Source organism: Magnolia sinica, chromosome 6 (assembly GCF_029962835.1).
Source record: "Magnolia sinica isolate HGM2019 chromosome 6, MsV1, whole genome shotgun sequence".
Taxonomy (NCBI): Eukaryota; Viridiplantae; Streptophyta; class Magnoliopsida; order Magnoliales; family Magnoliaceae; genus Magnolia; species Magnolia sinica.
In genome coordinates, this window is record NC_080578.1 from 20,913,877 (window position 1) to 20,985,965 (window position 72,089).

The 72,089-nt window shown below is 39.8% G+C and overlaps 1 protein-coding gene across 1 annotated transcript; it reads right to left on the reverse strand.

Moving 5' to 3' along the window:
• Positions 1-46,090: 46,090 nt before the first annotated feature.
• On the reverse strand, positions 46,091-46,702 carry LOC131249549 (uncharacterized). Its single transcript, XM_058250354.1, has one exon. The coding sequence runs from the start codon at positions 46,700-46,702 to the stop codon at positions 46,091-46,093; it is 612 nt and encodes a 203-aa protein (XP_058106337.1).
• Between the last annotated feature and the right edge of the window lie 25,387 nt (positions 46,703-72,089).

Consider the following 72,089-nt stretch of genomic DNA (forward strand, 5'->3'; position numbering starts at 1 on the left):
TTTATTTTCCATCCAATTTGTTCATAAGGTCATACAGACTTGGATGAAGGGAAAGAACAAATATCAGCTTGATCCAAAACTTCTATGATCCTGAAGAAGGTTTCAATGGTAGATGTTCAATATTCCCCCACTATTTTCTTCAACGTAGTCCACTTGAGCTTTAAGGAGTGTTTGACACATGTTGTTAGAGGGGATTAGGTGGTATGGGATTGAAAAAACATATTATTGCATGTCCCCTGTTTCTATGGGATGCCATGGGACAAACATAAGTGCATGTCATGTTTTATGTCAAGGTGGCATTCGGTTGTATGTTTGTTGACCATTGAATAGATACACCAACTATCAATCGAAAGCATTTATAATAACATATATGTATTATATCTGTACCGTCCATCCATTTTGCGACCACATTTCATGGCATGAGCCCAAAAATGAGGCATATTAAAAGCTTAAGTGAACCACAACATAGAAAGTAATGGGGACAATGACGTCCATTGAAATCTTCCTAGGGTCCACCATAATGTTTATTTGCCATCCAACTTGTTGATAAGGTCAAACATACCTGGATGAAGGGAAAACACAGATATGCTTGAACCAAAACTTCAATAGCCCTTAAGAAGTTTTCAATTGTAAGCGTTCAATCCCCACTACTTTATATGGTGAGGTCCATTTAAGCTTTGCATTTGCGTAATTTTTAGGCTGATGACTTAAAATGATCTTGAAAAATAGATGGACAGTATGGATATAGCCCATACATCATGTCGAGACCTATAAAACTTACTGACATCAACAAACTTTTTCAAAAAATTTCAAACAGCTACTGTGCTCATAATTCAAAATGGACTAAATATAATTTCATCTAGTATAATCCAGCCTTTCTTATTCTCGACAAACGCGCCAAATGGAAATTGGAAAGTAGCAAATGCAATTCCATCGCACCTAATCCCATTTAATACCATGAGCCAAATGAAAGGACACTTTGGATATAGCACATAACTCATGGTATGCCAAGAACTTGCCGATGTGAGGTCACAATCTACTGCGGTTAGAAAACAATTTTGCTACATTAATGCAGCTGGATGAAATGAAAACACAAATACCGTGGGACGGGGATTGCGTCCTATCCCACCAGTCTGCAGCTGGAACACGCAGGAGCTTTGAGTGGCTACTGTGATGTGTGGGTCTTATCTACACGGTACATTCATTTTTCATATCATTTTAGATTATAAGCCCACAAATGAGGCAGATCCAAGGCTCAAGTAAAACACACCATGGGAAGCAGCAACAGCAATAATAATGATTCTCACCGATGAAACTTTTTCTAGGGCCTACTATAATGTTTATTTGCCATCCAACCTATATATATAAAGTTACACACCTTGGTGAATAGAAAACACAAATATCAGTTCCATCCAAAATTTCTGTGGCCCCCCAAAAAGCTTTCAACGGTAAGAGTTTAATCCCCCGTTGTTTAGTCCACTTGAGCCCGGGATCTGCCTCATATTTGGGATTATATCCCAAAATAATAGGAAAAAATGAATGGAGGTAAGACCTATACTACATCACGGTGGCCACTCAAAGCTCCTATCCGTTCCCAAGCTGGAGACACTGGTGAATAGAAAACACAATGTCGTCCATCCAAAATTTCATGGCCCAAAAGCTTTCAACGGTAAGAGTTTAACCCACATTTTGTAGTCTAGCCAGAAAATGGTCATGGGATTTAATTCCCTGGACCATAACCCAACCACCATAACCTATAAAAGGAGGGCCTGGATGGGTTTCCAAACCATAACTCAACCCACTCCAAGACTCATACGAACTGAGACAGTCCTCCACTCATCTCTGCATTCCAAAGAAGACTTTGGTTGAACCTTAACTTGAACAGTAGACTAACCCTATTTGTGTACGGTTCCGATTCGAATTAGCGTTCTTATGACTTGACCAATTCAAAATTCTATTTTGAAAATGTTGCTTTCGGTGTGGAGGATTTTTCTTTTATTATAGGTCACGATTGAGCCCAGCCTGAGTTCCAATAAGTGGGCCTTCGTGTTTACTAAACCAGACGCAACACCAAGTCGTTTTATCCTAGAAGCTTTTTGCATTCTAATTATCAACATACTGAATTCACTTGTGTAGAGGCAACCTACGCTTTAAGGATATTCCTTTTTTTAATGCTTCAACCTAACATTATTCAAGCTAATTTGTTTTCGTTTCCATATTAATACATAAATCATAGGAGCCTTAGTTCAACAATCCAGCGTTATTTAGGATTAGCCGGTCGATACATGTCAAGTTGATGCCTAAGGCACTTGATACATCTCGATCTATTCGTGGAAAATTTTACGAGATGGCAAGTTATTTTAAATTTCTTTCGACAACGGAATGTCTATTATATTTTAGATCCAAATCTACAAGTACTACTTGAAGCATCGACATGGACACACCTAAACAGGTGGCTGCCTGCACCAAACGAGTCAAAGATGAACTCTTGTGTTGAGGACCATTCTCGAAACTCTCTATTAAAAGGAGTACGATCTATACCAATAGTCGTGTTCAAAAATGAGATCTCATTACTCTGCAGTTTAAATACAAAGCGTAAGTTTAATGGAACTAACAAATTTCTCATCACTAGGTATTTTGACTTCAACATAGTAGCTAAAACCGTCGCCCTAAATGCTAGAACTTTCCTAATAGTTGACCCAATCAAAGCAATCAAAATTAAGTTTTTGAATCATTATAAGTCGGTGTATAATCATCAAATTTCTACCAATGTGGAACAGACTTATAAAGAAAGTTCCAAATAAAGTAAGAACTTCAAAATGGAACAAATCCTAAACACCTTAATTTGAGGAAGAATCTCGTAACCGCGACAGAAAAAATGATAACGAAAATGCCTCGTCCAAGGTACATGCAATAGAGAATACTAGTAACAAGAAGCACGAGAAGAACGATTTCCTGAAACCCAATAAAGAAAAATTCAAGAAAAATGTCCAAAAGAAGAACGAAAAGTTCAAAGGCCCATGCCATGTCTGTGGAAAAACTGGGCACTATGCTCGAGTATGCTAATATCTCAAATCTAAAAAAGAGGCAAGTGCAGTAGAGAAATGTGATATTGTAGCTATAATCACTGAGGTGAATATCATCCAAGGTAAAGTTCCAGGTTGGTGGTATGATACTACCGCTACAGTACATGTGTGCTACAACAAATCAACCTTCAAAACCTATGAGGAATTGACCGATGGTCAAGAAGTCCAAATGGGTAATGAAGTCCGATCGAAGGTCGTCAGCAAAGGAACTGTCGAATTGATATTCACTTCTGAAAAGAAAGTGATTCTGACTAATGTACTGTATGTCCCAGACATGAGGCAAAACTTAGTTTTTGGGGATCTTCTGGGAAAACCAGGTATAAGGGTGGTGTACGAGTCGGGTAAACTGATTCTGTTAAAGAATGAAAATTTTGTCAGAAAGGGATATGCTTGTAACGGGATGGTCAAGTTTTCTCTAAATGAAAGTAGCACTTCTATGTATATGGTAGAATCCGTTGGACTGTGGCATGATAGACTAACCCATATAGGGTATAGTACCTTGAAGTTCATGGCTAAGAATGGTTTAATCTCATACACAGATAATGAAACCGATAAATGTGAAGTGTGCATACGATCCAAAATAACAAAGAAACCTTTTCCAAGTGTTGAAAGATCGTTTCAAGTATTAGATCTTGTACACAGTGACATGTGTGAGTTAAATGACAGTCTTACTCGTGAAGGTAAACGGAACTTCATAACCTTTATAACTAATTGCTCTAGATATGTGTATGTTTATCTATTAAAGATAAAAAAAATGAAGCATGAAATATGTTTAAAATATATAAAACAGAAGTAGAGAATTAACTAAACAAGAAAATAAAAATTCTCCGTAGCGATAGAGGAGGATAATACTTCTCCAATGAATTCGATAACTTATGTGAATAACATGGACTAATATATCAATATACTGCGCCATACACACCTCAACAAAACAGAATAACTGAAAGGAAGAATAAAACATTAGTAGAAATTGTCAACTCAATGCTGATAAAAGCAAAGTTGCCACTAAGTCTATGGGGGTGAGGCACTGATTGCAGCGTGTCATATACTAAACATAATTCTGTCTAAAAAATATAAAATATCTCCATATGATGCATATTGCAGAACCCCTAATCCAAAAAGAACTAAGTTAGGACCAAGAGCTATTAAGCACGTCTTCATAGGGTATGCACAAAATAGTAAAGCTTATAGAATACTAGACATAGAGTCTAATACAATAATAGAATCAAGAGACGTTGAGTTCTTTGAAAACTCACTATCCTTGAAGTCAAAGGATAATGAAATCTAAAGTCCTAATAGAGAACCAGATAGTACAGCTCCACAGATAATGGAAGCTCCTGCTAAACCTCGTAGGAGTTAAAGGACAAGGATAAAGAAGAGTTTAGGATATGACTACATAAACTCACAACGTGTCATTTTTCATCTTGTAAAAGGAGATAGAGAAAATTTTATAAGAAAAATACCTATAGTGATGACTATAGAAGATGATCCCAAAATATACAAAGAGGCTTTATCCTCTAGAGACTCAACTTTTCTGGAAATAAGCTATAAACGATGAAATGAAATCCATACTATCAAATCAAACATAAGAACTAGTAAACTTACCTCCGGGTTCTAAACTCATACGTTGTAAGTGGGTATTTAGAAAGAAATATCACACTAATGAGACTATCCAAACCTTTAAAGCTCGACTAGTAGTTAAGGGTTTTAGATAAAAAGAATGAATAAATTACTTTGACACATACTCTCCGTAGCTAGGATAACATCCATTAGGATATTATTTGCGCTAGCTTCCATACATCATCTTCACATCCACCAAATGGATGTAAAGATCGCATTCTGAATGGTGACCTCAATGAGGAGGTATATATGGAACAACCTGAAGGATTTGTTCTACCAGAAATGAAAACAAAGTATGTAAATTAGTCAAATCTTTGATGGATTAAAATAAGTACCAAAACAATGTGGCATAAGAAGTTTGATTCTAAAATATTATCTCATGTTTTATACATAATGTAGCTAACAAATACATATATTCTAAAGTAAATGTGGTAGTGGTATCGTTATTATTTGTCCGTATGTTGATGACATATTAATAATAAACAATAAAATGAAAGGTGTGACTAAACAAAGAGGTTTCTATCTTTCGTATTCAAAATAAAGGATCTTGGACAAGTTGATACGATTCTAGGTATTGTGGGGTTATGTTTTGTGTCAATCTCATTATATTAAGAAGATACTAAACAAATTTAACCATCTCAATATAAAGGAAACAAAAACCTCATTTGATCCAAGTATCAAGCTCAAAGAAAATACTGGAAGAATAATTACACAATTGAAATATGTGAGTGTGATAGGGAGTCTTATATATGCTATGCAATGCACTAGATTAGATATCACATATACTATGAGTAAACTTAGTACGTTTACTAGTAACCCCAATATTGAACACTGGAATTCTATTAGTAGAGTCCTTGGTTACTTAAAAGCAATCAAAGACTTAAGACTATTTTATTCAGATTTTTCGTCGTATTGAAAGGATATACCGATGCGAGCTGGATATCGAGTGTAGGGGACAATAAGTCTACTACAAGGTAGGTATTCACCCTAAGAGGTGTAGCTGTATCTTAGGGATCTAAGAAACAGACCTGTATAGCGCGCTCGACTATGGAGTCTAAATTTATAACCCTGACTGTAACAGACAAAGTGGCTGAGTGGCTAAGGGATACTCTATTAGAAATCTCTTTTTATGTAAAACTTATATCGGCTGTGTCAGTACATTGTGATAGTGAAGCCACATTAGCTAGAGCCTATAACGGCACATATAATGGTAAGTCTAGACATATCAGTCTTCGACATGATTATGTCAGACAATTGATTCGAGATGGAATCATTGCTATTTCCTATGTGAAATTCAGCAATAACTTGGCAGATCCTTTCACTAAACCTCTACCGAGAGAGGTAGTAAATGCTACATCTAGAGGGATGGGGTTCAAACTTTTCAACCAAAGTTCCATCAGTGATGGTAACCCAATCTAAAGTCAGAAAATCTCTAATTTTGGGTTTAATAGGTAAGAACAAGTCACTGATATGTGAAAAGTTTTTCAGACTAATATATATATATATATATATATATATATATATATATATATATATATATATATATATATATATATATATATATATATATAAAACCTCATCCATAATAGATAAGTGTTGAGCGTTGTGAAAGAGGGTTGAGTCTTAGAACTCTTAATGAAATTCATCTATAGGACAAGTGTCTTATAATAACAAAGACACTGGAAGGATTTCGCCTATATGAACGTAGAGATGGTGCCGTCTCTCATGAGAGTTAGGAGTTTTCTCTCGGGATCGTTCACGAATTAGGATAAGCACATGACCATTAATTGTGCTGAGCAAGATTGTGAAAACTCTAACAACACATAGCGAATATGTGTGTGGTTTCTCTGACTCTGTTATCTAAGAATAACCGGTTCAATGCTACGGCTATCAGTCATTTCGATAAAGTTTTGAGATACTTACACTAAGGAAAGATTAAAATTGAAAGATATCTTTCTTTATGCATATAAGCTGATGATTCTGGCAGAAATGTTTAATCGAGAAAATATATTTTTATAAAAAATCAAGTGGGGGATTGTTGCAAAAAATATTGATTTTTAAATATATTTTAAATAAAATATAATATAAATAAATATATATATATATATATATATTATATAAAAAAGTTTTGGAAAAAACTTTTTGGGGATTTTTAAGAATAGTCCCACATGGGAAAGGGAAGAGAAGTTTTTGTGGTTTAAATGAAAACAATGGAGTACTATAATATTTACTTACCTGGTCCAAGGACTATAGACCTTGCGTGCACGCGCGCACTCGGGCTTGGGCACGGGCACGGACATGGGCTCGATCTTAATCTCGATCTCGGTCCATGGTCACGGTCCACGAGCACGGGCTCGGTGCGAATGCGTGGGCATGTGAGGCAGTGTGCGAGAGGCGCTAGTGGCGCACTCCGCACGTCCGCATCGTGTCGCAGGGTCGCTCCTTCGTGACCTTGAGCAAACCGGAGCAAGACATGTGCGAGTCGTGGTGCGAGTAAGTGGCTAAGGCGGATGGTGGATGAAGACGAAATCTAAAGGATGAATGAGAGTCCTCTCGAATATATAGAGAGCCGAAAAAGAATTATTGCAGTAGATCTGTAATTTGTGCCATTAGTGTAGGGTCCAAGAGTAATCGCGCATGGCTAGCCCAACAATAGAAAACGGCTATTGTTGTCTCACAACAAAGATGCAAGCAGCTTAATGGCCCATGCACAAATAAAACGGCTAGTTTTTTCCAACAACTAGAAAACGGTCATTGGATTTAATTCCTGGACTATAACCCTTAGCCACCATAGCCTATAAAAGGAGGGCTTGGATGGGTTTCCAAACCATCTCTCAACCCACTCCAGCAGACCTATACGAACTGAGACAGTCCTCTACTCCTCTCCAGTAATTCCAGCAACACAACAAGGTTGAACCTTTGCTTGAAGAACAGATCAACGGTGTGGTCTAGAAACGATCGAACCAGGTGGTGAAGACTTGACCGGTGCGTGGTCTAAATCACATATTTTTTCTCTTTCTTTCTTCGGGATTTTCTTTTGTATTTCTGCCAGATTGAGTGTAACAGAGTTCCAATAAGTGGGTCTTCGTGTTTGAACTTGCCGATGTGAGGTCACAATCTACTGCGGTTAGAAAACAATTTTGCTACATTAATGCAGCTGGATGAAATGAAAACACAAATACCGTGGGACGGGGATTGCGTCCTATCCCACCAGTCTGCAGCTGGAACACGCAGGAGCTTTGAGTGGCTACTGTGATGTGTGGGTCTTATCCACACGGTACATTCATTTTTCATATCATTTTAGATTATAAGCCCACAAATGAGGCAGATCCAAGGCTCAAGTAAAACACACCATGGGAAGCAGCAACAGCAATAATAATGATTCTCACCGATGAAACTTTTTCTAGGGCCTACTATAATGTTTATTTGCCATCCAACCTATATATATAAAGTTACACACCTTGGTGAATAGAAAACACAAATATCAGTTCCATCCAAAATTTCTGTGGCCCCCCAAAAAGCTTTCAACGGTAAGAGTTTAATCCCCCGTTGTTTAGTCCACTTGAGCCCGGGATCTGCCTCATATTTGGGATTATATCCCAAAATAATAGGAAAAAATGAATGGAGGTAAGACCTATACTACATCACGGTGGCCACTCAAAGCTCCTATCCGTTCCCAAGCTGGAGACGGGAGGGGGTAGGACGCCGTCCACGTCCAATATCATCTTGATTTAAAAATTTTCGGTACCTGATAACTTTTCAACAGTGAGAATTTAATCCCTATTTGTGTGGTCCATCTGAGACTTGAACCTTTCTTATTTTTAGACTCATATTCTAAAATCATTTTGGAAAAATGGATGGACGGTGTGGATGGAATCCATATATCAAGGAGGTCACTTGAGCCCAGCCTGAGCTCAGAACAGGCGGGGGTACTACGTAAACCTGAATGAAGGAAAATAAATATCATTTTTATCCAAAACTTTCTTGGCATTCATGAATTTTTCAACAGTATGAATTTAATCCCCATTGTGTGGTCCACCTGATCCTTAGATATTCCTTATTTTTAAATTCGTCATCTAAAATGATATTAGAAAATGTAGACAGTGTGGATGAAATCCATACATCAAGGAGGCCCCTTGGAGCCGCAGCCTGTCCCGAGCTCGTAACAGCAGGGTATTAGCCGGTCGAAACAGGTGTCAGATATCCATGCCTAAGGCACATGTGTCAAAGACCCAAGCTATTCATCTGGTATACCACAATCTGGAGTGTTACTTTTTACTAATGCATTCTTTCAACGGCTGTCAACAGACCAGGCCTCGGGTTGGCTTCAGTCCGGATTTCGAATTGTCTGGGCTGAGTCTGATGGGCCACCTTTATATAAAAAGGCCAATTTTACTGGATTGAGCCCTGATAACGTGGAAAAACCTTTTAATTAAAATCAGGAGTAAGGAAGTTAGAAAATGTGTCTGCTGTTCAAAACAGACAATTCAAATTTCCCTGCAAAAACCGGTTATTAGTTTATGGCACGCATATCCATGTTGCTGTATTTTTCTCTCATTTTGCTCAAGTTGTCTCTCCATTTTTTAAAATGCTTGGATGACTTTTCCCATGAATGATTGACCCATGATTAAAACCTTAAATCTATAAGGAGAGTTTTTGAACCATCAGACAATACGATAGAAAATAGTATAATTTCTTAATTACACCATTGATAAAGAAATCCAAAGCTCTAAGTCAAAATGGTTCAAAATAGTAAAAAATTTCTCCACAGCTTAATTTATCAAAAGTAAGAACGTTCAGAAAAATTTTACCGGACCAATCCTGGCATCGTTGCAAGTAGTTTCTATAAAATACAAAATTACCTTTTGAATTAGAAGGATATATTTTTTTGCAAAACAAATGAATTCGATTAGCATATATAGTAGGCCTGTTGACTTCAAAAGCATTGTTACATAAATATCGATAGGTTGTATATTTCGTAACGATACCTAGATTATAATTTCTCTATATCTGAAATGAATCACCAGACATTCGATTGAGACCCAGTTATGCCATGCCCAATGTAAGGTCAGACGAATTTGATGGACTATTGCATTTGTTGGTCTTCTTTTGGCCCAATTATATTAAGAATGCATTTGTGTAATGTCTTACATCAATGAGTGAGTATTCCTTTTGCTTATGTACATAAAACAACTTTATATGGTTGAGATCCACCCCTTTCCATTAGGTGTGCTAACCCATGTTTGGACTGAGTAGGCTTATTCGAAAGTCAAATGTGCTACGTGGTAGGAAACAATTGAGATGGGAAGTCTTGACCGGTAAAATTAATCTTCCAAATTCTATGGGTTCACCATGGTATATGATGCAGTCATCTAGTGTTGCACGTCAAGATGAATGGATTCTTTGAAAATCAGGACATTTCATGACTCACGTGGAACAAACCATGTGAATTTAAAAGTTTTAGGCATGATCTGTGCTGTCCCCCTTATTTACCCTAAGTTATAGATTTATCTGAATTTTAGGATCCATGGTGAAAATGTGACAGTGGATCTGATGGGTAAGGTGGATTGGATGCATGTCCCACGTAGCCCCTAGCTAGTGGAAGTTAGGCCCTTTGCATGCCTATGCAATGAAGGGCTGAAAAAAAAGAAGCTTATTCTGCAACTCTGATCAACCCTGGTTTACACAAGGAATTCAACTTGCATAAAATGGCCCACCATCCAAGTAGGACACTCCAAAAATAAGGCTAATCCATCCATCACATGGCCCACTCAGTAAAGCTTTGGGATGGATGTTCATTATATATTTTCTGTGATGTGACCCACCTAATGATCTTACACAACTGACTTTTGGGGATCCCGTCATGACAATGGGGCTCACTTGATGCACATGTTGGAAGTGATACACACAACACGGTGGACGATGTAGAGTGGGTCATGGACACTTTCATGTCTAAGATGGACCAGAGAAGACTTGATCAGAGGCAGAAGTCATCAAGACCATTAGAACCTTAAAACAAACCCCACACTGAATTTGGGAGATTCCATCATATCGACGGTCAAATTACATGTTCCGTTTTTACTGTAAATAGTAAGTTTTAGTTTGATTATAACTCTTCATCCGTTGGACTTTAGGAGTTGTGTCCAACATGAAAAGTGCTGAAAATAATTAGGAGAATAACGTGACTAAGCCACATATGACACTTATTATAAAAGTAAATTCACTATTTATAGTAAGTTATGACATTTAGGGAGTTTTAGTTATAGTTTGCTTCTGATTTTTCTCTCATTGTTTGGTATCCCTATTTAAAGAGTTGTGAACTCGTTTATTTCATTCATCAATTAAATTTTGAATAATTTATTAGAATTTATTACTATTTTCTTGCTTTCTCTCCCTGTGGATTCGAAAAGTCTATGTGAGGAGTCCAAAGAAGCTTTGTGGATTTGGAGTAGTTATCCTTGAAGAAGATCCAGGCCCTAGGCAACATGATATTATTGTTACGTGCATGGTGGCATTATTGTGGCATTTTCTTTTTATTAAAAAAATAAAATAAAAGTCTTAATAATGCAAAGATTGGTCCTTCTAGTTCATCTTGTGAGTGGATTAGGTGCGCCCCAGCCTCACCTAAGATAGTGTGGCCATCACCTTGGGGCCCTGACGCATTAGAATGCTTTTCCAAACCATTTTATGGCAAGAGCCTAAAAAATGAAATGGATCAAACTCTTAGGTGGACTATGCCATAAGAAACAATGGTAATTGACCAATAAAAACTTCTTATGGCCCACGAAAGTTTTGAATCATGTTGATATTTGTTGTTTCCCTTCATTCAGGTTTTCTTGAACTAACCTAGAGGTTGAACAGAAAATAAACTTTCTGGTGAGCCCTACTACCTTTCTAATGGTAGGGCGTTCAATCATATTGTTTTCTATGGTATGGTCCACTTGAGATTTGGATCTGCTTCATTTTTTGGCTCATGCCCTAAAAAATGGATGGATAGCATAAGTGTAGAATACATACATCAAGGTGGGGGCCGTCTTGGATGAGGCTTTTTGACAAGTAGCTAAGGTAGCATCATCGTTCCAACCTCTTTGCCCAGTTGCCTTAGCAGCTCTAGTTGCTCCTTCCCTACAGCTTCATGTTCAAACCATTCGGCCTTGTTCACCACTTGGTCAGAACATCGTACAGTTGGGTTCTAAGGTTCTTCATTATTCGGCAGAGACATATTGGGCATGATCCTTAGCTAAGTTAACATGTTACAATTAGATTTTACTGAAATAAGTTTTATTTTTATAACTAGGAGTCTCCTGCAATTATTTCAATAACTACGAGTCCGATTTGACTCATGGACAAATATTCAAAGAAAAGGTGCCATGCTCTTTTGAGTAATAGCAATGAGACTCCCTAAATCTAATTCATGGAGAACTATATATATATATATATGGAACTGGTACTATGAGGTCGGCCTCATGGGAACTTCCCATGAGGTTGAGCTGTGTGGGCCCCACCGTGATGTGTATCGAACATCAACACCATGCATTTGATGGGTCCTCTTTAGGTTATGAGATCCCAAAAATTAGTTGTATATGGAACTCAGGTGGGCCATACCATCTAAAGTCATATAAAGACATGCCTAAAACATATAAAGGCACTTGGTGGACCTGACCTGAGTTTTGAATACGGCTGAAACTTGGTCTGACACCTCATCCAAGTGGGACACACACAATGGATGGGCTAGATTTGTAAACTACATCTTGGTGGGCCCAATAAATGATTATGAAAGTTTTAATGGGAGGGTAACCCCTCTCAACTGTTGTATATGGTGTGGCCCACCCAAGTATGGGTTAACTAGATTTTTAAGCCAGTGACCTACCATGGAATGATGCATCTGATTGATGAGGTTGATGTGCGACAATCATCACGGTGGAGCCCACACAGCTCGACCTCATAGTACCATTTCCACACACGTGTGTGTTTAGTAAACATGTTCCTTTTCAAATATGGGTGTGTTTGGTTGCTCCAAATTTCATGAAATGTTTCGAATTTTGCACTAGATTGACTGATTAATAATGAAATATAGATGACTTTTATGATATTTAATGCAACCACACACACTCAAATCAATTTTCAACGAAATTGTTAATTGTGAATTGAGTCAAGCACTTCCTACAAGCAATACCAAACAGGCCTTAGAAAATGGAACAACATAAAGAGCATTCATTTGCTTTTATCCCATGGCTGTTATTCTCTCTACATTGTTTGTTGTTTTGAAAATAATAGCTGTTGCCATTGTATCCTTGGGATGAATTACCAATAACTTAGATTTCTCACTCTAATTATAATAATAATAATAATAATAATAATAATAATAAAAAGACTCCTTTAAGACTATAAATATGTATGAGAAATTTCTACTATAAGTCTAGAAATGCAATTCAAAGTCTACATTCAATTTTAAAGTTGTCACGCGCTATTTGAAGCTGCAATTAGAGTTGTCAATGGACTGGGCTCGGTCCTGAAAAATCAGAATTTTAAATAAGGCCGGCCCAACGACCTGGCCCAAAACAGTTCAAAATCTGGGCCAAGACCTATCCTAGGTCGGCCGCCATTGCTTCCTTTTGCTTGGATGGACCAATCAACACATGATTTAAGCATCGCGTTTTCCCACACTTACTTAAACATAACATTTGTAATGCTCACTTTCTAGTTGGGCTTGGAAACTCGATGCAACATGAGTATTTAGGCTGATTTGATTCAAAACTCGGCCGAGTCGACTCGACTTATTAAGATTTTGAGCCTAATTAGTAGGAAACTCGAATATGATAGTGAGTTGGTGTCAAGTCTCTAACTCGGTCAACTCACTATGACTAGGGGCCAAGTCACTCGCCTTGCTGAACATCTTTTTCATTAGAAGTAAAATGCACAGAACAGAGAGGGACACACTCAAACGGCAACTTATAGAACACTCAATTTCCTTTTCTTATCTTATAACCAATTTAATTAAATATTTATTTACTATTCCTATTAATCTTAATTTACAGCTATTAAATATCAAGTCAAGGTTAAGTTGAGTTGAGTTTTCGGGTTTTTAAACATCACTTGAACTTTAGATTCAAGCGATGATTTCAGGTTAGGTTGGACTGATGCTATAAATCCTCAACCTAACCACAAGTTGTGTTGGGCTTGCATTAAGTCAACGACAACCTATGCATACCATATTATGCTCCACGAATAATGATATATAAATGTTCGGTTTGTTGATTTAAACATAGGAAAAACCCATATGTTTTTGAATTTTTATTTTATTTTATTTATATATTTGTCCTCTATATAGGATGGGAAGTGAGCTTGAAAAATCTTTATATTGAAATCTTTCACTCTAGCTTTATAGTGCAAATGGGAGTGAGAGATTTGTGTGACTCGGCCAGGCTATGGCTACGGCAGTTGAAGTTCGGCTCGATGTGGTGTGTAACATGAAGTCCTTATGTTGAAACGTTTTTTTCCCCCTATCTTTTGTGTTCTTGGTGGAACACCATTGTAATCACTGCTCCTTGATCCATGGTACACCTCAGTGGTTGCCAATCAGTGAGCCGAGCCATTCATCAACATGGAGAGCCATTGTATTGTGGGGATAGATGAGCTATGACCCAGTGCATCAAGGTTTGTATCATCATGGGAGCAAATATGTCTTTAAAATGGTGATTGTAATGTGCATGGACTATTCTTCTTTCATTTCTTTTAGAGATTTTATTTTTGTCCCCAATTTAAGAATTTTTGTGCTATATCTATATACCAAACCAACAATGAAATGCAATAATGGATTCCAAACGGTATTATCTAGAAATTTTGATATAGACTGCATGCATGAAGATCTACTTGTAGATGTTGATTCAGAGGAACTCAACTAACCTGACCCAACCCAAGTTGGGTTGGTTTTTAAGTATTCAACTCCTCACATTGGGTTTGGGCTGCATATCTCATAGCCCAGGTTAGGTTGGGCCTCAGGCCAGCTCTTCTTAAAGTTGGACTGGGCTTAGGGGACCCTCAACCCAACTTGATCCGTTGGGGGTCCACCCTAAGTATTAAATGAGTCTACCAAACGGAAACCTGGATATGATCCGGGGAGCCTGGAGCAACATCCATTGAGCTCTAATCAAGGATAAGGTCCACACACACACACATCTATATACCATGGCACATGTGGAATGGTAAATAACGACCGTCAATCTAATGCTGCCAGCCGGGTAGCCTGCGGTTCAAAAGGCATATCTATCAGATGATTGCAGCCATCTGATCATGGCTGCTCAAAATTTGAGTAAAAAGAAAAGAATAAAAAAAAAAACTTAATTGTCTACTTTTGGTAGGGAAATTTTGGTAAAAGTGATGGGTATGATAATTTAGTCTATGTGGACCATCAATGATAGATTCATTAAACGGAAGGTCCTGATTCACAAAATCCCTCCCACTTATAGATTACATTAAAAGATCAGGGGAGATGGTTTCACTATTCAAACACCAAGCAGATTTTGATTCATTTAGGTGGACCCATCAGCATGCAAATGGGCCATCTTCTCCAATTGGAACAATGAACAGCTCAATGCACTACACATGTATCGGTACAAATAAAATTTCAGGCCGACTAGAAAGCAATGGATTATTTTTTCGAATGGTGTTGCAAAGGTTTCCTAGAATACATTCCCATATATTGGGAGAGAACACACCCGAATTTTGGCCGTTGGATAGGGTTGATCCTAACCGTTTAAATGATGGGCCACACCATGGATGGGCAACCCATTAAAAATCTCAAATTGAAAATATTAATCTTTGAAAAAATGTCAAATGATCAAAGGGTTATAATATTCTAACATAAGAGTTCTCCATAAACAATATGTTGCATTGGAGTTATACTGTCCTTAGTAATGTGGGCAGGAGAAATAAAATTCATGTAGCTGATCTTAATTAATTGAGAAAAGGCTTAGATGATGACGACGGTGGTGTTGGTGATGTCTGTCCTCTACCAAGATGATGCCTTGTTACCCTATTACAATAAATGGGAATGTATCAAGCAAGATATTTGGTGATATATCACATGTTATAATAGCATTATATTAATGGCCCGTTTGGCGTTGCTTAAATCAACTTTTGGAAAATTATAATTATCAAAAGAAATAAAATATGTGTTGAGTACATTTAATCATGGACGTACATTAATTAATTATTAGAAAGTAGTTCCATGAAATAATATTGCTTTTCCAATGCGGCTTTGATACCTGCCCAAAGGAGTTCTGACTCTCTTGATCCAGGCAGCGTTCCCCTCATGTGAGGATCGAAACAGGTGTCAGAGATCCATGCCTATGGCACACGTGTCAAAGACCTATGCCATGATGTGAAGTTACCATGTATCAAAACTCAGGGTAGTATACTCGTCAAGTTACCATGTATCATGTATCCTGAGAATCTGGACCGTTACATTTTACTAATACATTCTTTCTAGGGCTGTCAACGGCCCAGATTTTGAACTGTTCAAGCTGAGCCCAACTGGCTGGGCTATTCAAATTTCAGATTTACCCAGCCCGGGCCGAACTCATTGATAGTCCCGTGTCTTTCCCACACAAGCTTGGCCTTTGGAGTAATTGGAGCAGTATTATTTATAATAAAGGACGTGTTAGTGTGTTGTACCTAATGAATGGCTACATCTCAAACAAGTGTGTTGCATGTATGGATCGCTAACACATTCTATGCTCTCACATCAAAATCCATACTATATATTGTAAGAATTTCTATAAGTGGGCTTAATTAATAAACAGTCTGGATCTTTAATTATAAACGGACATACTTAAGTTGTGATTAGTCTTAAATTATGCAGTGACGGTGCACTATAGCTGTATTACACATATAATGTTTTAGTTTTATTAGGAATACTAAATTTGTATGGAGCTTAAGAGAGAGCAGTTTTGATGGGTTTCAAACTCCTTACTCTAAATAACTATTTAAACACAGCGAGTCTAAAACATACATGATTTGAAGCTTTCTATTCCCATCCTGGTGCTTCTCTAAGGCGTAATGTGCAAAAGACTACAACATTTGACTCTTTAAAGATACATCCCAGCCAAGTACGAATTTCATTTTAGACTTCTTGATCCCCATTTCCGATGCACTGTTTGATCCTTTCAATTCTGCATTAATTTTTTGTCTCTATAATAAATTTATTTGCAGGATATGGGAAAACTTTTAATTAAGGTTAAGAGTCTTTTAGGAAATTGAAAATCTGTTTGTTATCTGGTCAATGGTTTATGACAAGCATCTCCATGGTGCTGAATTTTTCTCTAGCTTTGCTGATTCTCTCTTGAATTTTTGAAAGCGCTTGCACGAAACCTTCACTGATGTGGATGGAATGACCATATATGGTTGAGATCCACTTCGTCCACCAGATTTGTCAACCTATGTTTGGTTGAGATGAGAAGCTCACCATTAAAATCTTTTTAATTCTATGTGGAGTCGGCCACCGTGGTGTGTAAATGTCATCTGATGCACTCATCTACCGTTGGATAGATGAATGGATTTTTTGAAAATCAGGACATTTCAAGAATCATGGATGGATGAATGGATTTTTTGAAAATCAGGACACTTCAAGATTCATGGATGGATGAATGGATTTTTTGAAAATCAGGACATTTCAAGAATCATGGATAGATGAATGGATTTTTTGAAAATCAGGACATTTCAAGAATCATGGATAGATGAATGGATTTTTTGAAAATCAGGACACTTCAAGATTCATGGTTAGATGAATGGATTTTTTGAAAATCAGGACACTTCAAGATTCATGGATAGATGCGGAAACGCTCACCCGTGAACCAGTTCGTACCTGTTACATACGAACTTTTTTGAGAACCCATCATACGTGATGTGGATCCAAAATCTAAGCCATTCATGTGAAGCAGCACCTCGTGAAACCCCCCAGTACCAAGTTTTACTTTGATCTAGAACTTTGATGGGCCATGAAAAATTAAAACAGTTTCCTCCCTTGATTTGCATTTCTCTTTGCTATGGCCCAGTAGAATTTTATATTAGGGTGTAAATTTCTCATGTATCATGGGATTCCGCATCACATGGACCGTTTAGATTAGACACCCATGATACGTGTGCAAAGGTGCGCACGTGCGTAGGTGCGCAGGGGAGCATGACTCTGGATAGATGAATGGATTTTTTGAAAATCAGGACATTTCAAGAATCAGGTAGACCGAACCATGTAAATTTAAAAGTTTTAGGCATGATTGTGCACTGTTCTGTGAGGTAGCCCATTTAAGTTATAGATTCGACTGAATTCTAGTATGCATCTGACGGGCAAGGTGGATTGGATGCATAAGTCCCACGTAGTAAATAGTTACTGCAGTCTCAGATTTCTCCTTTCTTTTTGCATTGCATTGCACGTGCCACACCCCCCTAGTTGAATAGGCAATGGAAGGCAGATCCTAATATGCTTGTTCTACAACTCTGGTTATGGGTCCAACTGTTGTGGTTTGTGCAACAAATACAACATGTATAAATGGCCCACCATCGAACTGGGATGCTCCAAAAATATGGCTGATCCATCGCCTTCCCATGAATTTGGAAGTTTTTGGGTGGATTTTTAATTTTTATTTTTTATTTTTTTAATGTGGGCCACCTAATAATTGTACGCAAGTGATTTTTAGGAGTTATATAATCTCTATTGCGCTCACCTGATGCACTGATTAGATGGAATACACACAACACAGTGGATCCACACAGACAATTGAACAATATTTAGTGAATAACAATACAGTTCTGACACAGGGAAGGACGTGACGAGGTGGAGTACCATCTTCCTTAGGGGATAATTATTGGAGTCCTCACAAAGATTCCTTGAATCTACTAGGGGAGATAGAAAATATAAATAAATTTTAATAAAATCTGAAATGAGTTGAATGATAAAAAAAAAAATGAGTTTATAATCCATTCCATAGTAACATGAACCCAGGGAAGAAGTTTCAGAATCAAACTCCAACTAAAACTCTCTAAAATAGAGATTTACTATAAATAGTAAACTTACTATTTACATACTGTCATGATTTTCACTAGACGTTGGCCAAAAATAGTAAGTGTCCTATTTAGATTAACCATTTTATTCTCCTATTTTTTCTAAGCACTTTTCATGCTAGACATAACTCTTAAAACTCAATGGATCAAAAGTTTTGATCGAATTAAAACTTACTATAAATAGTAAAAACGAAAATCAAAAGGATTTTCCACCGTAGATCCAATGTAATCTCACAAATTCAGCATGGGCAACCGGTTGGTTGGCTAAAGTTGCTTCTCGTACTCCAAAATCATATATAGTACGTCAAATAACTTATTTCGGTTTGCGAGATATGTATGTTTTAAGGTTCAGACGGTCCAGATCACTTCTGCCTCCGATCAAGCCTTCTTTGGTCCATCTTAGCCATGAAACTGTACGCGACCCACTCTACATCAAGTTCATACCTTGCACAGATGCTGACAACATCAGTCAATGATAAGGTGGACCAATCAAGATGTAGGAAAACAGGAATACCTGCTCGTGGCAAGCAGAGGATCGGGATTCTTTTTATATTCGAGCGCCTAGTGGTAGAATCTTAACCGTACCATGGTATGGGCCAGATGTGGGGCCAGTGATGTTTTCACAAAATCCAACCCGTCCATCGGATGTTTCACCTCAAGAAAACCCTAACACCCACACTCAGCCCTCTCTAAACTCAGGTGGGCTGGATACAATCTCCAAAAGAGTGATCAATAACACAACTTGAAACTATTTTCCCTCTCATATTTGAGTCCGAACACCTAACGCTCGCCAGTTATGATCTGTGCTCCAGATTTCTTATCAGTGATGGAAAATGAATAATTTGATTGGCGGCCTACAAATAGACAGGCCAAAAATACAAAAGGGTCCTGTTTAATAGAAAAAGGGCCAAAGATTGGATGGACAGGATCATCCTGTCTGAAGAAATTTTGGAGCACAATCCATCCTTCATGGGGATCATCAGATCAATAGTCTGGATCAACCAAAGATGGAACCACTTGTATGTATCATTCTATCATTCACTACATACAAGATTGGATCATGCTACCTATTCAAGGTAGGTCCCACCAGTTCCCTTGAAGACATTGGCCACCACAATTTACTTACCCTTGGTATTTGTTTGGTTCAAGATTTAAAAATTCGGAGAATTTTATCTTTCACTGCCCATTCGGGTTCTATTGCCCAATTAATTTTGGACTTGCAAACGGCATGCACAACTTGGGTTTGGGTGAATGTTGAAAGGTATTGTAATTTTTTTTCTTAATCGTCAATGTTGGCTAGCAATTAAAGGGTTAAGATTTTTTATTTTTTATTTTTTCATTCAATGCTAAATGGACCATCCATGATGGAATAGTTAAGAGAATTTTACAAAAAAATTAAATTAAAAAAAAAAAACTAGGAATTTATAATATGGTACCTTTTTCAAAAGGCTCTCAAAAGACTCTCATTAATTGATATAATTATAATTTTACTGCATCTCGGTTATATTTCTTCCAGGTATAGTGTGTGGGCATCCGAGCAATTGAGCATGCCCTACTATGATGTTTATAGCTACCACATGCATCACCTCGTGTTAAGCCAAGGGCCTAAAAATCACCCCATCTATGATTCAGGTGAAACGCATGATTGAAAATAGAGTACATGGCAAGATTGCCCTCTAAACTTTTTCCCTTAATCTGGCCAACATTAATTATGAATGGGCCTGAGTTTTAGGACCCGAGACTAAATTTTAGTGTGTCATTTAGTGATTAGAGTATATTTCATATAATCATCACAATGGACCTTGTAAAAATCAAGGGTGGCAATCCGTGATGTTTCCGTAAGATCCTATTAGATATTTAGTCTCATATCGAGCACACCAAAAAAGAAAAAGAAAAAAAAAAAAGAGAGAAAAAAAAACTAGAATGACATGTGATTATATTTGCTCTACCAAATAAATAGTGGAAAGAGAGAATCCACCCTTAAAATTTACAAGGCCCACCATGACAATTATATGAAATCCACTCCAACCATTTGATTTCACACAAAAAATTTAGGCATTTGGCATAAACAACATACCTATCCATGATTCAGTTGTGCCACACTAATGGAAATGGTTTGAAAGGCAAGCATTGCCCTGTACATTGTTTCTGATCATGTGGTCCATCAAAATCATGGATGGAGCTGATTTTTCGAGCTGTTGTCCTGACATGGGGTGATACAACTAGTGGTCGAGGTTGATTTCAGATAAACATTAGTCTGAGACTCACTTGACGGGCCATGCCATTTGGTGGCAAGGCTGATAAAGGGAGGCAGTGGAATGAAAATTATACCAATGATGATGTAGCTCTTTGAAACTCTTTTTTTTAATAAAAAAATTTCCATAATGTACATTCTAATTAATTAGGTAATTTTTGGTAAAATTCCCAACAGTTAAAAAGTTAAGTGAATCAAGCCCTGGACAAATTGAAAAAAGGGGCGTGTAACAAAAGTTACCAGACTTGTGGCTGACAATGATTGGGTGGATGACTGAAGAAGCTAACAGTCCTTGACTAACAAACGAATGCCAATTAACGGTATTAAATCAATCTTATTTTAATATTTTGACCCATTTATTTAGAGTGTCACTGTTGGACAGTTTAATTTCAGTAACTGCATCCCACATGTACAATTTTCCAATGCATGTGTATGAACTGCTATACCGTGGATCCCTGACTGTCAGCCCACCGTGATGCATATGTCTTATGTAAAGTATACATACATGCCGTCCATCCGTTTCAACAGCTTATTTTAAGGAATGACCCCAAATATGAAGCAGATCCAAATCTCAGGTGGACCACACCACAATAAACAGTGGCGATTGAATACCCACCATTAAAAACTTCTCAGGGGCTGCCGGGATGTTCGATCACCACTGTTTTCTGTGATGTGGTCCATCTAAGATTTGGATGTTCTTCATATTTGGATCATGTCCTAAATGAACCGTCCGAAACAGATGAACAGCATTGATGCAAGGCACACATATCATGGTGGCCCCACAGTCAGGAATCCACCGACCTCGAGATCCGCCTACCACATCCTTTATCTAGCAATCTTGGACAAGATAAGTGACTTATAACATCTCAGATGGAATACGTGGACACTGACCATCTAACTCACTGTCTCCACCGAAGGCGGGATCAGATGGAACATGGCCAAAAAAGATGTGGTCACCTTCCGATTGCTTGGTACTCTTTTGGCCCCTTTTGGGATCGATCCTCTACAATCGTCTGTAGGATAAGCTCACCATACAACTCCTGTTCTTCCTCCGGCCAATCTTGTTGTTGTCATGGCATCCAATCTGTCCTTAAGGATCTGTCCACCGTCAAATTGGGATGCATAAAAAACATCAAGCCAATCTATCGTCACATGGCCACTATATGAATTCGGGATTTTAGGTGGTTGTCAATTATTTTCTACAATGTGGCCCGTTAGACTAATTTTATGTGATTCAACCTGTGCATCAAGTGAGTGCCATTTAGATGATGAGACTTTAAAAAATAAGACTTATATAATCATTATAGTGGGTAGGGCTGTACATGAACACAGTTAGCTCGATTAGCTTGATGGACTCGACTCGAAAAAGCTCAATTCAACTTGGTTCAAAATTGAGTTGAAGCTAGGTTAAGCTGATTTTTTTTACCTCGAAAAAAATTCAAACCGAGTTTGAGCTTGCCTAAGCTCAACTCAGCTCGGATCAAACCCTAGCTTGAATTGAACTCAGATTGAACTAGTTTGGCGACTTGGCTACTTTGATATTGATGTTGCTCACCAAGTGTTCGATGAAATGACTCAACAAAGTATCGGCTAATAGCAAGGAAGGTATGTATATGAAACAAATACATTTTTTTTTTCTTGATTTTGATGTTGCCTATAAGTTGTTTGAAGAAATACCTATAAAACTATTATTGCTGTTTTACATACATTGACAATTTGAAGGTATAGTTTGTGTGTTTGTAAAAATGCCGCAAAGGCGAACTCAACTCGATCTTAGCTCGAATTGGCCCGAGATGTTGACCGAACCAAGCCAAACTGGCCAATCGGGCTCGGGGATCGAGCCGAGCCAAGTTCGAGTTGAGGTCAGCTAATGGCCAAGCCAAGTCGAGTTGTGCCAAGCTCGACTTAGTTCAACTCATGTACACCTCTAATAATGGGCCACAAGAAAGGAAACAATGAAAAACTACTCAAAAATCTCCAAATTCACCTGTTGGCTCAACTGATGGTTGGATTCACCTCCATCATTCCCATGAAGTTTGTAGATAAGCCTCTACAATGGTTATCAAGGGAGCGGATTAGGTGCGGCCATGACCTCACCCTACCCAACACCTTGTGGCCTTGACTGTGAAGCATGCCATGATGTATGTTTTGCATATCCACTCCATTCATCCTTTTCTTCCCTCTCATTTTACATCATCATGAGCCTAAAAATGAAATAGATCCAAATCTCAGGTTTTTTTTTAAAAAAAAAAAGTTGGTAAATGAATGCCAACCATTAAAAACTTCACAAGGCCCACCATAATATTTATTTCCCCTCCAACCTATAAATAAGGTCACACATACATAGATAAAAATGAAAACAAATATAGGTGGATCCAAAACTTTCTTGGCCTACACCAAGTTTTTAATAGTCCATCACCATTAATTCCTATAATATGGTCTACCTGGGATTTTGATCTATATCTTTTTGAATTATACCTTGAAATGGGCTGAAAAAACAGATAGACAGTATGAATATGCATTAAAGTAAACCCCACTGTAAAGACCCCATCATGTTGGGTGAGGCCGGGGTTGCACCTGATCCACTCCCAGTTATGGACCAAGAATCTACATCTTATCAACTTATTCGCCTATCATGTGATGCCAGACAACTGCACATGCAGATGTCAGACTCTAACGGGCCCTTAATAAAGGTGGCTACCACGTGATTGATGGAGTGAATTTGGTGAGGCACGTGCCACAGTACAGCCCGTGGAGGCCAGATTTGATTGGTACTTGTCCATGTGATATCGGGTAAGTACAAGATGAAACACTTTCAAACATGTTCTGGCTCATTTCTTTTAGCTGTCCAATCAAATAACCTAGGCCTCATCCAATTCACTCCCGATAGAAGGAACGTGGGTTTTAGTGGTAACCCTGCCATCATCTATCTCCATGATGTTAGGGTAGGATTCCTTGAGGCCCACCGTAATGTATCTTTTTATCCACACCGATTCCTCTATTATGTAACTCATTTCAAGGTTTCAACCTTGAAGCATATCTAAGTCGACCATGCCATTGGAAATAATGGGGATAAAGATGTCCACTATTGAAACCTGTGTATGGCCCCCAATGACATTTATTTACCATCCAACTTGTCCATAACGTCATAAGACCTGTACCAAGGGAAAAAACAAATATTAGCTTGATTCAAAATTTCTATGGCTCTCAACAAGTTTTTAACGGTGGGCATTCAATCCCCACTATTTCTTATAATGTGGTCCACTTGAGCTTTGGTTATACTTCAATTTTGAGGTCAAGGCCTAAACTGAGACGGGTAGACGGATAAAACACATATCATAGTGAGTCTCGTAGAGTCGGGCCACCACAGATGTATGTGGTCGCAAGGTCACCATGAAACTGCATGGATGGTCTACGGCCCAAACATCACATAATGATCTCATGATAGTTTAAAAAATGGTCATTTTCATTGGAATGAACCAAAATGAGAAGGGCCAAACACATGCCAACATGGCACAATGTATGAGATTCATGCCATTTATTAAGCATACAACCAACAAGGCATTGTAAAGTGGACTTAGATTGTGTAGTTCATATCGGTTTAGTGATGACTTGCCACCAATGATAAGCACCTTGCCTAAGGATAACATAATTTAGCTAAGTTTTACTGTAAATCTTCTATGCGAGCATGTGGTCTATTTATATAAAGTCTAAGTGAACCTTATTAGAGGATTTCTAGCATATGATTACAAGCAAATTTTAAAAAGATAAAATTTCTAAAATTCTAAAAAATAATGAGATATGAAAAAATTAGATATTATTTAATATAATAAAATTTTCCTTAAATTGTAATTTTAGACTAAAAGGGTGAGTTTTCTTGCGAAACGGATAGACACGACCTGATATGAAGTTGGTTGACCTTGGATGGCTCACTACACAAAAGATTGATAGGTCGTGCATTTTGTGACAACGGCTGGATCAAAAGTTATGATTGATTTATTATCCAAATTTCAAATGACAATTTCTCTTTATTTAGAATGAATTTCTTTGATCCGAACATGCTTGGGGCCCGGTTATGTCATTTCTAATGTAGGATTGGGCTTGGATCGGAAGTACTATTTTTAATTTTGTTCAAGCTTCTTTCAATATAATTAGACCTAAAATGCATATGCAACTTGCCCTGTATCAACTGACCAACGAACTGCCTACTGTGGTGTGCGTGTGTCATCCAATAGAAATGTGACATGCCAAAAATCAAGCTTATCCAATCATCAAGTAGCCAACCACATGGGTTAGGAGATTTTTTGTGGTTCTCCATTGTTTTCTATAATGTTGCAATCTCAATGATGAAATTATCTTGATTTTTTATTTTATTTTTTGTGTCCCATGCTCATGGTGGATGGACTCTAATAGACGGGCTGGATGCCATTTATACATAATGATCGGCCCCACACATGAGCAATAAGAACTACTCATCTAGGGTTAATTTTCATTTGGAACAAATTAGGGTGCTAATTGCAATATCTAAAACAGGAGGGGAGATCTTTACAATCGTCGTAGGACAGAGGGGAGGCATTCCCACTATGAAAGGCCCCCGTGCTGCGGGTTATGGTTCACTTGGAAAGTCCAATCGATATATCTGAACCGTCTGTTATTGCCCGGGACAAAAGTATGTATCGGATTGTTCATTGGACTTATTTTTTGTAAACAATCTTGGCCGTCCATATATATGTCCATAGATCAAATGGTTAATATTTGTAAGAATAGTACTTTGTTCACGTGATAGCGCATTAAATATATTCTGGACGTAATATACGGTCTGGATCAACGGATTAGACTGTTCAAGTGTCCGAATGTAACACATTATTATGGACCGTAGGTAGGTTTCAACCGTTGTTCCCACTGTTTTCTACGGTGGGATCCACTTGAGCTTTGAATCTCAAGCCCTAAAATAATCTCTCTAAATGGATGGATGATGTCGATACAACACATACACGATGGTAGGACCCACGTAATAATAGGAGACTCGCTGATGTTGGGTCGTTGCCTAAAGGAGGGCCTCACACATGTCAACTTATCACACGTGTTACATCCATACAGTTCATTAGGGAGGCCCCACCATTGCCAAAAAGAAAGGCGAATCTGTAGGCTACACGTGTACCAAAAAAATGGATAATTCGAAAAACTCGCCGATGTTCCATATAGAAGCGCACCATCACGATTTTAGGATCAGAGCGTTAACCACAAATGTGATGGGACCACCTGATAAACGGCCTGAATCTTACACATGTTTGCTATGTTAGCACGTGTGAGTGAGTACGTTGACAAGTCCACATGCGCGATTGCCTTTCTCATATCCGTACGTTCAATCATGCATGCACATTTTCTGACCGGCGATGGATGGGCGCGGATTAGCTACTGACAGGTTGAGTAGCGAGACTTGCCACTGAAGTGACGCCACCAAGTTCCGTGGGCCTCACCATGATGTATGTTTTGTATCCGCACCTTTCATCCATTCGGAGAGATCATTTTATTGCAATATCCAAAGAATGAGTTAAATCCAAAGCTCCAGTGGACCCCAGCACAGAAAACAGTGGGGACCATGACCCACCATTAAAAACTTCTAAATGCCACGAAAGTTTTAGATCAGGCTGATATTTGTGTTTTCCTTTATGTCATGTCTTTTTTAACTTTTTAACAGGTTGGATTTCAAATAAACACAACGGTGGGCATTATGATAGTTTCAACGGTGCAAATACTTTCCCCACTATTTTCTGTGGTGGGGTCCATTATAGCTTTTTATTTGCCTCATTCTTTGGTTCATGCCCTAAAATGATATCTCAAAATGGATGGACGGTGTAGATACAATACATACACCACAGTGGGGCCCATAGAACTTGGTGACGTCACTTCAGTAGCCGACTCGCTGCTCAACCTTTCAGTATCTAATCCGCTTTCGCAATAAAGACCTCTCGACGATTTTTGAGCTGTGGGCCCGCCGATGTGATAGCTCACGTGAAACGGTTGTGGCTTCCGTGTCTCCCGGGATCCACTGTGGTCGGTGTATCTCTAACCGTGGGGCTGACCGTGATGTATGTTTCTTAGGGAGTGTTTGGGCACGCTGGATGGGACTGGGTAGTATTAGGATGGATTGCACGCCTTTTAAGATGGTGTTAATGGTTTACATGCAATCCCACTGGATTGTTGTATCCAACGGCGGCCCAGGTATGTCGTGTTTGGACAGGCGGATGGCAATCCAGAATGTATACAGTGATTATGTTTGGAGGGGCTGCTGGTCGGTGCTCTGTGGGACCCATCACAATGTATGTGTCTCATCCATGCCGTCCATCTAATTTAACAGATCATTTTATGATTTGACAACAAAAATAAGTTATAACCCAATCTTTAATGGCCCACATTATAGGAAACATTATTGAATGAGCATCGACCTTGAAAAACAATTTGGGGCCGTAAAAGTTTTGGATCAAGCTCAGTTTTGTTTTTTCCCTTCATCTGGGGCGGTATGACCTAATCAACCTATTGGATGTAAAAAAAACGGTACAGTGGGCCTTATGAGGATTTGAATGATGGATGTCCAATCAATATTGTTTTCATGTAACGGGGTCCAATTGAAATGCATATACCTCTCATTTTTTGGATCAAGCCATAAAAAGATATGTAAAAATGGATAAACATAAAGGATGAAATACATACGTTATGGTTTCCAAAATAACTCTTATCCAGCATCGAATCCTCTAGGATTGCACCGTATGCCCAATAACCCCACAATCTAGCATGCAAATCCCTCACAATGGGGATTTTCATCGGTCCAAATCTACTGCCTGTCCAAATAGACGACTGCTTGGACGCCGTGGGATTCAAGTACCCAATCCAACCTAATACAGGCTACTCCAACACACGTTGCCCATCAAAACAGGCCCTTATGGACGCGGATTGCGTCCTATCCCCAACTGTCTCTAGCCCCGGACGGGCAATTCTATAGGCGGGCCACTGTGATGTATCTCTTTATCCAAGCCATTCATTTTAAGGCATGAGCACAAAAATAGGCAGATCCAACATTCAAATGGACCACATCTCAATGACTCTTGCATTTAGGGCCTGTTTGATTTGTGAAGTAAATGAAAATTAGCTGGGAAATAAGTAATAATTACTTACCACCGAATTGTCCCTCGTTTCCTGTGCGCTGATGTCGACGGCGTAACCTTTTGGCGTTAAAATCAAGGATGGTTGTGAAAGGAATATAGGGCCCAATGTGATGTCCATGATGTATCAACACCGTTCATCTTGTATGTCAGCCTCATTTAGGTCATGAACTCAAAAATGAGGTAGATCAAAAGTTCTAGTGGACCGCACCACAGGAAACAGTGGAAATTTAATGTTTACCGTATAAAAATTTTGTGGCGCTTAGATGTTTTGGCTGAAGCTAATATTTGTGTTTATCCCTTATCAATTTTAGACTTACGCCCTAAAATCTTCTGATAAAATAGATGGACGGTGTAGATATGTCATACACATCACAGTGGGGTCCACAAATGCAAGTCAACTTTTTCAGACCAATTTTCGAGGCGGAATTGCATTTGAAAATCCAAACAGTAGAAGAGGTAATAATGAACTTTTGCAAGGGTATTTCCCAATTCCCTTGAAATCTAACAGGCCCTTAATGCAAATAGCATTTAACGCTTTGCATTTGATGCAACCAAGCTTATTATTTAGCTCGGTTCACTGGAGCGTTGGATCTACCTCATTTTTATGTACATGCCTTAAAATAATCAGAAAAAAATGAATGGACAACTTGGATAAACAGATATACCATGGTGGGCTTGCCCAAAGAACTGCCTGTTCGGGAGGGGAGGATGCGTACGTTTCTTATACCCACGCCGTCAATCCGTTACCCCCCTTATTTCGGAAGCGGATTGCGTACTGAGTAACTCAGTACGGTAGTACTGAGTAAACTCTGTGGGGCCCACCTTAATTCATGCATTGTATCAACTCTGTCCATTCATTTTATCATATAACTTTAGTACTTTAAACAAAAAATTAATAATATCCAAAGATAAAGTGGATCACACCACCTGAAACAATGTGAATTGAAGTCTACCGTTGAAAAGTTATTAGGGGCCTATAGAAGTTTTAAATCAAAATGACATTTGTGTTTTCCCTCCATCCATGTCTTTGTGATCTTATGAACAGTTTGGATGACAACTAAACATCAATGGGGGTGTTAGAAATGTTTCAATGGTGGAAATCAATACTTCCATTGTTTCCTTTGGTATGGGCTATTTGAGCTTTTTATATACTACAATTTTGGGTTCAACTCCTAAAATGATCCGGAAAAACGGATGGACGGCATGGATAAACCACATGAATTCACAGTGGGCCCAATAGAGTTTACTGGGTACAATAAGTAACTCAGTACACAATCCGATTTCCCTTCTTTTCAGGGCACGAGCCGAAAGTGGCGGTAGATCCAAATCTAAGCGACCACACCGTTGAAAACTTCTTTGGGCTGGGGGATATTTATTTATCACCTAACATCTTCATAAGGCCACGAAGATTTAGGCCGAGGAAGAAATAAACATCAATTTCATAGAAATAATAATAATAAATGATCACACTGTTTCCTATTGTGTGGAAACGGATTGGCTACTCCCGTGCCACTAGCATAATGGCTGATGGTCTGTGCTCTATGGGCTCACTATGATGTATGTGTTTTATCCATGCCATTCATCCATTTTTATAGATTATTTTAGGGTTGATCAAAAAAATGAGAGGGATATAAATCTCAAGTAGACCACACCACTGGACAATAAATAGTGATTGGATATCCACCATTAAAATCCTCCTAAGGCCAGCTATACTAGTTTATTTGACATCCAATCTGTTGATTAGGTCATACATACCTAGATGAAGGGAAAAAACAAAGATCCGCATGATCCAAAACTTTTATATCCCTGAAAAGTTTTTAATCATTGAAACTCATTCAACACTATTTCCTGTAATGTGGTCCACTTGAGATTGGGACATACCTCATTTTTGGTCTTATATGCTAAAATGATTTAGAAAAATAGATGTACAGCATGGATGAAAAACATAAATCATGGTGGGCCACGTAGCACCAAGGAATAGCCCATCCGTATCCATTTGACACCTGTCCTTACAATTGCCCCGCATATCATGATACGTCGATGAGATGATAAGACGTTGGCCGGTAGATTCTAAAGATTCGGAAGCGGATGGATGGTGTACCTCACATGTCATGCGAAGGAGCATTGACGCTCCTCGACCTCCAGTTGTACGAACGTTCAAAGGAGATCAAGATTACATGGCCCCACAGTTACGTATTTATTATATCTACACGGTTCATCTATTTTTAGATATCATTTTAGAGCATTATCCAAAAGATGAATCATATTTTTAAAGATCATCGGACCACACCATAAATAGTAGCGGAGATAATGATTTTCACCGTTAAACAATTTGTAGGGCCACCATAATGTTTATTTTATATCCATTTTGCTCATAAGGTTAAAATTTTCTGGATGAAGAGGAAAACAAATTTCATATTAATCCAAAACTTCCGTAACCCTAAAAAGGATTTCAATGATAGATGTTTAGGGCCAATTTGGGTAATTATAGTAAGGTGTATTACGGTGGATGGGATCCGCTAATCCTTAATGTGACGGATGGACTTGTGTTTGGGTGGCGTCCGTCTCTCCACAATTTAAGAAGATCTGACAGGTGCGATGGAGTCAGTGGGATTTTGAAATCCCACCGAGATACGCCTCTCCATCTTTCGAAGCACCCTTTTGTTTTCGGTGTGGAATAGTGGACCTGAGGATGCTTACCATATACTCGAGTTTTCAGTTTGCGTTTGTACTAGTAGGTCCCACATCTATTTTTAGTTGGGCGTTTTTGGCTGTTGGGGCCCACTTTAGATGGATCATTCCGGTTAAAATCTCCTAGATTGGATGAACCTAGACATCGACCGCTGTCGTTCTTTTGAACCATCCATTTACAGGGCGCAAATTCAACGGTCGATTGTTAACCATCCAAATTTAGGGCCATGGACCATCAATGGTAGAAATTCTGTACCAATGGTTTGGATCACTGAACATGGGATCCATTAGTGCTTTACGTGTCCTCCAGCCAAGCTTTTTTGGTGGATCCGATAGTTGGAACGTACGCGGGTTTCCTTCTCTGGGATGCTAGGTGGGGCCCACCGTGATGTTTGGGAGAAATCCACCCGTCCATCCATTTTAATAGATCATTTTAGATCATTAGAAAAAATATGAGGCGTATCTAAAACTCAAGTGGGCCATACGAGAGGGAAATTTGGGGAAATAGTTTCCTACCATTGAAACCTTTCTGAGATGCACCATGATGTTTATAGCCCATCCAGATCGTTTATAAGTTTATTCCCACTTAGATGAAGTGAAATCACAAAAAATTTAGCCTGATACGAAGTTTTTGTGGCCGCATGAATGTTTCAACGGTGGTCGCTAAATCCACACTGTTTCCTCTTATGTGGCAAGCTAGAGTTTTGAATCCATCCCATTTTTTGTCTCATTTCCTAAAATGATCTCAGAAAACGGATGGATGGGGTGGATTTATTCCAAACATCATTGTGGGCCCCACCTAGTAACTCGTGTCCGGTTGGAACATTTTCTTGGCACGATAAGTTATACACGTAGGGTCCATCATTAGTTCATCCAGATCGTTCATATTGTAGGCCCATGGATGAATGGAGATAAAAAATAATTAAATAAAATCACAACAAATGAACAGTGGGAGTCGCCCAATCGGTTGGATTATTACATACATCGATATTATGCATGACTCACCTGATCAACGGTCTAGATTAACATACATATTTGCATAATGTAGAGGGAGGTGCATGGACCTTCTTACTGTGGGTCCCACATACCAGCTGTACAGTGTGTACAGTGGCCGGGGTCGGGGGTAGCGTCCGTCTCCACACGCAGTTGAATCCCACGGGATATCCAAACAGCCTGTGTTGAATAACCTGTGGGATGGTTGCAATCCCACGGAACCCAAATAGGCCTCGGCTAGGAATGGGATAAGGCAGTACACGTTGGGTACCTGACAACTCACTACCCGTCATAAATGCATCCCTCACACGTAATTCCATCCCATGTAATCCGCCTTATTTCGGGCGTCCAAACAGACCCTTAATTCCTACTGATTTTTGCAGTGTGGTCCACTTGATAGTTAGATCTGTCTTATTTTTTTTCTCAAGCATTAAAACGAGCTCGCCAAATGGATGGAAGGTTTGGATATAACACATATCTCATGATCAGACTTACAGAATTTGCTGACATCAATACATTACCTATATAGCTGGTGCGAGGTAGGCTACTCCTCCTGCCAGGCTGCCACCGGCCCTATGGCTGGTGGTCAGTGTTCTATGGGCCCCACCATGATGTATGTGTTTCATCTATTTTTACATATCATTTTAGGGCTTAAACCCAAAAATGAGAGGGATATAAATCTCAGCTGGATCACACCAAAGGAAAACAATATTGATTGGATATCCACCATTAAAATCCTCCTAAGGCCCATTGTACTGTTTATTTGACATCCAATCTGTTGATTAGGTCATACAAACTCAGATGAAGGGAAAAAACAAATATCAATTTGATCCAAAACTTTTATGACCCCCAAAATTTTTTTAATGGTCGACGTTCAACATTGTTTCATGTAATGTTGTCCATTTGAGACCGGGATATACCTCATTTTTTGTATCGTTTCCATCCATCGATTCTCTTCACTTTTCTACTTATAAATTTGACCGCTGAGAATTTTTGTTTGCCACTATTGCTTTGAAGGCCACTGATAGATGACTAAAATCAACTCTTGATCAACAAGATGGGCGGTCCAAAGTGATAAATTAACCTGCCAATTGTAACTGTGGAGAGATGGGTCTATCGTATTCATGTTCTAACGAATGTACCGTATCAGCCATGGACATGCCGATCACTTCCGGTCATCATCATCTATGTGTTGTCGTTTGAAATTCGAAATGATGTCCGAGGGCGATTGACAATGATATCTCCTTAATATGTTGTGCTGTCCAATTTTAACTTATCTCCACCGTTCATATTTACGATTTGAGAGATTTGCATTAGGATAGGGATAAGTATCAAAAAGCGCACGTGTGCGAGATCTATCTAGTCCATGTATCATGTGGAAGCCATTGCCAACACGTGCTTCAACGATAGGCCAGCCCATGCGTGTGCCTCTGGTCCACCATGTAAGTAGCGTTGTACCTATTTCTTAGTGATTTTGAGAACTACAGTTGGACATTACACGTGTTATATATCATACTAAAGATATTCAAACATGTTTGGAATGATTTTCATGAAATTTTTGTGAAATCATGGCAGACAGAAATATTAGATAGGAAGCAATTCAAAGGAACTAAAAAACAAACTAATCCATTGAGAGTTATTCAAGAGGTCAATTGAGTATGAGAGTGAAATGCGGTTGAATCGACAAGGTGGCTTGGAGTGGTTACTAAGATAGATGGTAAGGAAGTCTTCTGGAGGTTATATAGTGTTGAATCGGTTACAACAATTATCAGAACATGTGAAGCATTCATAAGATCAATAATGTTAAATCGGTTATAGCAACTGTCAGAATGTGGGAAGTATCCAGATGGCCAAGTTAAAACTATAAATAGCAAAGAAATTTAGTAGAATAAATCGTCTCATACTAACCAGACAAACTAAATCAAACTTATTTTTCAATTATCTTATGCTCTTTAGTATTCTCCTTAGCATTATTAGTCAATTACATTCCGTAATGTAATCAACTTTTCACATTCCTTGGTATAATATATAACAATAATTAAGTAGCTATTAAACTTTAGTTGTAATTTAAGTCAACATCCTTACGTTGGATTCAGTTTAAGTATCAAGTAGAGTTCTCCATTCAAAAGGTGTTTTGCGGCTATTTTCTATGATTAACTATAAGAATTTCCTTTTTATTCTTCTTTTATCTATATTAAGTCCTTGTGTAACCTATTTTCAAAGGATAAACCCTACCCTCTGACTATCACCTGAACTGATGAATGACTCAGATCTCATATGCAAGGGCTAATTAGCTACAAAAAATCACCTCTTAAACCCCTCCTACAATGCACTTGTACATTTCTTGACAAAGAGGTATTGATTAGTGGAGACCTTCTCCAAAAACGCTTTTAGCAATTAAATTGAATGTAGATTATCTTAGATCCAATTTTCGTAAGAGAAACGCATGGGTAACTCGCCATACGGGATTACTTTCGCTGACATGGGAGAAATAACTTGACATGCATATAATCCACATTGTCTATCACGGATAGTAATCCTTTTTGGGCCTTAATCCCAAAAACAAGCAATACAAAATAAAAAGTAAAATAAAAATTTTTTAAAAAAAAAACCTTTAAATTCATGTCTTATGGCCCATTTGAGTATTAAAATACTGTAAATTTTTTAATGCTTTTATCCTGATGAGAAATGTTAGATGAATGGACTAGATAGAATATAAACATCATGGTGGATCCTACACAAAACTGATTATGAGTATTCCATACCAACTGCTTCCTATAGTGTGGCCCACCTGAGTTTTGGATGACTATGATTTTTGGTTGACTGGTTAAAATGAGGCATGGTATTTGATGAACAGGGTTGATCTCATGAAATTCAACATACTTGACTCTATGTTTGCCAAAAGTAGCACATTGGCAGTACCTTTGGTGAATTATCCCAAGGGTCTTTCACATGAAATCCTACTCATCCACTAGCAATAACATGTGTCAATTTTGTGGCATAATCTTAAGAGATTCTCCAATAATTCTAGGAATTTTTACAAAGAGCTGCCTAATTGATATAGAATTTACATTTTGTACCTCCTTAATCGATATAATTAGCACTCCATCCTTATTTGCTACATTTCTTTAATGCCCGCATTCGATGGGCAAACAAGCAAATGCATGGGCTACTTAGGTGGGGCCTGCCATCATGTTTATATAAAATCCACGCTAACCACTAAGTGTGTCACCTCATGTTTGGTCAAGGGCCCAAAAATACCCTCATCCTTAGTTCCAATAGACCACATGATGGGAAACATTGTAAAGGCTAAAATCTCTCTCCAAACTATTTCCCTTGGTAAGGCTCACTTAAAATACGAATGGGCTTGATTTTCAGGCCCTAGGCCTAAATTTTGGTGATGCATCTAATGGTTAGAATAGATTTCATATAATCATCACAATTAGCCATGTTAGTGCCTCGATTTTGTCAATGATGTGAGCTAGAGTCTTTTGAGTCGGTTGAGCCTTCATAGGAAGGCATTGAAATCCGAAGACTTAAAAACGTAAAGCATCAAGGCCGAAGATAACAAGTAAATCATAAGGTGCCTTAGTAAACCTAGCCCTAAAATACCTTAAGTACCAAAACAACCAATCTTTAAATGATTCTCTAAATGGGTAAACATTTAATTCATCTAAACCAAGCCTTAGACCCTTTAATGAACATGTTAAGTTTGCCTTTAAAGTGGTTTGAATCTATTGTTAAAAAGATAATCAAAATAGTGGACTTTTGATTGTTGTCGATCGAAGTTCAATCGATCAATGGCCCTGGTCAATCGGTCGATGGACTTATCCTGAACGATTGACGCCAGCCGAAATCGTCCAACAAGCTTATGCCTGGAATTCATTTTGTTCGATCAATCGATGGCACTCAAAAGTGTCCAGCATTTAAAAAAAAAAATTATTATTGAAAATCTATTTTGCTCTATTGATCGATTGAAAGTGCCATTTTCTGCCTGTTTTATAACTATTGGAACTTGACTTATTTAAATATGGCATTTGGACCTTGAGCATTGTAAGGAGTTTTTGGTAGATTTGAAGCCTAGGTATGTTCTCACTTATATAACCTAATCATATCCTCTAGTAACTTGAGTTCATGACATCCACTTTGTGATTCACTACTTGGTATGAGCATTCCAAGCTCAAGTTGATGGTGGGCATAATTTCTTAGATTCTCTAGTGTTTAGACTTCAGACTCATAGGTAAATCATTGTCTAAACATCCTAGAATCCTCAATTAAATGAATTCTCTCTTTGGAAATGACTAAGCCTTATTTGTAAGAGATTCTCCACTACCCCATCCTCTCATTACTTTGGTCACCTTATTGGAGAATCAAATGTAAGATGATTGATCATAAGAGCTTAAGTATCTACATTAATGATCAAGAGATCAAATGAAAAACTGATTCAAGTATAAGAGAGCATTTAAAAAAAGCATCTCAAGAAGTTCCATCAACGGAGCTCAATCTGACAAATAAGGTTATCATTTTTAGAGTCCACATACCCTTTCCATATGTAGGATTGAGTATATATTTTGTGAACCAAACTCGCATAAGTTCTTATGTAGGGCTGTATCACCACCAATACAGGTGAGTAAGTGTGTAAGTTCTTGTATAGGCCTTCGATGGGAGTGTATGTATGTAAGACCTTGTGTAGGCATTCGGCGGGAGTATATGCTTGTAAATATTAGGTGTGCATTTATTGAAAACTTCTAAGATAGTGAAATTAGTTCAGGTGATGATTAAACAAAAAATTAAACAATTTATAAATATTCTTGTTAAATGTGTATATGAAGATATGACATGATGCATGCTCTTTCCAAACAACAATCCATTTCAAGCAACTTTAATGCTTATTTCACATATGTCAATACTTCCTCACAGGCAACATAATGCCAAATCGCAAGTCCTATATAATGCAATGCGGTGAATGCACATGTTAGTTGAGTAGTTATTAGGTTTCATTCATCTAGTATATTGGAAAAACCAGGGTACTCTCATTTTATCGTGGTCTCAATTGAATCATTAAGTTCGGGGCGGTCGAAGAGGCTCCTTACCTGTGTCTCTTAATTTGTATTCAGGTTTACCACCTAAACGATAACTCCCCAATCAATGTAAGCTAACACTAGCCCGACCAACTAGCCCGACCAATCACTAAAGACCTATATGGCACAGCCTAGACTCACAGGGTAAGGTGGCTCATCGACGGGTGGAGGGCGCCCACAAATAATATAAGAGTCATCACCCAAACACAAATGTGGAGCGATCACAATATCATTATAATTGGATGCACTAGGCTCATAGCCTTCTTGAATGCTCATTGGTCACTATGGGGAGGTTCGTCACCCCAGCGTTGGCCAATAACTTGGATACATCGTCTCATACTACCATGCTGGCTTATGAGTCTTCTGGATCGTACCACTAATGGTTAAAAATAAACTCATTCAATGGTAACGGGATATCCTAGATTCTATTCAGAGTTATCGTACATTATGAACACACATGGTCAGTCAATTATTAGGCTAATTTGATTGACTTGCAGAACTCCGGTGTAACCGGCATTGGGTGCAAGCATCCCATGTAGTCCCGTTACTGTATGTTGTCTGTGTTTGACCTGAGTCGATCGAAAAATCCTAGGGTGGCTGACCTAATGCGGGCCACCTCTTAGTTCTAGTGGTTAGTCGACTGTCTGAACATTGTAAGCAATCCTAAATATCGTTACGGACTAAACAATTTGTCATGTAGTCATAGCGAGATTTTATATGAAGCGCGGATTCAATGACACATCCACTTAGGCATTTCATCAAACGTATGAGCATAAGTGGAACAATATATTCACTTGGGCATTTCATCAAACATATGATCATCAATAGAGCAATATGTTCACTTAGGCACATATGAATATCAATAAAACAACACATTCAATCACTTAGGCATTTCATCAAACATGTAAGCATTCACAAACAACTAATAACACATGTTGCAATCAAATTAGAAATATAGATATATTAGTAATCAACAAGTCATTCACAATAAGATATCATTAACTGAGACCTCAAGGGTCGATAAATGGAAATTTAGGCATAATGGTCTACACCTTAAGAGGGGATTTCTAATCTTTGATCTCATAGGGTTAGGTTTTTGGAGAAAATCACAAATTCTTAATGTAAAGCAAGGAAGTATCATTAATCACAAGTAAAGTAGGTATAAGTTACGAAATCAAAGGGTTAACTGCAAGTCTTACCTCCAGTTGTAAGTGGCGGTAGATTAAGTGAATGATTCAGTAAGCTAAATGGTTTAATCGATGAGATATTAACCCCTACGCATCAAGATCTTTCCCTTTCTTTCACACTAACTCTCTTCCTCTTTCTCTCTTCTTCTCTTTCTCTATTCCTTTATCTCCTTTTCTCATAAGGCATGAAATTCGCATGGGAATAAAGGAGGCACCCAAATGCCCTATTTATAGCACCAGGTTTTGTGCAAATGGCCTTAAGTGCTGGGTTTTTACTATACTAGCCTTATGAGAGTGTGTTTCTACCCTTTTGGGGCCCTTACGAGACGATACCCACCGTAGGATAGTTGGCTCTAGTGATGATTTATGCATAGGAACAATCAGCCCGTCATTTAAATGCGTTGATCGACATGTATGATTAGAAGTCAATTCGACGGTCACTGACCATCGATTGGGCCCGTGACTATACGGATCTGTGTAGGACATTACTCTAAGTTGTTGCCCTAAATTTGGTCAAAATTTAATGGCCCTAAAGCCACAACTTCGGCAAAGACCGTACACAGGCTACTAACTAAAATTCTGGATTTATTCCAGGAATATTCATACATCCCATGCACCTACCTTGCAAGTCCAATTTGAGTTATTCAAGACACTATCTTAAATCAACATCCGCGATGGACGTTAAGCCCTATAAGACGGTCGTTATTTTATAGTTTCGAGTCTAGCAGACCCCTAACATGCGATCTAGATCTAATCTAGTGAATCTGGGCATTTTCGAAATAAATTGGGCAGTGAGGTTTCTTGTGAGCAATGATTAGGGTTTGGATTAGATGATTTCATAGTGCGGCCTATTTGTAATTAGCGGAAACAATGATTCGACTCTAATCACGATAATTAATAACCATTATTCAACTATATTTGAAACTACCTAATTTAGTAAAATATACTAAAATAGAAAATTTTAATTTAATCATATAGGATTATTCCTAGTATGATTAGAAGAAATTTCTAAGAAGATATCGAGTATAAAAACTCTAAGATGAAAAAGATACGAACGGCCCATCAACAAGGTGTAGTTACAGAAATTTTTTAGTTTCAATAAGTCTATTTCATATAATATTTTTGGCACTTTTAGTTACTAGATTTTTTTATATTTTTTTTAATAGTTCATCATCAAGTCCAATTTAGCCTCACCAAATTTCATTATATTTCGAGTTCTGAAAAAATTCTAAAAAATCTTTAAGTATCGGTTGCCTGAAATCAAGATTTTTGGTATAGTTTCCAAAATGCCCTAAAATTAACCTTCTTTACATATTATTTTTATTTATTATTTATTTTTATATGAAACTAGACTCATTAATCTTCAATATGGCTTTTGAATCACTTTAATCAAAGTTATAAAACAAAATAAATCAATTTTTTAAGTCGGTGCACCGAACCTGTTAAAATCTAAAATGAAGAAAATTGTTGAACATGGGGGTGGCGGTGGCACCGCCACCTGTTGTCCATTTTTGGCGGTGGCACCACCGGGGACTGTTTAAAATCCCATTTTGTGGCCTTTGCACAGCTGGATTGGTGGTGACACCACCGGGGTCGGTCCCTACTCTTTAAAGTTTAAACTTCCACTCTTTCGAGCAGTTTTGGTGGATCCCACATCACTCATTTTGGTCTCAAACACGTACGAGTGCATACATGGACATGCATTCAAATCGATAAATCAAATGTGACGCCCAAAGACGTCCATATCCAAGTTAGTAAAAATCTGAGACGTTACATTTTTATTTATGCTTATGAATTGAATTAGTAAATATAAATGTGTGAATAAATTGAATGCTTAGTGTTTAACTTAATTGCACACACTTGATATATCAATATCTCACCCATAGACTAGTAGCTCAATTAATTGATTTTTTTTTTTTTTTTGTAGTATATGAGAATTGGACCTTTATCTCTTAATTGTATTTTGTTGGTAAATTCATTTAATTAAGCAAAGAATTTTAAGTGGTTCTATTTACCCCCTTTAGGAATTAGCTGTAATTCTAAGCTCTATTGAGCTTCCGCATGCCATGGTAGATAATCCATGCAATTTTAAGTCATGTAACAATTAAATGTGAATCTCCTAACTATTTTTACATGGCCCACCTATTCAAACTGTACTGAAATTATTTAAAAAATAGACACTACACTTGATTTTGATGGGGCCCGCTGTGATGTTTATGTAAGATCCACAATGACCATTAGATATTTAGTCTTGTATTAGGCATAAATACAAAATATTATGCTAACTTGTGATTCTAGTGGACCACACCAAAAGAAATAGTTGGAAGAGAGATGTCCAGCCTTGATTTTTGTAGTACCCACCATGATAATTATATGAAATCTAATTCAACAATTAGATTCCACATAAAAATTTAGGCATTGTCTAAAAATCATACTTATTCATGATTCAAGTGGCGCGCACTCGTGGAAAAAGTTTGGAGGATAAGCATCCACCTGTATACTCTTCAATCATGTGGTTCACCTAAAAAATGGAGCCACCAACCTATTGACTTGCACAAGCAAAGTGACAAAAGCTAGTGGAATGATACAATATTAATGAGTAACCTTTGCAAAAACCTTTTTGAAAATGGTACCTCAATGTAAAATACATATGAATTAGGTAAAAAACCATACTGTTTCAGAGTATCAAATAAACTACCCATTTATTTCGAAAAATTTTCCTATGTAAACTTCACTTTTAGCTGAGCAACCTACCTAAGCTTCCAAAACTTTACTTTTCATTTCTATGCCTTGGAGCCATTTTTGGACAAAAATATCATTGCTATACAAAAAATTCATCTTTGTGTCTTTGTATTTCTTTCTGAAATCATCTCGTCTATTCGTATTTCTTCCTAAAAATGTTTCTTTGTTTTTCTTCCTAAAATCTTCACTTCGTTTTCTTCATTACTTCAAACTAGTTACATTGAAGAGTGATTTGATTTGGGATTTGAAGAGAGATTTGAAAGGATAGAAGAAGAAGATGGTGCCTCCATCTAAGAAGCCACGTATTGCAGGTATAATCATTTTGGTGAATTTTCACCAGTACACGGTCAATATTCACCATGTACTTGGTCAATATTCACCCTATACTCGGTCAATTTTCACTTGTACTCATTCAATATTTACTTGTACTCGGTGAATTTTTAGTTGTACTCGATCAATTTTCACCTATAATCTGTCAATTTTCACATGTACTCAGTGAATCCTATACTCGATGAATTTTCACCGGTACTCAATCAATTTTCACATGTACTTAGTGAATTTTTACCTATACTCGATGAATTTTCACATGTACTCGGTCAATTTTCACTTATACTCGGTAAATTTTCACCTGTGAAAAAGTGACGGTTGAAAACCGCTTCAACACCTATAATTAATGAATTTACGATGGTTAAAAACCATCTCAACACCTATACTCAGTGAATTTACAATGGTTAAATATCGTCTCAATACATGTACTTGGTGAATTTTCACCTGTAATCATTCAATTTTTACCTCTACTCAATGAATCTTATACTCGAAGAATTTTCACCTATACTCAATCAAATTTCACATATACTTAATGAAATTTCACTTGTACTTGGTAAATTTTCACATGTACTTGGTCAATTTAAACCTATACTTCGTGAATTGTCACCTATGAAAAAATGACGGTTGAAAACCATCTCAACACTCAACACTTGCACTGTGAATATACTCAGGTGATTTTTCCCGTATTCGGTGAGATTTCACTTGTATCAACAATTGCACTTAGTGAATTTTTACCTGTACTCGGTCAATTTTCATGTACTTGGTAAAGTTTCACCTGAAAAAGAACGACGATTGAAAAGAGTCTCAAATCTCAATTACCAACGGCATTTACCTGTACTCGGTTAATTTTCTTCAGTGAATTTTCACCTATACTTGGTCAATTCCTCTATACTCAATCAAATCCTCTGTACTTGGTTAATTTCACCGAGACAGTGATATTCACAGATAAGTTTTTTAATTTCATTACAAAAAAACATGTTCATTATACATTCTTACCTCACACAACCATTGTTCCAATGAAACATGAGTTCAAAAAGAAGAAAAAGAGTGCGATGAAGTGAAAAATGATTTCAAAATAGAAAACTATAATGCGACCGATTTGAAGTAATGAACAAAACCTTGAGAAAAAATTACATATGTAAAATGTCAATCAAGAAGAAAAATGAAGAGAAGATGGGTTTTTGGATTTTTTTGATATAACCGAATGAAAGAACTATAACCCGAAAAATAAAAATATTTTTGTTAAAATAAAGCTAATCCACATCACAGGCATTTAGAAATGGAAAATAAAGTTTAGAAGGTTCAGTTAAGCTGACAAATCAAAAGTAAAACTACAAATAGAAATTTCTCGTTTATTGGAAAGTGCCAGGGGCTGTGTGGAACCCACGGAAATGTCCATAACAAATGATCTACCCCGTCCATCTGTTTTTAAATACCACAACAGGGCAGGAGTCTGTTTTTAAATACCACAACAGGGCAGGAGTCTAAAAATATGGCATATCTGAAACTCAAGTAGGCTATCCCAAACGAAATAGTGGGAGCAAAAACATCAACTGTTGAAACCTTCCTGGCACTGACCATGGCGTTTATGTGCCTTCCAAACCCTAGAGTTATTACACTCAGATATACTGTAGGTACAAATATCATCTGGATATAAATCGGATTGCGTACGGAGTTGCTCAGGGCGCTCTTATCATACTGAGTAAACTCTATTAGCCCCACCGTGAATGTATCTGGTCTATCCATGCCGTCCATCCGTTTTTTCATCTTATTTTCGGGGTTGAGAACAAAATTTAAGCATACTCAAAGATAAAGTGCACCATACCATAGGAAATAGTGGGGATAATGATTTCCACCGTTGAAACCTTTCTAGGCCCCACAGTGATGTTTATTTCTCATCCAACGTGTTCATAAGATCACACAGATATGGATGAAGGGAAAACACAAATACAAGCTTGATCCAAAACTTCTGTGGCCCCCAAGAAATTTTCAATGGTAGATGTTCAATTCACACTGTTTCCTGTGGTGTGGTCCACTTGATGTTTGGATATACTTAATTTCTAAGATCAAGTCTTAAAATTATCTGATAAAATGGATGGACGGAGTGGATAAAATATATAAATCACGGTGGACCCCACAGAGTTTACTCAGTACGCAGTCCGCTTCCGCCCGGAGTCGGTGGCAGTCGGCTTCCCATTTATTTAGGGCGCGGCTTCTGCATACCCGAATCTACCGAGGTCGGTGGATCCCTTACTGGGGGGCCACCGCGATGCATGTGCCTTACATCCATGCCGTCCATCCATTTGGACGGCTCATTTTAGTTCATGTTAACAAAGACGAAGTAGATCCAAATCTTAGGTGAAACAGTGGTGATTGAACACCCACCATTAAAAGTTTCTTAGAAGCCGCTCGAATGTTCAATTACCACTATTTACTGTGGTGTGGTCCACCGGATATCTGGATCTGCTTTATTTTTGGATCATGCCCCCGAATGAACTGTCCAAATAGATGGACAGCATGGATATACGGCATATCACAGTGGGCCCACAGTTACGGATATCCACCGAAGCCATGCCATTTATTCAAGAATCTTGGACATGTGACCAAAGTCTCAAATGGTATACTTGGAAACTGACCATCTAACTCACTGTCTCCACCTAAAGCACGTGGTGGAACATGGCCAAGACATGTGGTGATGGAACTTTCCAAGTGCTTGGTTGGTACATTTTTTTACTTTTAGGTTGGATCCTCTACAATCATCTGTACAATGAGCTTTCCATCCAACTCCTATTCTTATTGCCTATCTTGATGTTGTCATGATATCCAATCTGTCCTTAAGGGTCTGCCCACTGTGAAATTGGAACCCATTTAAAAATCCAGCCAATCTGATCATCATATGGGCCACTATATGAATCTGGGATTTTAGGTCGTTGTCCATTGTTTTTTATGGTGTTGTCCGTGCAATTATTTTTATGTCATTCAACATGTGTGTCAGGTGAAGCCACTAAGATAATGAAACTTTCAAAATAAGACTTATTCAGTCATGATGATGACGGGCTCCAACTAAGAAAATAATAGACAACCACTCAAAAATCTCCAAATTCATCTGTTGGCTTAACCGATGCTTGGAATGGTTTGATTTTGGGGTGGCCAACTTTCATAGTTGGGATACCCTTCTAGACGTGTTTGATGCCTTGGATTCACCTCAGTCGTCCTCAGAAGGTTTGTAGATAAACTTTTTTTCTCATTTCACTATATATCAAGGAAGTGAATTCGGTGCAGCCCCCCGCCTCACTAACCACCGTGCGGCCCTGGCGATAGAGCCCACCGTATATTTTGTATATCTGTCCCCTTAATCTATTTTTTCAGCTCATTTTACATTATCATGAGCCCAAAGATGAAGTAGATTGAAATATCAGGTAGACCTATAATAAGAAACAGTGGTATTTGAATACCTAACATTAAAAACTTCTTAGGATCACAATAATGTTTATTTTCCATCCAACTTGTAGATAAAGCCACGCATACATAGATAAAGATGAAAAACAAATATCAGTTAGATTCAAAACTTTTGTAACCTTAAAAATGTTTTTTTAAAAAGTTTTAATAGCCAATCACCACTACTTTTGAGTACCGTGAGATTTAGATCTACTTCATTTTTTGAATTATGCCTTAAAATAAGTTGAAAAAATGGACGGTAGCGTGTATAGACAAAATATACATCAAAGTAGACCCGCGATCAGGGCTGCACCATGTTGGGTGAGGCAGGGGCTGCACCTGATCGACTCCGGGTTATGGACCCAAGAATCTACCGGCTAATGTCTTATCAACTTACCTATCATGTGATGCCAGGCAACTGCACATGCAGAACTCACTTTGGGCCTGTTCAGTGCAATGGATTTAACCCAAGAATCTACCGTTCAATGTCTTATCAACTTACCTATGATCTGATGCCAGGCAACTGCACATGCAGAGCTCACTTTTGGCCTGTTTAGTGCAATGGATTCAACCAAGTTAGAATTCGTGTACAACTTTGTGTTTGTTTACGAGAACCGACAGGTGAGTTATGCCTCGATTGTCGTGTGAATGGATAATTGAGCATAACGAGGATCTTACTAAGATTCAGAAAAATCTGATGCAAGATGTGTCGGAAGCTTTGATGTTTGAACCCTGTACTTTCCTATCTAATAGCCTGTCAAACAACTATTTACACTAAAAGCTTAAGCTGTGTTGTATCAATGTATATCAAGGAACTTTATCACTGTCATTTCCAAATTTGATTGTGTGTAAGGCGACGGAACAGAGTGAGATGCTCGCCCATCTTCTCCATTTTTGTAAGCCAAGATGGAAGAAAGGTTGGTGTCTACATAAATGAAGGAGATTTGCTATTGGTAATGGTAGATCACTATCGGCCTGAGAATGGCAAGCAACGCACATTGATCGTTGCTCATTTTCAAAGGGATTTTTTGGCTAGAGAGTGGATGTGCTTGAGGGTAGAACATTCCAACCTCCCAGGAGACAGTTTTCTGATATGCTACAGCCTAACAGAGAGTCGGATCCGTAGATTTACACTGCTGTATTGCCCATAACCGTTGATTTATTATGTCATTGTGTCTGATTTCTGTTGCCTTGACATTGTCTCATGCATGTTGAATTTAGTTGCCGGATTGCCTGTTTTTGGTTGATTTTCATTGCTGGATTGTATGATTTTCATTGATTTATATGGCTGGAAAAACTATTTTTTGGGGATTTCCGTTGTCGGGATGTCTAATTTTTGTTGATCTCATTTGTGACCATAGTCGCGATGGAAACGGCGGTATTTGTGTTTGTCTCATTGGCCGGCCTCTGTCTTCATGCAACTCGGCTAATGCAGTAGCCTCTAATCTCAGATGTCGAGTAGAATTTGCTCCGGAAATGTGTTGAGAGGAGTATACAAGCTGAACTTGCTCTCGGGTCTTTTACTCAGCCTCCTATCTTGGGAGGCATTATCGTCCAACCTCCTTTTGTTCGCATGTTGTGGTATTTCATGTCTCCGCCTCTTCCCTTTAGATGAGGGCTTGGAGGTCTGGTTGCTTTTACGCGAGCCGAAGAATTCCTCAGCGTTTGTGTATTTCTGTGCTCGACTGATGAGTTCGCTGAGAGTGGATGGTGGATTCTTTCCTATCGAGAATAAGAACCTTCCCTCCTTAAGCTTGCTGATCATTGCAGACAGCGCCATCTTGTTAGAGTATTCATCTACTTGCAGGGCCTCCTCATTGAAGTGAGAAATGCAGTCTTTCAATGACTCTCCGCTTTTTTGCTTGAGGGTAAGCAAGTGGGTTGATAGCTTCCGACTCTTCTTGCCGACGATAAATTGAGTTAGGAATGATCTACTGAGCTCGGCGAAGGTGCTGATTGACTTCGTCTTAAGCTGTCGATACCAATTCCCGGCTGCCCTAGTGAGAGTTATCGAGAAAGCTCGGCACATCATCGCCTTCGAGACGAATTGAATCTGCATCCACGAGCGGTAAGACTCCTGTAACGCCCTGAAATTCGGGGGTCGAGCATAACTCAGCTCCCGAGTTCCAAAACATCACTTATGCAACATAATTAATGAATGATGTATGTTGACTGTATTAGCACATAAACATGGGATAGATTAAGCCAAAACGCAGATATGATTCAGGGATAAGTGAATAAAGCAAGCGGAAGACTTATAGTAAAATATGTGTACAAGTGTAAGTCCCTGAATCATATCTGCGTTTTGGCTTAATCTATCCCATGTTTATGTGCTAATACAGTCAACATACATCATTCATTAATTATGTTGCATAAGTGATGTTTTGGAACTCGGGAGCTGAGTTATGCTCGACCCCCGAATTTCAGGGCGTTACAAGTTGGTATCAGAGCATGATCTGGATTAAACCGGACCTGGGTTATGGTCACACACCGCACGTTGTCGCCACTATAGTGTATTTGGGTGCGGGTCTATCATCGCTTTGTGTTTGTGCTCCGTAGTTTCTATCGGCGAAAGTTTCTTGAAAACCTTTACCGAGATCGAGTCTGTACTCTTACCTGATCACACACAGCGACCCGAAATCTTTCCTAGACCTTCTCTTACTGAGTGTAGACGGTCTATCTTCCCTTTTTTCATCTTTAAACCTTCCAGAAATCGCTGTTTGAATCAGATTTCTGTCAGAATGACCCGATAGGCTTCAAACTACACAAGGGGCCAATCGGGGCATTTTCTGTGGGACCCAGGGGGGGAACCACATCATTTGGACCAAGGAGGACCAGGAGGATCTCGCCAAATCGGCGAGGCATCGCCGATATGTCCAGAGACCGGCGATGCCATCGCCGGTTCGGCGAGGGATCGCCGGTCGACGGGCCAGGCGGGCCGGGCTGACGCGGGCCGATCGTCCCTAGGCTCAATGTGGCCCACCCCTCCACGGTTTTCATTTTAAAACCCTTCATTTCATCTATTTCCTTCACAACACCCACCTCCAAGCTTTCCTTTTCTTCCAAAACCTCTCCAAACTCTCTCAAATCTCTCCCAAATCTTCATCTTCCTTCCATTTTCGTGCAAAACCCATCACCCCATTCTCAAATCTTCTATTCCATTGCTGATTTCTCCATCTTTCCCTCTCATTTGAGCCCTTTCATTTCCTTTTTTGGCTCATAGTTGTGTGGAAGCTTCACCATCTTCCTATTTCTCTCTTTCTCTCATTTCTCATGGCCCTCTTTGAGATTGTGACGGCCATCTTTTCCATTTCTTCCCTTCTTTCCTTGATGGGGAAGAAGAGAGTGCCCATGGATGAAGCCGGGCTGAGCCGCCCAACCCGTGCACGGAGGCCGAGAGGTGCTGCCGCTAGCACGTCCGCCACGCGCGAGTTCCAGACGAAGCGGGACCTCGATCCTCGAGCTCCTGTCAGTAGGACCTTGTTGGCGGAATTGTCGCATGGAGTCTATGAGGGGCGTAGAGTCCTTTTTTAGGCTCATGTTGATCCGCGGCTCTTTGGAGAGTTCTTTTTGTTGGAGCGCCTAGAAGGGGCCGGTTGGGGTCCCTTGTTCGAAGGCGAGTATCGCGCGAATGCTAGCACTGTTCGGGCCTTCTATGCCAACATTCTGGAGCCTTCGCTGGATCCTCTGCAGTTCAAGATTCCCTGTGGTAGCGGTCGAGTTGGAATTGTCAATGTTGCTTTGATATCCCGACTCTTGAAGGTGCCACTTGGGGAAGTGCATGCCAGCGAGAAGAATGTGGACAGTGTGCGCGAGAGGGATCGTCGCACCCGATCCTTGTGTGGTCGTCTGGTTGAATGGCAGCCGAATAGGAGTCTTCTGGCTTCTTTCATGACGGACGACTTCCGTTTGCTTCACCACATCTTTACGTTCAATGTATATCCAAGGTGGAGCAATCGCAGCGAGTGTATGCGCCTGATGGTTGATTTTCTATATCAGGTGGGGCAGGATGCGAAGTTGTGTGTGCCGATGTACGTCCTGCGTCAGATTATTCTCATCGCTCGTTCGAGTAGACGGACCGAGTCTCTTCCCTTTGGCCGCCTCATTTGCAAGATCGCACATGAGTTTGGCTATAGGCTTGGAGCTGAGAAGCCGGTCCCTGTTCGCCATATCAACTTGAGGACCCTTAAGCCGATGGAGGTTGGTTCTGGTCGGTTGCCTCCGAGGGTGAGGCCGGGTCTGAGAGTGGTGATGATGAGAGTTATGCAAGGCGGTGCGGAGTCTAGGGAAGAAGCGAGCAAGACGAGGAAGAGATTGAGGCACGAGATTCGAGTGATCGCTCTCCTCCCGTGGTGCCAGAGCAGGGCAGAGCAAGTTGCCAGAGATGCCCGTCTTACACGGCTTGAAGAAGGGCAAGCTGCTTTACGCCAGGAGATGGTTGATCTTCGAGGCTTGGTTAAGCACAAGTTTAAGAAGATGTCCCGGACTTTGAAGTCTATCCTGTGTTGCTTGCAGGATAAGGGTGCTCCGCCTCCATCTCCTGATTCCGACGAGTAGCTGTCGTCGTGGCCGTCTTTGCTTTGTTGTGTTTTTCTTTCCGTGTGTAGTCGTTGTTGGCTTGTAGTTGGAGTTGTTGTAGTGTTGTAGTTGTTAGTGGTTGTAGTTGTTGTGGTTGTTTGAAGTGTTAGATGTTGTTGTTTTCATGCTTTCCTAGTCGTGATTCATGTATTGCTGCACTACTTGTATTGCGACGATTTTGGTTAATGGAATGCATGTTGTTTGTTTTTGGAGTTGTGCTGTGTTGTTGTTGTGTGGATGGATTATGTGACTTAGAATCTGACAGGTTGCATCCTTTGATTTAATGTAGGGATGCCTCCTAAGGGTTCGAAGACTTCGGCCCGTCTTTCTCTGATTGAGTCGCTTGTTGGGGTTCCTCCTGAGCGATAGCCAGTCAGATCCACAGGCGGGTCCATCTCGGGCCGGTGTTGGGTCGACACCTATGGCTCCTCCAGTCACAGCCTCGGTTAGTGAGCCGAGCCTTGCTCCTTCTTCTGCTTCACCTGTTGATAGGTGTTGATGCAGTAATAGCAGATTCAGCAGCAGCAGCACCAGCAGTAGCAGCAGCAGCAGCAGGAGTTCCTCTCCTCCATGGCTGGCATCTTTGATATCCCTAAGGGGCGACTCCACCTGTTTCACCTATGCCTCCATCTGGGAGTGCCAGTGCAAGTGTCAGTGCCAGCGGCACATTCGAACGATTCCAGCACTTGAGACCTCCTACTTTTGCGGGTTCTCATGGACCCGAGGAGGCCGAGTATTGGATTGACCGCATCTCCAAGATGCTGAGACCGTTGCACTGCTCTGAGGTCGAGCAGGTTGAGCTTGCCACCTTCATGTTTGAGAAGGAGGCCGGTTTGTGGTGGGACAGTGTGCTTCGCTGTCGAGGAGGACTTCGTGTGGTCGTGGCGGGCGTTTGAGGCGCGCTTCCACGAGAAGTATTTCCGGTCGTAACGACATGAGAAGGAGAGTGAGTTCCTTCGCCTCCGCCAGGAGGGTTATCGGTTACGGAGTATGAGAACCGGTTACTGAGTTGGGGCGGTATGTTCCTTTGATCTGGGCGATCAACCGATGAGGATGCGGCATTTTTCGAGGGCTTGAGACCTGATATTCATCGAAGATTTGCTGTGGCAGCATTTCTTCATATGCGGAGCTAGTGAGCATGTCCTTACGAGCAGAGCAGACGGAGATAGAGCGTCCCGCATGCGAGCACCGATGCCTCCTAGGCCGAGACCGGATTTCCAGTGGTGCACCTTTCCTTGGCAAGAGGCCGCGTGTTGATTCTCCTCCGAGGCGTTCGGCGCCGCCCGCTCATGAGAGCTGATCTGAGATGTTCTTATTGTGGGAAGGTTGGGCACTTGGACCGTTTCGCTTTCCCGTATGCGAGCAGGTGGTTTTACTCCACCGCAGAGGGTTAGCCGTCCGATGCCTCCGGTTATTTCTCCTCCTCCTCTTCGATCAGCGCCAGCTCATCCATCCTTCAGACCTGTAGTTCCTGGTTTCAGGCCACCTCAGCGGCCCATGGTTCCTCCGCCGAATCGTCAGCAGCAGGCTCGTGTTCATGCGCTTTCAGCTGAAGCGCCTATGTCTGACTTGGTGCCGAGGTCCTTTGAGGTGACAGCGCATATTGAAGGTATTCCCGTTTCTGTGCTAGTGGATACAGGGTCCACTACTTCTCTTATTTCTTATGCGGCAGTTAGGCGTTTGGGTTTGAGATCTGTTCCTATGCGTGGAGTGACGCTTACTACCGCTACGGGGATGTCCTCTGCCTTGGGCAAGCATTGTATGGATTGTTTGGTCGATCTGGGAAGTGGATCGATCCGTGTTGATTTGCTAGTCGCACCGCTTTATCACTACGATGTTATTATGGGTATGGATTGGCTCACGAGGATGCGAGCTGAGATTGATTGTGAAGCGAGATCAGTGACGATCCATGGACCTGAGGGCGAGACTGTTACTTTCCCGGTTCAGGTCAGTTACCCTATTCGTATTGATTTTTATTCTTCTCTGTTGGAGAGTTCGGCCGAGTCGGCGTTGGTTAGTACGCCGGTAGTTCAGGAGTTTGAAGATGTGTTTGAGTCGATTCCTGGATTACCTCCTCAGCGTGAGATTGATTTTGCTATCGATCTTATGCCTGGTGCGGTGCCCATTTCTACCCACCTATCGGATGCCTCCGAGTGAAATGGAGGAGTTGAGGAAGCAAATAGATGGTTTGCTAGAATTGGGTTTTATTTGGCCCAGTGTGTCTCCTTGGGGAGCGCCTGTTTTGTTTGTGAAGAAGAAGGATGGTTCCTTGCGATTGTGTATTGATTATCGCAGGTTGAATTTGGTAACTGTGAAGAATAAGTACCCCTTGCCCAGGATTGATGATCTGTTTGATCAGTTGAAGGGGGCACGGTACTTCTCGAAGGTTGATCTGCAGTCAGGGTATCATCAGTTGCGCATCAAGAATGGAGACGTGCAGAAGACCGCTTTCAGGACCAGCTTCGGTCATTATGAGTTCCTTGTGATGTCGTTCGGTCGTAAAACGCACCGCCGTGTTCATGGATCGATGAACAGGGTGTTTCGCCGTATCTGTTTCGATTCATCATTGTATTTATCGATGACATCTTGATTTATTCGGCGAGCGGCGAGCACGAGGAGCACTTAAGAGCGGTTTTGGATACTCTTAGGAGGAATCGCTTTTTCGCAGTTCAAGAAGTGTGATTTCGGAAAGAGGAAGTCAAGTTCTGGGACATGTGGTGTCCAAGGAAGGTATAGCCGTCGACCTTGCCAAGGTAGGTGCAGGACTGGAAGTAGGCTGGTTCAGTCACTGAGGTAAGGAGCTTTCTGGGTCTTGCAGGCTATTATTGACGCTTCATTCAAGACTTCTTGAAGATTGTCAGACCGTTATCACAGCTGACACGGAAAGATTTGAAGTTTGCCTGGAATGAGAAGGCGGAGTTAGCTTTTCAGGAGTTGAAGGACAAGTTGACGTCCACCCCTGTGCTAGTATAGCCAGAGCAAGGGGCTAAATATATTATATATACTGATGCCTCTCGCGTTGGTCTGGGTTGTGTCCTTATGTAGAAGGACAGGGTGATTACCTATGCTTCGCGTCAGTTGAGGAAACACGAAGAGAATTACCCTATGCACGACCTGGAGTTAGCAGCTATCATTTTCGCATTAAAGCTTTGGAGACATTACCTCTATGGTGAGGAGTTCGAGCTCTTTTGTGACCACAAGAGCCTTAAGTATATTTTCACGCAGCGTGACTTGAATATGAGGCAACACCGATGGATGAAAACATTGAAAGACTTTAAGTTCGATGTTTCTTACCATCCCGGTAAGGCCAACCTTGTGGCGATGCGTTGAGTCGCAAGAAGGCTTTGAAGTTTGCGCTCCGCCGATGATAGCAGAGTGGGAGATGTTGGAGTTCGTGCGCGATTTTGAGCGAAGCTTACGGTGGTTGAGCCGTATGAGGTTATCGCACACATTCGTGTACGGCCTATCGACGAGAGGATCGTTGCAGCTCGGCAGATGATGAGCTTTTGGTGAAGATGAGGCGGCGGGTTGGTACAGATGAGAACTCCGACTGTAGTGTTATTTATGATTGGTGCCTATGCTTTCGTTTCCGGTTATGTGTTCCTGACATCCTTGACTTGAGACATGAGGTTCTCGAGTTAGCTCATAGTTCTAAACTTGCGATGCATCCAGGTAGCACGAAGATGTATCAGAATATGAAGAGGTCTTATTGGTGGGACAATTTGAAGGTCCAGATTGCTGAATTTGTTTCTCGTTGTCTCACGTGCCAGGTCAAGGCAGAGCATCGCCGACCTCTTGGGTTGTTGCAGCCCATGCCCATTGCTTAATGGAAGTTAGATTTCATCTCTATGGATTTTATTTCCGGGTTGCCGAGGACGAGAAAGGGATTTGACTCTATTTGGGTGATCGTCGATCGATTAACGAAGTCGGTGCATTTCTTACCGATCGAGTCACTTACTCGCAGACGAGTTGGCTAGGTTGTATATCAAGGAGATAGTGCGCCTGCATGGGTTCCCCTGGAGATTGTGTCCGATAGAGACACGCGTTTTACATCTATCTTCCGGACTCGTATCCAGGAAGCAATGGGTGTGAAATCGAAGTTCAGAACGCGTTTCATCCGCAAACAGATGGGCGACGGAGCGCGTGAATCAAGTCCTGGAGGATATGTTGCGAGCTTGTGTTTTGGATTTCAAAGACAGTTGGGATGATTGTCTTCGTATGCGAGTTCGCGTATAATAATAGTTTCAGGCGAGTATCGGCATGGCTCCCTTCGAGGCGTTGTATGGTCGCCGTGCAGAGCACCACATTGTTGGGCGTAAATTGGTGAGCGTAGTTTGCTTGGCCCGAAGTTGTGCAGGTGACTTCAGAGAAGGTTGACATCATTCGACGTCGACTTCTAGCAGCGCAGAGCAGGCAGAAGAGTTATGCTGATACGAGGCGTCGACCGCTTGAGTTTGTAGTGGGAGACCATGTGTTTCTGAAGGTCTCTCCTATGAAGGGAGTTCTGCGGTTCGGTAAGAAGGGGAAGATGACGCCGAGATTTATTGGTCCATTTCAAGTTCTGGATCGAGTGGGAGCGGTAGCTTACCGCCTTGCTTTGCCCACACCTCTTGCGGGCGTGCATAACGTATTTCATGTTTCTATGCTGAAGAAGTACGTTTCTGATCCTTCGCATATTATCAGTTGGGAGTAAGTGCAGTTAAGTAAGGATGCCACTTATGTACTGCGACAGACGCGTATTCTGGATAGAAAGGAGCAGGTGCTGCGTAGCAAGGTTATCCCTCTCGTGAAGGTGCTATGGACGCATCATGGTGTAGAAGAGGCTACTTGGGAATCTGAAGCTGAGGTCAAGAAGACCTACCCTCTGATCCTCGAGGATTATACGAAGGTATGAATTTCGAGGACGAAATTTTCTTTAAGGGGGGTAGATTGTAACGACCTTGGAAATTTTTGTGCTAATCTTTCCTCAAGTAGTTGTTTTTGGGGTAATTAGCGCTTTACTCGATTGCTTGTGAAATCCGCATCAATCACTTTAAATTGTATCTGCATGGCTCAAAACGTGTAGATTAGTGAGCGCTACGTTACTCTGAAATCTGGGATCCATCGCTAAATCCAGTTGTTCTGAGGAATTTTTGGAAGATCTGGATCGGACCTAGACCGCGCGTCGAAAGTCCGATGGCGATGATCTTAGGCTGTTGCGGTCACTGAGTTGGGCTTGGTCTTCACCTCAAAAATCAAGTCGATCTAATGTTCTGGGTCGATTTGGTTGAGCTCGGAGTGAAGAGTGTGAGAGCGGTTGGAATTTATTAAGCTTTTTATGAAATCTGAGTCGTGTCGCTTGCGCGACGCTTTTAAGCTATCTGACCATTGGATTCTGACCCAATTTCACCCTCTGATCAGGATAGTTGGCCCAGGCATATCCTAGTGCTTGTGGACCTGATCGAGTTTCCGTGACCGTTGAATTGAGTGTGGTCCGCCACGGCTGATCTGAAGAGCCGGTCGGTACGATACACTGACCTAGATCCATGGTCAGTGAGCTTAAGTCCGACCTTTCGTGGTTATAGGCCCACCAGAAGTGCTTCGTTGGATCGAGAAAGGCGTACTTTGGTTATAACCTAAGTATACCTTGACCCTGGGGTTATTTCCATCATTTTAAGGCCTATATATAGACCTTAAACCCTAGCTCTCATTTCCATACGAATTTTCTCTAACCCTAGCTTGGAAAGAGAGTGGAAAAGAGAGAGTTAGTGAGAGAGATTGGTTGGTGAATCATCTTGATTCTTCCTTGTTCTTCTTCACCTTTGAACCTTTACTTTGAATCGTTCCTCTGACGATTCTGAGTTCTTTTGGGGTAAGTTAACCTAACCCTAACCTGTGTTAGAGCTTAGACTAGACTTGGTGTTGTTGTATCTCATTTCTATCCTTATTTTAGGGTATTCTTGCGCCGTTGACGAAGACAACTCGTCTAAATCAGTTCGGCGGTTCTTTCTTTGCTTAAGGTGCGGACTTTAAGTGTATAGGTTATGGTTTTCAAGGCTTTCAATCCCAGTTAGTGATTTATTCTTGTTATGGATGAGATTTCACATGTCAAATGTTATGTTTACATTGCTTTCCTGATATGCATGTGCTATATTGAGATTTGTGTATTTTAAGTGTATTTATAAAGTACCGTATACGTACAAAATACGCACTTGTGTTTGCCATGATTATTGGTCATGTATGTATGCTAGATGCATGTATGACAACTCCTTGGGAAAAGGAATTGTCTAAGTGCACGTATTTCAACATGCGTCATGTATGTTGTTCCATGTATGCTAAGTGTTTGTAGAAATGCATGAATGATCTAAGTGTAACTGATTACACTAATTGTGGGCGTTGAGAAGTGATTCTCAATACTCCTATTGATGCGCATGATTTCCTTTATGCAAGTTACATTTCAAGTTATTTAAATTCAAACATTCCTATGCTTACATTTATATTAAGTTGATTATTCTTCAGATGTGTATGTAACATGATTTGAGTTGTTGATCCATTACTGTTTTACATTCCATATGAATATCTGTCGTAGTGTAGGATGTTTGGGACTATGCCTTAGTCCAGAAAATCGGTAATTGACCCTATGGTCGTGGTTGAGATTGCTTTCGCCACGTGAGACGCATTAGACGAACCCGAGTCGTATTAGAGTTGTCGGCAGTGGTTCGACCACGCGGAGTGTTTGCGCACTCCATGTCGTTCAATTCAACGTGCGCTCGTGCTAGTCGAGTTCGTCAAATAACCCGATTGTCCGATGTATGTTAACCATGTATGGACGCTACTGCTTGAATCTAGGGTACCGAACTTACCAGTGAAATCCTAATAACCATGGTACCTGATCCGCTAAGACTCATGAGCCGGACATGGTGGTATGGGACACCGTGGTCGAGCTGTCGGCCTACGCTGGGGTGACGAGCCTCCCCGTAGTGACCAATGAGCAACTAAACTCGTGAGCCGATTATGGTGGTATGGGACACTATATTCGTGCTGTCGGCCTACATTGATTGGTGACGAGCCCTTTGTAGTGACCTCGAGCATACCTGGATACCGCAAGGAGGTGACGAGCCGATCTGTGGTAGTAAAGGCATGAAAGGCGTGCATTGATTGGTGACGAGCCCTTTGCTACGACCTCAACTATATGATCGTATGCAATATCTAGGATTGACGACCCTAGTATGGATCACTGTTTGGATGGTGATATGAGGAAGGTATCTTAGCTTCCCAATCCTGTTGTGTGAAATGGACTAATAACAACTTGGTAATCATAACCATGCACCGCATTTGCATGTGCTTTGTAGATGTGGCGCACTTTGAGGCGATGTCATGCGTAACGTAAGATGAAGACGCTGAGGGTGTACGTGTGAGGGCACGCATCATATTGCATTCATACCTGCATTAATAAGAGTAATTAGGCTTTATTTAAGTGTTATGCTTTATCATTACTGTTTGATTGAACTGATAGCATGTTAACCAGTGCCTTATTGTTCTACTGAGTTGATCACTCACTCTCACGTTTCTGGGGCGGTGTTTCACACCCACCAGACTCTGTCTTAGGCCCTGATGTAGCAGATGTGGATGCGACGTCTGAGGCAGAGCGGGAGCTGGATGACGACGAGGCTGCCTTCTCCTATATGCAGTTTTCAGACGGGTTCTAGCGAGCCTCGGTCTGTTGCGCGGGATCTATGGGATTACTATTTTGGGAACTGAAATGATGTAACTTGTACTTATAATTTTGATAAATAACACTTTTACACGATCAGGGACTTACACTTGTACACATATTTTACTATAAGTCTTCCGCTTGCTTTATTCACTTATCCCTGAATCATATCTGCGTTTTGGCTTAATCTATCCCATGTTTATATGCTAATACAGTCAACATACATCATTCATTAATTATGTTGCATAAGTGATGTTTTGGAACTCGGGAGCTGAGTTATGCTCGACCCCCGAATTTCAGGGCGTTACAACTCCACATGTTCTATTGGATCCCCGGACCCTGAATACTGAGCAATGGGGGCATCCTAAACGTTGGAGGTATTTCTGCACTCATCACGTCACTGGTGAAGGGAGGTTCAATTTCTTCCATCATCGCTTTTATCGCGGTTAAGGCAGGGGTCTGTTGGTTTCGCTATAGAGTCTTGATCTGATTCCGAAGCTCGTCAAGCTGAGCTTCCCATGGATTTCGGTTTTCTGCCATGATTTCTTGAGGAACTTCAACCTCAGGCGTTCTGTCCCTTCTTCTCCTCTCCAACTCGTGGTGGAAGTCAGTCGGGGCTAGCGCTGAGGTCGCAGATATATAGGTTGGTGTTACATGCCGTATAGGATCCGAGGCTCGAGCAGACAAGTTTTGGGATGCTCTGGCCCGGGAGCTTACGAGCAGCGGCTCTTCCTCAGCTACCGAGGCCGCCTCTTCTGGATTGAGAGGTAGCTGTTTGTAACACCCGGGTTTTCATGGGGTCGTGTAGGGACTCGGCTCCCAAATTTCCAGGTGTCATGGGTGCCTTAATGGGCTTTAAATTTTAATTACATTTGGACGATCTCATAAACAATGTAGAGTTTAGCAAGACATGCAACGTAAGTAAATCATAAAGCAGTATCGAGTGTTACTAAATATAAAAGTATCTAAACCACAAATCTCAAGTCATCTAAATAGGGAACTAGTCCCATCCATACATGACCCAAAGCGACTAGAGCCCTGGCCCATACCCCGCGATAGCCCGAACTTAAACTAAAAGGATCTGTCGAAAGTCTGGAAGTAGGGAAGCTCCTCAACCTCATCCATGCTCACCTCGCTCGGCTGTCGAGCTCCACCTCACCTGCATCTAGTAAAGGGTCTACTTGGTGTTTTAAAACACCGTTCCAGAGTGGGAGTGAGTAGCTAATTTAGTGGTTACTATTAGCCTTAAGTTACAATAAGCATCAATTATATGATGAATTTAATGAAGGCATACATTCACAAATCCCTAACTAATCTTGTTAATGCATATGTATATATTATGATATGATGTATGCCCTCACAACAACACTCCCTCGTGCGACTTCGTCTAACGATCGCACATGACCAACCACTGTTGAGGGTCAAATATTGCATATTAGACCCCAGTTATTACTTGGATCTACAAACATAATACTGTTTAATGGCTGATTTAATCGTGTTTGTAATGCAGGATGTGTTTAAGAGCCTGGACTGAAAAAGGGTGGTAAATGCATGGATTTGACGCTCCAGAAGCACCAAGGCAAGGAACGGACTCTAGGAGACCAAGAGCGACGGAATTATACACCAGGGGTCTGCGAAAATCGAGAAACTGAAGCTCAAGCTGCCTGAAAGTCAGGCAGAATGCAAGATCACAGGGATCCCACCATCCGTTCAGCTCGAAACTTTATATATGGACTGAAGACCTTAAATAAGCCGTACAAATCAAAAATCAGCCATTGGATCGCTATGGAAGTGGCCCAACGGATAGATCAGCCCCTTAAAACCTCAAGTGGGGCCCACCTAATCTCTGGATGTGCTCCAATTTTGTTCTCAACCCCTTAAACTATATGAAAAATAGGATAGACGGAGCGGATTCAACGAAACAGTACAGTGGACCTCACATGTACACTGTGTGTGCACAACGTGCACGTACACAGGTCGCGCACCACAAGAATTCAAATCAGTCAGCGTTGCGCTGACCGATGAATTCCGCAAAAAATTCCAGAGACGCAACAGCGTCTTCGAAGTATTTTCCGGGCTTTGATTGTGGGCCCCACCCATCGGGTATTCTGATAATCTGGACCGTCCACTCGATCAATAGGTGGGGCGTAACCCTCACCTAGATGTCCTTCTCGTCCCATTATGCACACACGTGTAAAAAAGAGATCGAACGGAAGATGGACGGTGGACTGAACCATCTTGTGGGCCACACTGAAATCTAACCAAAACCATCCCTTCCTGAACAGTTTTTCGTCCTGAATCCAATGGACGGCTTGGATTTCCCAGAAAAACAGTGAAGTGGGCTCCACCATTGTCACAGCGTCAATGACGCTACTCTGTTTTTGCGTCCGGAAAACTCGGGTTTTCCGTGCAGTTCTGGCCCACCATAGTTGATCAGAGGCATGATCCAAACCATCCATCGTGTATCTCGTCCAGAGATTTTCCAAGGGACGTCATCTATTTGAAAAGAATGTGATGGAAGTGGAAGTTTTCTCTTCCGTTTTCTTGGCTGCAAAAAGACCCACGCACCAGCCTTGCGTAAATAAAGCTTCCGCAGCCTACTCCTTCTCGGACTCAACCTCTCCACGCCCCTATGCACCAGCCTATAAGGGGGAGAGGGACGTCAGGGAGCTAGGAGAAGTTTTGGAGAGAGATCGGCTGGAATGTGGACAGGGAGCATTCAAGGAACGGAAGCAACAGGTGGGTTTTCTGCTGTAACGGAGAAGTTTTGGAGAGAGAGCTGCTGGAGCGTGTGGAGGAGTGCTGGACGTCAGGGCTGAAAACGAGAGAGAGAGAGAGAGAGAGAGAGAGAAAAGATGAGAGAGAAAAGATAAGAAGTTTGTTTCTTATTTTCTTTTATTTTTTTATTTTCTTTTTCTTTTTATTTGCTTTGAGTTCAAGCCATTCATGTCTGCCTGAACCTCTTAGCTAGGGCTAAGAGGTGAAGCCTGTAGCGTGACGGGAGACTGTTATTATGCCTTTTATTTAGACTGAATTGAATTTTGATTTAATTTTATTATGAGAATATTTGTAGTCTTTAATGGCCTGTTGTGACTGACATTACAATGGGTTTGCAATGGCTTTGAGTATTTCCTTTTCCGTATTTTGATTGTGACGTCAGGAAGCCCTGTTGTTCGCCATCATCTCCTGGGCATGGCTGGATGGCGGTATCCTTCCTAACCTTCACAATCATCTGATTGGTTGATGATTGGTTTAATTCTGTTGTTTGCTTTGTCTCCTGGGCATGGTTTGATGATAGAATCCATTCTGATTCATATTCCTTTCATCACATGAAGATTAAATCAAGTAGGTTCAGTTTGATTTCCATGAATCTTAATGCAGGCATAAGATCTCCCTGATCCCTACAAGTGGATCCTCTGAATCCCTAGTTTCCTTCCTCTGAATTCCTTCAGTTTTACATTAATCTCTCACCATTATTCATCAATTTATATTTGATTTAGATTGCATCTTAGGCTAGTTCTATTTTTACCTAGTTTCAGGAAACGTACAAGTTTCAGTCCCTGTGGATTCGACTTCGGTCTTACCGAGTTTATTACTATATCACAACCCTATACTTGGGGAGTGAACAACCACCCTCATTGCGACCTCAACTGTCGAGTCACCAAATCTTAACTAATGCAATGCATGGATAATGTTAGCCGAATATTTAGTTAATTTCGTTCATCCAGTAAATTGGAGAAACTGGTATACCCCACGTATCATTGCTCTCAACTGGTTGCAAGGTCAAGGCCCCTCAACGTGCGAGGCCAAGACCCCACGATCCTTGATCTCATCGGCTTCCCCATCCCCAATTTCAAGCATATGGGAGTGCTGAGAAGAGCAATCGCTCGCGGTCACTACCGGGAGGCTCGTCACCCCAGCGTAGGCCGATAGCTTGGACATAGTGTCCCATTCCATCATACCCGACTCTTGAGTTAGTGGATCAGTTTCAAATGGTTATCAATGGGCTTCAATAGTTGAAAATTGTTTCAGGTTTCATACAAATGTAAACAGACATGGTTAACAAACATGGTTGGTCAGTAAGCGAACTAGACCGTGTGAGTTCAGGCGAGTACGTGATAGACGATATCGAGTACAAACGACCCATGTAGTCCAACTACTGTCGCTCATTCGCATCCGCCTAAATCCGCTAGTTTAGCTGCAGGATGGTCCTACTAACAGGACTACCTTTTCCCACTTTAGTTCCCTGACCAACCCAAGGGTTTATGACATTCAATAATATTTCAACAATTCAAGATTCATCTTCTACACGAGTGAAGTTATGCTCTCATACATTAAACATAAAATCTAGATTTTTCTACAATGTAACTACTAACAAAATACGAAATTAATGTGCATATGTGTTGTGATGGGTTACTGAAAAGATCAAGAGTTATACATCATTTATAGCACAAACATACAACAAGGATTAATGCAAGCGCCAACATACAACAAGGATTTTATGCAATCAAAAATGCCACAAGGAAGATTATACTAAAATCATATATGGGATGAACATGCCACACGAAAAATTAAACCTAATCATGTTGAAGAACAAATAAATAACATTCAATCATTTCATGGAATTTAGGGGAACCTATCATGTAGGGTCTTGGCTAAGTTTTCTCTATAGATTTCTCAAGCATATTATCCTAACATTCATAATCATTAAACTCATAGTAGAATTAGTGCTAGGCCATCTAAGGATAATAATCCGCACCTTGTGACGAATCGCTCGATTCACGGTACCCGTAGGGTTAAGGTGTTAGGAAATTATCGTTAAAATGCCTTCAATCGTCGCCGAATCGACACCAATGAAGGACAATGTTGCTATAGAGGAGATGAAAGGGTGAAGGTGCACAAACCCTCATGCTTCCAAGCTTTTCCTCTCTCTTTCTCCTCTTTTCTCCTCTTTCTCTTCTCCCTTTCTCCCTTTTTTTGTTGAAATTCGTATGAGAGGAGGGGGTGCCCAAAAGAAGCCCTTATATAGTGCCAGATTTGGTGTAAATAGCCCTAAGGGCTAGGTTTTTACTATACTAGCCTTATGGGAGAGTCTTTCTAACCTCTAGGGCCCACTATGAGGCGTACATATTGATATACACCATAGGATAGTTAGCCCTAATGATGATTTACGTATGAACATGTTCGGCCCGTCATTTGGATGCGCCGATCGACAGATATGGTTAGAAGTCTGTTCAATGGTTACCGATGGTCGATTGGGGCCGCGGCTATACGGATATAAGCAGGAAAATATCCTTACTCCACGTGTGAAGCTTGGTAGTAAACCGACGGTCCGAAATCCTCAACTTTGCATAAAAGTGGACAACCCAATTCACTTAAGTTTCAGCCTCTTCCTTTAGGATATTTGCACTTCTTATGTACTAGTCATTTGGCTCAAGTTAAGTGGTTCTGAACAGTACCTAGGTTCGACTCCCGCGATGGACGTCAAGCCCAGTAAGACGGATATTATTATATAGTTTTAGAACTAGTGGCCTAACAACGAGCGGTTTTGAGCCAGGGCATTTCTGGATTGAATTAGGTATTGAGATTTCTCGTGGGCAATGATTAGGGTTTGGATTAACTATATTCATAGTGTGACATATTTATAAGTAGTGAAAGTGGAGATTTGGTCATGTTTACTCTAAACCGTCGGTTTTAGGCTAAAAGAGTAACGGGGTTGATTTGATCTATTAGTCAAGATCCGGGCCTTATCTGACTCAGCTTCGGTTAGATCTTTAATTTAGTTATGCTTGTCTTGATTAGTTAGCGATGGGTTGGTTAGATTTGGGCCCTATGTGAGTAAATCATGAGGCTAAACTTGATGTTCAAGTGATCGGGCGGATTCGTTGGCTTCCTACGGTTGATTAATCGGACTTGTGCGGTTCTTTACTGGTTCCACCCGTGTATAAACTAACATTGAGTGCTAATGGTCAGTAAGTGATATTATAAGTTAATTACAAAAAAAATTTTAAAAGATTTTTAGAAATCCAAAACACTGAAAATCCAGGACGTTACACTGTTGTCCCTGTTATTCTTTCATCCGATTAATCTCGTCCCTTAACATTTGCACTTGATTATACAAGGCCCTATATTTACCTCATCGACTTCGGGTCCGCTGAGACGGCCCTGTCGGAGCTGACTCGGTATGAAGTAATGAAGACGAGTGTGGTTGCCCGCTTGGCTCAGGCTCCATAGTCGCTACTGGAAGCGCTTTCTTCTTTCCTTTGGCCATTTCTGGTAAAGCTATCTAGTCTTTTTGTTAGATTTCCCACAGACGGCACCAAAATGTTAATACCAAAATCTGGTCGCCCTCACCGTGTCCTGGTGGTTAGCTTCGAGCCCTATAAGCCTGCATAAGAGAATTGTAAAGGAGACCCTGGCTATAACAGAGGACCTTTCGATGCCTAAGTCAGGTTAGGAAACCGGGTCTAAGTAGTGTAGAGTAGGATTAAGGTGCTAGATATTGCGTACCTGTTCATGTAGAAATGATTCATATTTATACCAGTCGATGGGAATAACCATGCCTGTCATTCTCGGCACGATCTCAGCCATTAAACAGAGTGAGCATAGTCAGTAATGTAGTCGGTTACCCTACAATCGTGTGCCGAAAATTACTCTGTCGTGCGTACTGGGTTTGGTCCCTTAACACTGTTGATAACCAAGCTCCCATTCGAGTCGAGCCAGTAGTTCAAATCTTACTTAGCAGTCCGAGCTCACAAATGATCCGATCACTGACCTGCTAGGCAAGGAGGACCAAGTCAAAGGTGATCTGGTCCGATGACTTCTATGTTACAAATTGATGTGGAAGTCCTTGCAAAAGAACCCGGAAGCGGGCTGGCTCGAAGGAACTGCTGTCACTCCAAGGTCCTACTCTTCGGATGTGTGATGGCTTCTACCGAGTTCCACGTCGTTGTCAAAGTTATACAAGAGACCTCAGAACCGGGATGGGTTAGACACTGTTAATCTGTGGCTTTGCTCATTGGTGTTTCTAACTTCGGTGCGACTTGGTTCAGACTTACCCATAACAATAAATATAATTAGTTTTAATTAGTATAAATTATTTTGATATATTATTTCTAACTATTCTAAAAAAGAATATGTAGAATTAATAATTTAAGTCACTTTATAGATTTATGTCAGCAAAATTAATTTAAAATATAACTTAAGTAGGATTTAGAAAATTTTCTAATTTAATTCCTATATATTTAGATAATTTTTTTTAAAAAAAAATTGATATTAAATTTACTAATTTAGAAATTCAATTTACTTTTTTCTTTAATCTTATTTTACAAATTCTTTATTTTTCTACATATGTCAACAATAATAATAAAAATATCAATGACAAACAATTATTTCCCCACAAATTTCAAATTTCAAGTGAATTACTATAACAATAAAAAAAAATTAATAATAATAGCTATAAAAAGTTCAGATCAGGGATGGCTCACCTACCTAGACAAAAGCTTCGCAATGCTCTCTCTCTCTCTCTCTCTCTCTCTCTCTCTCTCTCTCATTTTTAAAAATTAATTTTAATTATTTTTTTCTCACATTTTCTCTTCTTGTGCGTACACCACCTTAGTTATAATATGGAGGTCCCATCATACACAATACACATACGTAAAAAAAAAAAAAAAAAAACGGTTATCTTTAAATGACATTTTGTGTAAATGAAACACTCACCTTCTTTAGTTTCATTTATTACAAAAATATATATCACGTGTGTATATGGAGTGATGCATGTGGTGCGTGGTTGTGCATGTGTTGTATGGTTGTACATGTGTAAACAATGTACACATGGGCATACATGTAATATGATTCATATATAATGGATAGTTGATCAGGTGAATGGGTTGATGGATGAATTCGGGTGGTGGATGACTAATTAAGACATTTTTTTTTTACGGTGTTGATTTATTTATAAATTCAATGGTTTCATTATGTTGGTTTAAGTTAACAAATGGATGATCAGCTGGTCTTGTAATAAAACTTAAACAATTTGAAATTATTGGGTTGGTCACATGATGGATGGTCTAGATTAGTGACTCCTGATAACAATCACATGCTTATTTTTATTTCATTTTTAAATTCAATACTCACGTTATAATAATTTTAATACTAATTAATATATATTTATATTTTATTAAAAATTAATAATATTTAATACATGCTATTAACTCTTTAAAATGTTAAAACTTAAATAGGCATACTACATACGTTTAAAACATATTACATTAGAGAGTTATACCGTACATGTATGGATGATTTTGATATATTGAAAATAAGATTTAAGTGGATCATGTGGTACCTCAACAAGTAGAGAAGTGGATGTATGGTTGATTTTATGAATGAATTACTTATTTGCAAGATATGTAGCGTCAGATTTCCGATTGTACATATAAATACATGGATGATTTTCTATTCTTTTAAATTTATGAGTTTACCATTAAAATATGTATATAATTTGTGAAACTTTAAAACTTAGCCCACCTAAGGGTAAAACAAATTACTCGTCCAGATATTTTTTAAATTGTGACCATTTCCTCTCGAGGGAGGTAGTTGCACTAGTCAGATGAGATCTTTGCAATTGTCATATATAGTGGAGGGGAGGTATTCCGTAATCCCACTAGAAATGCTCCCGTGCTCCTGGTTCGATGGATTTGAACTGTCTTTTATTGGCCTTGACAAAAATATGCCTTGGATTGTTGATTTGACCTATTTTGTTTAAACGGTCTTGGCCATCCATATAGATGTCCATGTATCAAATGGTTAATATATATATATACATGGGAAAAGTACTATGCGCTCCACCTCACGAGTCCGTCCCATGAGGTCGAGCTGTGTGGGCCCCACCGTGATGCGTTTCGAACATCTAACCCATAAGTCAGATGCATCATTCCATCATGGTCCTAGGTCTCAAAAATCAAGTCAATCCATGACTTGTGTGGGCCACACCACATACAGAAGTGGGGAGGAGCTGTGTACCATTAAAACATTCATAATCCATTTTTTGGGCCCACCGAGATGTGGTTTACAAATCCAGCCCATCCATTATGTGTGTCCCACTTGCATGAGGGTTCAGACCAAGTTTCAGCAGCATTCAAGACTCAGGTAGGCACCACCAAGTGCTTTTATATGTTTTAACGATGTTTCACATGATTTTAGATGGTATGTCCCACCTGAGTTCTGTATACAGCTGATTTTTGGGATATCCCATAATTTAGAGGGTACCTATCAAATGCATGGTGTTTATGGTCAACACGTATCACAGTGGGGCCCACACAGCTCGACCTCACGGGAGCTAATCATGAGGTCGAGCGCATAGTACCTTTTCCTCTATATATATATATATATATATATATATATATATATCACAATAGGGCTACAAATTTAAACCAGTCCACTTGGATCGGTTTTCCAAACCAAGCAAAATTACATATGAATTTTCAAACAGATGTAAAGAGTAATCATTACTCATTAACCGTGTATTTACAATGTATTTGAAAAATCAAACATGCCTAGGATCGGAGCATCAAGCACCAATATGATGGGACCGCCTGATAAACGGCCAGAATCTCACACGTGTTTGTTATGTTTTTACGTGTGCGGTGACCATGAGTCCGTTGACAAGCCTAGATGCTCGACTGCATTCTCATTTTTGTACGTTCAATCATGAGTGCACATTTTTCTAAGCTAACCATGTGAACCGTTCCCCGATGAGAGACGGATTGGCTACTCCCCCTGACACCAGCCCTATGGCTGGTGGTCAGTGATCTGTGGGCCCCACCGTGATGTATGTGTTTCATCCATTCTGTTCATTCATTTTTACAGATCATTTTAGGTATTGATAAAAAAAATGATAAGGATATAAATCATAGGTGGACCACACCATAGGAAAACAATAATGATTGGATATCCACCATTAAAATTCTCATAAGGCCCACTGTACTTTTTATTTGACATCCAATCTGTTGATTAGGTCATAAAGACCCAGATGAAGCAAAAAAATAAATATTAGCTTGATCCAAAACTTTCATGCCCCTAAAACGTTTTTAATGGTCGACGTTCATTCAACACGGTTTCTTATAATGTGGTCCACTTGAGATTTATATATATCTTATTTTTTTCTTGGGAGCGGATTGGACGACAGGTTATGATATATGACAAATACATCAAGGTGGGCGTCACAGTATGCGATCCACTGACCGCAGCCACGTGACACCAGTCCCTATACTTGGGAGCGGATTGGCTACTCCCCTGGACACCAGCCCCATGGCTGATGGTCGGTGCTCTGTGGGCCCCACCATGATGTATGTGTTTCATCCATTCCGTTAATCCATTTTTAAAGATCATTTTAAGGCATGATACAAAAAATTATAGGGATATAAATCTTAGGTGGGCCATACCACAGAACAACAATAATGAATGGATATTCACAATTAAAATCCTTCTAAGGCCCACTGTACTGTTTATTTGACATCCAATATGTTGATTTGGTCCGGATGAAGGTTAAAAAATAAATATCAGCTTTATGCAAAACTTTCATGGCCCCAAAACGTTTTTAATGGCCAAAATTCATTCAACACTCTTTCCTATAATGTGGTCCACCTGAGATGAGATTGAGATATACTACATTTTTTTAATCACATCATGAAATGATACATATACTTATGATATATAAAAATATATGGGCAGCATGGATGACACACATACATCGTGGGGGGCCCTATAGAGCACCGACCATCAGCCAATGGCTGGTGTCAGGGGGAGTAGCCAATCCGTTCCCCCTACAGTTACCCCGCAAACTATGATACGCCATTAATGTGATAAGACAGATCATTACCCGTTCTTGTTCTTGGGCCCTTTTTAAATGATGCAGTTTTATATATGCACCGGAGATGTAAGGATACCGCAAATACAGTACAACCATCTAGCCACGGTATACATGCCCGTGTGATGTATTAACGAGACCGGCCATCTAGTGGACCCATCATGGATGAAACCTGTTTTAAAAATCAATTCCAAAAGATAATTCTAGCTATCGATTCTCTTTACTTCTCTACTTTTAATTTTGACCGTTGAAAATTTTTGTTTGCCACTGTTGCTTTGAAGGCGACAGATAGATGGCTAAAATCAACTCCGAATCAACAAGATGGACGGTTCCAAGTGATAAATTAACCTTCCACGTGTAACTGTGGAGAGATGGGTCTATCATATTCAGGTTCTACTGAATGTACCATATCAGTTATCGACATGCCGGTCGCTTCCGGTCATCACATCCATGCCTCGTTTGAAATTTGAAATAACGTCTGAAGGCGATTGACAATGACATGACTTTAATATCTTATGCTGTCCAATAATTTCAACATATCTCCTCCGTTCAAAATCACGATTTGAGATATTTGCGTTAGGATGGATTGAATGGGATGCGTGTCGAAAAGCACACGTGTGAGAGATTCATCTGGTCCATGTACCATGCGGGAGCCATTGCCAACACGTGCTTTCCTAAGGATAGGCCAGTCCACGTGTCGTCTCGCCATGCGTGTATGATCAATGTAGACAGATAGTTCAAAGATGAATAACGGTCTCTATTCAACATATGCCTCGGTTCCACCACATAAGTAGACGTTTTCTTTTTTAATTTTGATCCACTAGATGTTTACGTCGTCTCCTGAAATGATGGACGGCTCAGATCTTGTGCATGAGGGTTAATTTACAACAGAAAATCACCTCTTAAATCCCTCCTCGCGCAACGCACCTGTACATTAATCGACAGAGAGTTACCGACAGGCGGACACCTTCTCCAGAAACGCTTTTAGCAATTAAATAGAATCTAGATTATCTTAGATCCGGTTTTGGTAAGATAAACACATGAGTACCTCGCCCTACGGGGTTACTTTCAATGACGTGGAATAAAGGACTTAACATGAATAAAATCCACACCGTCCATCACATACAGTAACCCATTTCGGACCTTAATCCAAAAAATCAATGTGATTCAGAAATCTCAAAAGAGTGTATAACCAAAACCTCTAAATTCAGATCTTATGGCCCACCTGAGTTTTAAAATACTGTAATCCTTTCTTTTAATACTTTCATCCTGATGATAAACGTTAGATGAATGGACTGGATGGTACATAAACATCGCGGTGGGTGCTACGTAAAACTCATCATGAGCGTTACATACCAACTGCTTCCTGTAGTGTGGCCCACATGAGTTTTGGATGACCGTTATTTTTGGGTCCACTGGTTAAAATGTGGCATGGTATCTGATGGACGGGGTGGATCTCATGAAATTCCACACACTTGGCTCTAGGTTTGCCAAAAGTAACCCTGTGGGTAGTACCTTGGATGATTTATCCGAGCGACTCTTTTGCATGTAATCCTGCCCATCCACCGGCAATAACACATGTCCATGTGGCAAAAGCTTAAGAGATTCTCCAATAATTATAGGGAATTTTATAAAGAACTGCCTAATTAATATAGAATTTATATTTCAAAACTTTTTTTAAAAAGTTTTCGAATTACCTCCTTAATCTCCGGATCTAATTAGTTTTCTGCTACTCTCGGATATATTTATTTAATGCCTGATTGAATGGACACGTGAGCAAATGCCTAGGCTACTTGGGTGAAACCCACTATCGTGTTTACGTAAAATCCACCCCAATTAATGAGTGTTTCGACTCATGTTAAGTGCCCAAAAATCACCTCCATCCTTGATTTAAGCGGACCACATGACTGAAAATAGTGTACAAGCGAACAATTTCCGTGAAACTGTTTTCCTTGGTAGGGCTCACTTGAATCACAAATGGGCTTTATTTTTAGGGCTCGGGCTTAAATATTGGTGAGGTTGAAGTAAATTTCATGTAATCATCATAATTAGCTTTATGAAAATTAGTGGTATACATCTCTCTCCGAACTATTTTTACATAGCCCACCTTATAGAGATATTATTTAGAAGAGGATGCTGCTCTTGATTTTGATGGGACCCATTTTGATGTTATGTAAAATTTGCTTTGACCATTAAATATTTAGTCCCATATTAGACCTTGATATAAAATATCATATTGGTTTGTGATTCTAGTGAACCACACCAAAGGAAATAGTTGGGAGAGAAACATCTACTCTTGATTTTTATAGAACTCACCGTGATAATTATATGAATTCCACTTCAACCATTAAACTCTACCCAAAAGTTTAAGCATGTTGTCCAAAAATCATACTTATCTATGATTCAAGTGAGCTACGTGTACTTGGGAAAATAGTTTAAAAGATAAGTGTTGTCCCACACACTTCTCAATTATGTGTTACACCTCACATATAGAGCTTATTTTTAGGCCCTTAGCCTAACATGAGGTGACACAATGGTGGTAGTGGGGGTAGATTTTACGTAAGCATCATTGCGGGGCCTCCCAAACCACATGGTGGGGCTATCCGAGCCACCGACCTATTCACTTGAACAAGCAACATGACAAAAGTTAGTGGAATGATAATTTTATTGATTAATGAGTAACCTTATAGAAAAAAAAAATACCTGCATGTCAATTGCATGTATGAGTTAGGTAGGTTTTTGTAGAATTCTTACAATTTTATATTAATTTTATTGGCAATACAAGGAACATAGATAAATGCTCTATTACTCTTAGAGCACCATAAGTTATAGTGCTCCAAGCTGTATTTGGGACATAACCAATACAACCCATTGATCTAGACTGCTTATTATGTCCAATGCACATTGCATCGGCTGCCATGAAGATATCACACTCATCTAACAATTTTAACCATTTCATCAATGGATGGTCAAGAAAATTTACACAAAAGCATGTCCAATCACCAAATTTATTTATCTATTTATTAGTAACCATCATGGATTGCTTACAATTCTAAATAATCACTTTTGTTAGGCAATTGCAACCGTTCCATCTGTCTTTAAAAAAAATAAATCAATGGCTAAAAAAAGGCCAAATTAAAGATGGATTAGATCATCCGATCAATGCAATTTTTTCAATGATAAACCATAAAATCTATTTTGAACTTAATGGACAGATCAGATCAATCCATTGGACTGTCTACGTGTCCCAATGCAAGTAGAAGCAGCATAACTTAAAGGTGCTATGATTCGCCTGTGCACTTTTCTACAACATATTCTCTGAACAATATTCGTAAGTATCATTTTGTCGCAAATTATTAATGAAAGGCTTAAAAAAAAGAAATATACCTGAAACACATGTTAAATATTATTTTCTAGAAGGTATCAAATAAATGTTTGAAGATTCCAAACTGACGTATACTCTTATAATAATTTTGCATCATTTGAAAATGTGGTGATTCATCCTCCTCCCATTTGGCATTATGTAAAGCTACATGGACCATCCAAATTAATTGTGGTGTGAGTTCACATGGTAGATTGAGCATCTAATTACCCTGATCAAGCAATTCTAACCGTTCAATTGATGGTTACAAAATTTCTGCAAGTATTACAAATTGGATGGTAAAAATCAGACGGTTAATAGTACCTTCTTAGTATAATTTTTGGTTTCTTCCTTTTCTTAGTGGGTAAGCATCTTGCCACTCATCTTTTTAGTATGCGAACTTTAGCGAAGAGTATACTAGAAGATATCATCGCAGTACTAATGCATGATTTTCAAAATATCTAAATGTTTTAAAATTAATCATCTTTGTTAAGATTGTGAAACCTCAAGGAATTATTATATAAATATATATTTAAACTTTAAAGCTATTTATTAATTTATAATAAATATTTACAAAAAAGTTGTTGTTGAGTATTTTTCTATAATATTTCAAGAAAAACGTCAAAATGTGAGAATCAAATAGAGTGCTTAAAGAGACAAGAATAAGATTTGTTACTATGCATCATTTCTCTCGTCTTTGAGTAATAGCCGGCATTGGCATCTCATAGATCCCAACCTGATGTCTGTGTTACAACCACTCCACCCAGTTGTGATAGCTCATTAGATTGAGGAAATGTATGGGCCAAGTGTTTATTTGCTCGATAGATAAAGTAATAATAGGTGGTTTCTCACACTAGCCCACTGACAGAATAAGATTGCCTATTCCTTTATGGGTAGATGTGCTGTAATTTATATGATAGGTGTTTACACCTGTTTTTTGCACACCC

Bases quoted from the DNA above. Each gene is read 5' to 3' on its own strand.
- LOC131249549 (XM_058250354.1), bottom strand. From the start codon at position 46,702: ATGCAGATTCAATTCGTCTCGAAGGCGATGATGTGCCGAGCTTTCTCG.